General features: G+C 47.8%; 3 protein-coding genes across 4 annotated transcripts in view; all 3 read left to right on the plus strand.

The window, feature by feature from the left end:
- The first annotated feature begins 9864 nt into the window (after positions 1 to 9864).
- Positions 9865 to 14171, plus strand: SERPINA4 (serpin family A member 4). The gene is made up of 4 exons (XM_049898466.1): positions 9865 to 10483; positions 11864 to 12137; positions 13036 to 13198; positions 13971 to 14171. The coding sequence occupies exons 1-4, from the start codon at positions 9874 to 9876 to the stop codon at positions 14169 to 14171; spliced, it is 1248 nt and encodes a 415-aa protein (XP_049754423.1). The 5' UTR covers positions 9865 to 9873.
- Positions 14172 to 23927: 9756 nt separating this feature from the next.
- On the plus strand, positions 23928 to 34538 carry SERPINA5 (serpin family A member 5). Its single transcript, XM_049898463.1, has 5 exons — positions 23928 to 23996; positions 31031 to 31663; positions 32136 to 32406; positions 32803 to 32950; positions 33471 to 34538. Exons 2-5 carry the CDS (start codon positions 31048 to 31050, stop codon positions 33660 to 33662), a joined length of 1227 nt encoding a protein of 408 aa, XP_049754420.1. The 5' UTR covers positions 23928 to 23996; positions 31031 to 31047; the 3' UTR covers positions 33663 to 34538.
- A 28411-nt stretch (positions 34539 to 62949) lies between these two features.
- The window catches only part of LOC126084163 (alpha-1-antichymotrypsin-like), a 17045-nt gene continuing 9404 nt past the window's right edge, over positions 62950 to 70590 (plus strand). The window contains exons 1-2 of one of the 2 annotated variants that reach the window (XM_049898461.1): positions 62950 to 63056; positions 65299 to 65943. In XM_049898461.1, the coding sequence (XP_049754418.1) occupies positions 65307 to 65943 (637 nt within the window). In that variant the 5' untranslated portion in view covers positions 62950 to 63056; positions 65299 to 65306. The remainder of the gene's footprint in view (positions 63057 to 65298; positions 65944 to 70590) is intronic. The other variant, XM_049898462.1, reaches the window with a different exon arrangement.

A 70590-nucleotide genomic window follows, 5' to 3' on the forward strand; every position in this document is an offset into this window, starting at 1 on the left:
TCAAGCCAGCTGTTTCAGGTTGTTAGTGAACATTGTTGTTGTTAGGTGTAGTCCAGTTGGTTCCGGCTCATAGTGACCCCATGCACAACAGAACGAAACATTGCTCAGTCCTGAGCCACCCTCACAATCATTGCTGTGCTTGAGCTCATTGTTACAGCCACTGTGTCAATCCACCTTGTTGAGGGTCTTCTTCTTTTTCACTGACCCTGTACTTTGCCAAGCATGTCCTTCTCCAAGGACTGATCCCCCGTGACAACATGTCCAAAGTATGTAAGACGCAGTTTCACCATCCTTGCCTCTAAGGAGCATTCTGGTCGCACTTCCTCCAAGACAGATTTGTTCGTTCTTTTGGCAGTCCATGGTATATTCAATATTCTTTGCCAACACCACAATTCAAAGGCTTCGACTCTTCTTCGGTCTTCCTTATTCATTGTCCAGCTTTCACGTGCATATGATGTGATTGAAAATACCATGGCTTGGGTCAGGCACACCTTAGTCTTCAGGGTGACATCTTTGCTCTTCATCACTTTAAAGAGGTCCTTTGGAGCAGATTTACCCAATGCAATGAGTCTTTTGATTTCTTGACTGCTGCTTCCATGGCTGTTGATTGTGGATCCAAGTAAAATGAAATCCTTGACAATTTCAATCTTTTCTCCGTTTATCGTGATGTTGCTCATTGGTCCAGTTGTGAGGATTTTTGTTTTCTTTATGTTGAGGTGTAATCCATACTGAAGGCTGTGGTCTTTGATCTTCATTAGTAAGTGCTTCAAGTCCTCTTCACTTTCAGCAAGCAAGGTTGTGTCGTCTGCATAACGCAGGTTGTTAATGAGTCTTCCTCCAATCCTGATGCCCCATGTTTCTTCACATAGTCCAGCTTCTCGGATTATTTGTTCAGCATACAGATTAAATAGGTATGGTGAAAGAATACAACCCTGATGCATACCTTTCCTGACTTTAAACCAATCAGTATCCCCTTGTTCTGTCCAAACAACTGCCTCTTGATCTATGTAAAGGTTCCTCATGAGCACAATTCCCATTCTTTGCAATGTTATCCATAATTTGTTATGATCCACACAATCGAATGCCTTTGCATAGTCAATAAAACACATGTAAACTTCCTTCTGGTATTCTCTGCTTTCAGCCAGAATCCATCTGACATGAGCAATGGTATCCCTGGTTCCACGTCTTCTTCTGAAACCGGCCTGAATTTCTGGCAATTCTCTGTCGGTATACTGCTGCAGCCATTTTTGAGTGATCTTCAGCAGAATTTTGCTTGCATGTGATATTAACGATATTGTTCTATAATTTCCACATTCAGTTGGATCACCTTCCTTGGGAATAGGCATAAATATGGATCTCTTCCAGTCAGTTGGCCAGGAAGCTGTCTTCTATATTTCTTGGCATAGACGAGTGAGCACCTCCAGTGCTACATCTGTTTATTTAAACATCTCAGTTGGTATTCCATCAATTCCTGGAGCCTTGTTTCTCACCAATGCCTTCAGAACAGCTTGGATTTCTTCCTTCAGTATCATTGGTTCCTGATCATATGCCACCTCTTGAGTTTATCCCACCTGAATTTAGAGACCATCTCAAGAATAGATTTGATGCATGCAATGGCATCATACGCATGTGAGAGCTGGGCAATGAATAAAGAAGACTGAAGAAGAATTGATGCCTTTGAATTGTGTTGGTGAAAAATATTGACTACACCATGGTCTGCCAAAAGAATGAACAAATCTGCCTTGGAACAAGTACAACCAGAATGCTCCTTAGAAGGAAGGATGGCAAGACTATGTCTCACATATTTTGTACATATTGTCAGGAGGGATCAGTCCCCGGAGAATGACATCATGCTTGGTAAAGAACAGGTTCAGCAGAAAAGAGGAAGACCCTCAATGAGATGGACGGACACAGTGACTGCAACAATGGGCTCAAGCATAGCAATGATTGTGAGCATGGCTCAGGATCAGACAGTGTTTTGTTCTGTGGTACATAGGATTGCTATAAGAGTCGGAACTGACTTGACGGCACCTAACAACAACAGCAGCAGGTAGGGACAATTCTAATGGCTTCCACTTAGTTTTTCCTACCATAATAGCCCTTACACCACCTGTCAGAGATCCCCTGTGGAGGTTCTGACAGTTGCTGAGTATGTCTATTCCAATTATGCATTATGGAACTTGAGAAATCACTACATGATGAGTTTGTGGATCCACTGGTCCCATTGTGAGATGAACCTGAGCTAAGACTCCATTAATAACCTGGCCTCCATACGTTCCTACTCTGACTGGTAGACTACAGTGACATTTTGGGTCTCCTGAAATTAGTTTCAGCTCATTTTTTTTTTTTTTTTCAGAGCCAGTGTCCAGTGACCCTCAAAAAGTCTGGTTCTTTTCTTTTCCCCAATGAACAGTCACTCTCATAAAAGGCTGTAGATCCCTTTGGGGAAGGTTGAGAGAAACATACTATACATATTTGGCAGTGTGGTGGGGTCCCTCCTCAAGGTGACCTGGCCTTCTCTTCATTTAAGGGGTCATGGACCTTGAAACTCATTCAAGTCTGCGAATTGACTGAAAGACCATGACTCTCTATTCTAGTGATTCAAATTAGATTGCTGTTCACTTGACCTAGAATTCCTCTGCTTCTACAGATCAAGTAAATATTTAGTATATTTCCCATCTATTTCACTCTTAAGGTCACTATGACAAATTAGGCAATGCCATAAGTCCATATGAGCCAGACTATTCTAATTAATGCTTTGACTCTGCTGTCTGCAACGGTAACTAAGCCCACCTTGTCTTTATTGATTGAGTGCCACCGCTTGGCCCCTACCACCATGGGATCCAATCAGCCCCATCGTAGTTAGGTATCTTAATTCAGTTACGGCAGTTACCACTGTCAAATCTGGCTTACATAAAACAGCAATCACAGCAGTCTTCAAGGGTACTAGGGCTCACTTCACAGATTTGTTCCTGGCCATTGTAGTAAAAGGTGTGTCCTCTTGGGATTCCATGTGTGGATCTTTGGGTTCAATCTGATAAATCCACTCTCACACACCAATTTCTCTAAGCCTTTGGATACCTACTTCTACAGTATACCAAGGCAGGTTTGGCAGTTCAACTTGATTTAATGTAGGCCTCCGTGTAATCCATGTAATCTGAACAAACCAAATAAACTCTTACATCCTTTTCTAGCTTCTTGAGCTGAAAGGTTGAATGAATCTGTGCTTAGTGGACTCATATCGATAAACTCAGACTGATTCAACATTATGTTCCTTGTAACATTACCATTAGTGGAAAAGAGGAAGACCCTCAACGAGATGGATTGACACGGTGGCTGCAACAATGAGCTCAAGCATAACAATGATTGTGAGCATGGGGCAGGAACGGGCAGTGTTTTGTTCTGTGGTACAGAGGGTCACTACGAGTCGAAACTGTCGACCGTACCTTACAACAACAACATCATTATCTCACACCCTTAATAGCCACTGCCACACATATTCCCCAGGTTTCTGTTTGTATATATTACAAAAATCAAGCAGTTCTTTTGGAGTGTATCATAGCTTCCCTTGGGTCACACTTTGTAGTTCACCTCTTGGGGCTCACCGGGACGTAAGTCTAGCTATAGGTCTAGAAGCAGAAATGGGTGATGGGGTGGGTCCTGGAGACATTCAGCAATATGCCTCAGGCAATGCCCTAGGTAACACCCCAGGCTCTGCCCCAGGTGATATCTCAGACAAAGACTCTTCAGGTACAGAGGGTTAATCTCATCACGTGGGAGTGGAAGAGATAACAGTTTTACTGGGGAGGGTGACATAGCAGACAAAGATGGAGTAATTTCCTTAGATGGGAGTAACAGGGCTGGTTCTGTTGGCAGGAGTGATTCAATGGAATTTAGGGGCTTCATGTCCCAGATTCCTGATTATCTGCCCATATGACCCCATCCCAAGTTTCAGGATCCCGTTTCTTCCAATCAATGACCTCACTTTAACTTCAGACACCATTTGAGATTGGAAATTCAATTGGGTAGTAATTCACCCACTTTTACGATAAGACTCTGGGTTTGGCTTTTGGCAATATCGCTCTGTTACTACAAGAAATAAGTCTTTCTTTCAGAACACAAGTGGCAACTTTTAGGTCTTTTATGCAGCATTTGAGCTGTGACTCTGACTTTTCTAGTAGGACCAACCAAATAGCTTCCTTATACTTCTCATTATCACAAAATTGTAGAAAAATACCAAATATACAATCACACAGAGCCTTGTTTCTCAAAAATATTTGACCCATTGGTGGTGATATTTTGTGTATTTCTATTGCCACCTCATGCCATGGATTAGCAGTGCCCTCTTTACTATTGGAGACAGAGTCAACAGCACCTTTAAGGCCAGCCAGACTTGAGAATCGATTCAGAAAACTCATCTTTATGATTTTGATCCTGTAGAACCACTCTTGGTACCAAATGTCTTTTTCTGTAGTGGAGCAAAACCAGTGAAGTGTATGTCTATGTATGTCTGTAAATATATATACAGAGAGATTTATTTCAAGGAGTGGGTCATGCAGTTGTGGTGCCTGTCAAGTTTCAAATCCATGGGTCAGGTGTCAGGCTGGAGGCTTCTCCTGACTCACATGGATGTAGGGGCTGATGAACCTAAAATCTAGAGGTCAGACAGCAGGCTGCTGGCTCACATTCCAAGAACTGGAGGTCAGAGGGTGACAAGTCAAATGTAGGATAAAGAGAGAGCAAGCTTTGCCCAGACATTCATACATATTGGACATAGGCCCACTCCCAAGGAAACTCCACTTTAAACTGATTGGCTGCTTACAACAGATCACATCATGGATGGTAATTACATCATATCTGCCAAACCACTGAGAATCATGGCCTAGACAGGTTGACACATAACCATAACCATCACATGATACAAACCTAATTGATAAAACCATAAGGAAAATCAAAGAAATGACGATCACAAAACTCAGTACAATGGTTATCTCTGGGGATGGGGAGGTTTTGTAACTGAGGAGGGGCCCTTAGTGCATCGATGTTAATGAGGTTATTGATGTTCAGCCAGAATGCTCCTTAGAAGCAAGGATGCTGAGACTTCACCTTGCTTACTTTAGACCATTATCGGGAGGGACTGATCCCTGTGGAAGGATATCATGCTGGTAAAGTAGAGGGTCTATAAAAGAGAGGAAGATCCTCAGTGAGATGGCTGACATAGTGGTTGCAATGATGGTCTCAAGCACAGCAATGATTGTGAGGATGGCACAGGTCTGGACAGCATTTCATTCTGTTGTACCTGGGGTCACTATGAGTCAGAATTGCCTCAATGGCACCTAACAACAGCAACAACAGTCATGTTCTGTGTTTTGATCTAGGTAGTAGTTACTCAGAGGAAGAGAGAAATAAAAAGAAGTGGAAGAAGAGGAAGAAAGAACAGAAAGAAGGAAAGAGAAAAATAGGGAGGGTGAGAGGAAGAGGAAGAAGACAGGTAGAAAGTAAGAAGGAAAAAAGAAAAGAATGGAGCTGAAGGTAGAGAGAGTCTGGAATGTCTTTAGGATGGTTCAAAACACCAGAAATCATTACCTGGCGGGGGAATTAGCTTCATGGTCCTCAGAGGCCATATACCTTCTTTCATTCTCCTCACAGCTTAATGGGAGAACCCATTCAGTCCCTCAAGGACCAGCCCTCAAGACTTCTCTGTGGATGAGAATATAACCATCCAAATACCCATGACGTGGCAGAATAACCATCGTCTCTGTAATCGTGAAGATGAATTCTCTCCCTGCTCAGTGCTGTGGATGAATTATGAAGGGGACACAGTGGTGTTTTTCATTCTTCCAAACCAAGGGAAAATGAAGCAGGTAGAAGGTCCTTGACTCCAAAGTTGCTAATAAAGTCGAACAACATGTTCCAGCAAGTAATCATTGTGCCGGGGGTGCTGACCTATGGTCAGTCCTTCCCTTCAAAGGTACCATCCTAATGAAAGTCAGGAGCCCTGGTGGCACAGTGGTTAAGAGCTCAGCTGATAACAAAAGTTTGGCAGTTCAAATCCACCATCCGCTCCTTGGAAACCCTATGGTAAGTTCTACCGTGTCCTATAGGGTGGCTAGGAGTCGGAATCAACTCCATGGCAGCGGGTAATGAAAGTGAAAACAAAACAAAACCCATTGCCTTTGAGTCGAATTCCAAATCACAGCAACCCTACAGGATAGAGTAGAACAGCCCCATAGTGTTTCCAAGGCTGTAAACCTGTACAGAAGTCTACTGCCACATCTTTCTCCTGTGGAGAAGCTGGTGAGTTTGAACAGTTGACCTTTCAGTTAGCAGCAGCACTTTTAACCACTGCAACATCAGGGCTCCTTTAAAGAAAGCCAATGCCTCCAAAATAAGGAGTGATCACAAAATCATGAAAGCATTTTCACTTCCTCTAAAATTTTCCTTAAAGCACTCCCTTACTGCATTTAAAATAAGATTCTAGTGCTCTACCCACTTCAGGGAGCCCAGCCAGTCTTGCATTCAGACCCCAGGGACCTGGAAACATGCTCAGAGAATTCTACTAGAAGAACCCTGTAAGTCCAAGAGTTAAGGTCATCTCACTCAGGTCACCGAAGGGTCCCATCACTCTCAATGGCCCTTCACTAGACGTCTGAAGAAAAAGCTGCATGTCACTTACACTTCTACTTGTTCCAAATGGTGCAAGGGTACAGAGACCCTCTGAGTCCTAGAGAGAGAGCAGGCTGAAGCTCCACATAAAAGAGGAGATGTGTATGTTGGATTCCTGCCCCAAGGAAGGGTCAGGCCTACCGATGCCACCGTTGCCCCACTATCCCTGCAGTCCTACTGTGAGACCTCAGTGGTTCCATCATGGACCCTCCCACCTCACACGGGATGGCTCCTCAGAAGTCACACAGCCCGGGACTGTCAGCTGAGGCCCTGGGCAGGGTCCATCCACAGATTTTCCTATCTGGCTGCAAAGGGTTGACTCCTTCTAGTCCACAGCCACCCTTCCCTGGCATGTCACCTGGAAGCCTCTGACCTGGTTGGTGAAGGCTCTGGTTTTCCACCCTGTTCTGTTCTAACCCTTTATCTTGCAGGTGGTGGTGGAAGAGTTGACCACATCCCAATACGCTGGATAGATGTGCTGAAGTTCACACAGCAAATGAGGGACAGAGTGTAGACCAGACCTACCTAGGGGTTTGCCTGGTCCTCTGGGGGAGCAAACCTCAATGCACTGCACAGACATGGAAATGTGAACCTCTCTTGGGACCTCTGAGCAGGAGACTTCTCTCAGGAAGAGGCTAGCCAACTTCCAGTGATGTTTCTTTCTGGGTCAGGACTCCACACTGTACCCTGGGTCTGTTTAGTAACAATTACCTGGTGGTGGAAGCATTAGGTGAAGCTGAGAGGGCCTTGTCTTTCCCAATCCTCCTGGGCTTGAGAAACCCCAAGCTCATCGTGGGCCCCCCCACCCCCAGAGCTCAGGCAGAGCCGGGAGCTGCCCAGGACTGACTGTGCTGTGAGTAACACTTTTTCTGGGGCCTTTCCTGCCCCCCTGGGGCCACAATGGAAGACCCGAGAGGAGGGTGGCCAACTGTCCTGCTTTGCTCAGGACTGAGAGGGCTCCTGGGACAAAGGGCTTTCAGTGCTAAAGCCAGGAGCATCTAGGGTAAACGGGAGTGAGTTGGTCACCATACCTACAAACACTAAGCGTAGAAAGCCCCCTACACATGATCCCATCCCAATGTGTAGGAAGCAAGGTTGGAGGGAGGGTTGAACAGCTGAGAGACATGGTCCAATTTGTGATTTTAAATAATCACTCCAATTGCTGTGTGGACAGGGAGAGTAGAAAGAACAGTTAGGAAATGACTGGAGCCTTGTCTTCACTCAGTGGTCAGCAACCTTATGGCCATGGTTCATCTCTGTCTCACCTCCTGGTTTTGCAGCCCATGAGCTAAAAGTGTTTTTTAGATTTTATATTTTCGGTGGTTGGAAAACAAAAAATCCAAGAAAGACCAATATCTTCAAACACATGAATGTTACGTGGAATTCAAATTTTTGTGGAATCTATAAATTTTGGGGGGACACAGCTATGCCAGTTCATACTTGTCTCCACTGTGGCTGTGTGCTCACTACAATAACCTGGCTGAGGAGTTGAGGTAGAAGCTCTATAGCTGACAAAACCAAAAACATTCGCTGTCTGACCCTTTACAAGAAAAGCTTGTTGCCTTTTGGTCTAGGTGAGAGGCGGTGGGGCACGGATTAAGATTTTAGCAGGGAGGGGCTGAGAGGTTGAAGAAGGAATCTTCAGGACTCGCCGATGGATGGAATGGAAGGTGGTGGATGGAGGGAGGAGAGGTGTTAGGGCCACTGGATAAAAAAAAAAAAAAAAAAAAAAAAACTTTTAGGCAGAAGCAAATTCGTAGAGAAAATCAATCATTCTGTTTTGAGCGGGTTAAGCTGATCACGAAGGAGGCACCAATTCCATCCCTGCGACGCTGGGCGAATCACTTATTGAATGACGGTTTCCTCCTCTTTACAGAGTGGTAATGAGAATACCAGGTCTACTGACTTCTCTCTGGGTATGAGGGTCAAACAAAAAGGAATGAAAGTCCAGTGATTCCATTACAGGGATTTGTTCCAAGGAAAGAATCTGAGAAATAAAATTTTATGTATCGCATTGGGCAAACTGACTGCAAAAGACCTCTTTAAAGTGTTGGAAAGCACGTATGTCATTTTGAGGATTAAGGGGCACCTGACCCAAGCCACGGTATTTTTAACAGCCTCATATTATGACTGCAACAATGAACTCAAACATAGCAACGATTGTGAGCATGGCACAGGACCCTGCAGTGTTTTGTTCTGTTGTGCATAGGGTCGCTATGAGCAGAAACTGACTTGATGGCACCTAAAAACAGCAACAACATGCATATGTTAATTATAATGTTTCTGGTAATAATGAATAATTGGAAAAAAATCTAAATAAAAGGAGATTGCCTAAATACTTTATCATATATACTTTAAAATTAACTAATTTGAAACCATTAAGAAATTGTGTTTTCAAATATTTAATGACAAGGGAAATATCCATAAAAATAGTATACGGTTATTAAAATTTTGGATTACAAAAAAATCAATACACACTTTGTAAGGAAAATATACAGACAGAAAAAAGGAAAAGATTAGAATATACACTGAAATGTTAATGACACTTTTCTTTGGAAGTTGGGATGACGGATGGTTTTCATTTTCTCTTGTAGTTTTCTAAAACATTCTACAGTCAACATGTATTTATAATTGTAAAATAAATCTTGTTTTTTAAAGCTGAATGTGCATAGCAATAAAGGCTAGAAATATTTCTTAAAAAGGGGGGCAGAATGAAAGGTATTCGTAAACTGTAAAGGACACCATGAACTTTTGTAGCATAGAAGCGAAAACACCCTCAGCGATAAGCACACCGAGCGTGACGTCACTGGATGAATTGAATTAGCTCCAAAGGGCAGTCTGCAGACCTGAGTTCTAGCTCCAACTCTGGCGAGTTGGGTGGCCTTCGCTCCATCACTTCCGGAGCCTCCGTGTCCTCATCTCCGAGATAAGGACAGAATCTAGAGTGTGTGGAGCTCACAGAGAGGGGGACACGAGACTGCTTTGCCGACACTAAGGCAGTGCCATAAAACGTGCTGTCGTCATCATACACAGGGGCGGTGCTGGCTGCTGGTTTGTCCTCTGCATGTCCATCTGCAGGAGTGCATGGTGCCATTTACTGTCTGGGCACCTGCCCCTTCCCTTCCTCTCTGTAGGGTGAGATTAATCTGCTCTGCGGGAAATCTCCTGGGCACTCTCTGTCCTCCCATAGACCTGAGAGTGGAGAAGATGCATCTCGTCGTCCGCCTGCTCCTCCTTCTGGCCATACCACTGGCTCTTTCTCGGGGTCAGCCACACCCTGAGCACAATGAGGGATATTTCACTGATAGCTCTCATCAAGAGACTTGGGGCACAGGTGAGAGCTCCCCCTGCCTCAGGGTCATCCCCAGCAATACAGCCTTTGCCCTCCACCTCTACCACCTGATGGCCTCCGAGTCCCCCAGCAGGAACATCTCCCTGCTGAGCATCTCGGCCGCCCTGACCATGCTCTCCCTGGGGGCCCGTGGGCACGCCCAGACCCAGATCCTCCAGGGCCTGGGCTTCAACCTCACAGAGATGACTGAGTCCGACATCCACCAGGGCTTCCAATACCTCCTGCACACTCTCAACCTTGCCAACGACATGCTGGAGACACACGTGGGCAATGCCCTGTTCCTTAATGACACCATGGCCTTCTATGAGTCCCCGCTCTTTCACACTAACTTCCGCGACTCAGTGGGTGCAGCTCAGCTTATCAACGGCCACGTTAAGAAGGAAACACAAGGAAAGATTGCGAATTTGGTCAGCAAGCTCAGCAAGGACACCATGATGGTGCTGGTAAATTACATCTACTTTAAAAGTAAGAGGCAACTCATTAGTGAATTCTAAATTCTTCCCCTTTCCCCATAATTTGTTATCTGATAAAACATTAAAAACAGGACATAGATGGATTGAATCTAATAGGGTCCAGAAACCCTCAGGAAATTTAACATTAAAAAAAAAAAAAAAAAAAACATTAGGGAGGGAAAAAGAGAGAGTGAAAAGGAATGAAAGAATGAATGCATGGAAGAAGGAAGTGGGGAGGGAGGGCAGCAGGGAGGCTGACAGGAAAGAGAAAGGGAGGGAGGGAGGAAGAAAAGAGGGAGGGAGGAAGGAAGGAGACTTTAGTATGGCCTTTGTAGTCAGGACAGCGGTTGGAATCCCAGGTTCCACACTTCTAGCTGGACTAATACTCCTGGCAGTGGCCAACCTCTCGGAGACCCCAGTCCGATCTTCGTAGATTACTCACTCACTCCCTATCCTCACTCCCTTCCTATCGCAGCGTAAATTTAATAGGCCACCTTTATAATCACTTCTTCACACACACACTAAACTTACTTGGTATCTCTCCTTCTGTCGTATTCCTCAGGCAAAGCTGCAAATCTACATCTGCACCAAAAATTGAATGTGGTTGGAGAAAAAAATCCAAATACGCTGACAGTCTAACCCAAAATGAACTAATGGTCCAGTTTGTCTATATCTGTGCCTAGCGGCTAGATGTGGTTGAAGAAAAAGACTCCAGTGTGAAGATGACCTCCCTTCAGATTCATGAACGTGAATCTTCAAAGGTCATTCCACAGGGTCCACCAATCCTACTTACCCATCTCCAGGGTCTTCATTCTACATTCTCCAAAACAACTATTAACTACGTCTTCCATCTCAATCCCCTTTTCCCACACCTCACTTTGACTTGATGATCTTGCTTCACACGTCATCGAGCAAACAATCAGCTAACCAGCAAGTCTATCATCTTCTTAACCCGAATTAACTCACCTCTCTGCACTGGGACCCACACTCTCAGCCACTCCAGTTCCTTTTATGAAGGAACAAGTGACTCATGTCTCATCCAAGGCTGTCCCCCTACTCACATTCTGCTGTCTCCTCTCTCCTCTCAAGGTTGCTGACCCAACAATTATCTGCTCTTTCCAACTTTATCCTTCTCTCTCTATTGCAGTGATCCTATCTACGTATCAGCAAACATTCTCTGGTATCTCTATTTTAAAATCTAAATGAGCCCTAGGGGCTCCGATCCCCAGGTATGTCAGGTTTTAAATTATCTGAGTGGTGCACAGGGAACAGATAGCAACACTGAGATTGGGCATGGCCTTTGGATGACACAGAACACCAGGAGCCATTCCTTGGCTGGGAATTGGCTTTGTGGTCCTCAGAGGCCCTATATCTTCTGTCACTCTCCCCTCAGCTCTGTGGGAGAAACCCTTCAGTCCATCCAAGACCTCACCTCAAGACTTCTATGTGGATGAGAGCACAACTGTCCAGGTACCCATGAAGTGGCAGGGTGACCATCACCACTGGTATCTTTGCGATAGATACTTGCCCTTCTCGGTGCTGTGGATGAACTATGACGGGGACGCAGTGGTGTTTTTCATTCTTCTGAACCAGGGGAAAATGATGCAGGTGGAAGAGGCTTTGACTCCAGAGATACTAATAAGGTGGAACAACTTGCTCCAGAAGAAGTAAGCATTGAAGGAAGGGGTACTGAATCTATGCTCACCACTCCCCTTTAAATGCACTCTTCGAAAGCAAGTCCACGCCCCAAAATAGGGAGTGATTGCCCAATTATGAAAGAATTCCCACTTGCCCTAACATTTTCCATGGGTATTTTTAAGCAAAGAACTCTTATTGGACTCAAATAGGATTCTCTTTTCCCCAATATTAGTTCTCCCTCATCAGTGAAAAGAGCAGACTAAGGGTAAAGAATCCTGGGTCCTTGACCTTGGTCCTCCACTACACACACTTGAGTCAAATGATGCTGCTGCCTCGCTGAGGGTCTCCCTCTACACCACGCCTGGGGAAACTCTGGTCACATGGCTGACTGAGCTGGCATAGAGGGGTTAAGGAAACTCCATCTTCATACCCAAGGAGATGACAAAGAAGCTTGACATCACGCTGGAGCTGTGAGTGGAAAAAAGCATCTCCAACCACTATAAGAAAACGTTCCCAGCCCTAGGTCACACGTGAATAGTAAATTCACGCTACTCATCTGGTAGAGGAAATTCAAGGCAAAGAAATCAACTGACTCAAGTGAAACCCACAGGGCACCAACAGAGGTAAATGGAAAATGGCCATAGAGGGAGACTCAGATCTCTCTGGGCACATGGCATTGCCCCAGAAACAATCTCTGCTGAAGATGAGCTCCCAAGGGAAAGGGATCCCACAGGCAGGCCTGGGGATGAAGCAGGCTGGGCTTAAGCCATAGTGAGCACTCATGTGAGAGGGTGGCGTCAGCAATCGTGTTTGTGGGACAGAACTCAGAAGGCGCAGAGCCAGCAGAGAGGCAGCCAGGGGGAGCAGACCCCGCAGGGATCCGAGCTTGTTTGTGAATTCAACGATTTAATTCAATGCCCCTTTCAGGGCCTATTTCTACAGGAAGCTGGAGTTGCGTTTCCCCAGGTTCTCCATTTCTGGCTCCTATGAATTGGATCAGATTTTGCCCAAGCTAGGTTTCACTGAGCTGTTCTCAGAGCAAGCCAACTTCTCCGGCATCACCAAAACGCTGAACCTGAAGATGTCCAAAGTAAGTCACTGATGGTCAGTGGCTCATCTCCAATCCCTAGAGACCTCAGTGGGGATCTTGACCACTCGGGAGCTGCTGGGTGGTCCCCCCACCATGTGGAGACTCAGTTCCTGAGTGTGTTCAATCATCCATTGGTATGTACTGGGTGTGATGCTTGGTGCTGGGGACCCAGTGTTCAACCAGTCCCTTCCCTCCAGGGCTCTCCTAGTCAAACTGGGGAACAAAGCCTTCATAGAATGTGGCAACAGAGAGTGATAAATGGAGTAGGAGAATCAGAGGAAGCTTACAGTCAAGCCTGGGTTTGGGTGTGTATCAGGGAAGACTTTTTAGGCAAGAGGAAGCTTCCTATGACTTCAGTAAGAAACGTGTGAGTGCAGTAAAGGATAGAGCTTTGGGTTTGAGAGTTTGGATCCTGGCTCTGCCTCTTATGTCATTGGGACGTTCCTTAATCTCTGAATTTATTTTCTTTGTGAGATGGACATAATACCACCGATCACACAGGGTGGTTATGAAGATTAAACAAGGTGACAATGCAGAGCACTAGGCATACAGTTGGTGCTCAAATGGTGGTAGCTGTCATGATTGTCTATAATAAGAGGTCATTCCACTCAACAACCCACCCAGTACAGAAAGTCCTGCTGAGATTTCTCTAGTATGAGGCTTTGGGAGCTCCAAAGTGCAGTATTGAGCTCCAGAATTTTCAGTTCCTTCCAGTCTTCCCCAGGCACCACTCATGTCCTTTTGGTGCTAATGCCTGTGATTTCCCTCCCAGAGTTTCCACAAGGCTGTTCTGGATGTGAATGAGGTCAGCACCAAAGCTGGGGCAGCCACAGGCTTCTCTATTGCATTTAAAAGTGCCCCAAAGCAACCCCGTGTCCTGAGGGTCAACTGGCCTTTCCTCATGGTCATATTTTCCACCATCGCCCAGAGCATCCTCTTACTGGGCAAGGTCATCGACCCCACGAAACCATAGCCCCTGTGACCCGGGGCTGGCTCATCCGTTACAAGGATGAGGATGTGGTCAGGGGGCTGGGTGTGACAAGGATACATGGAATGGTCCTGAGCAGAAGCCCTTGGCAAAAAACTGGACAAGCCTGGATGGAAACCAACTCCACAGGGCCGTGTACCTTGCTTGGGCAGGTTGTCTCACCTCTCTGAGCATGTTTCTTTCCCTGGAAAGTGGGAGACACCCTCGCTGGTAGTTGTATGGAATAAACAGAAGGATAGATAAAAGGAGTCTGGTTTGAGTTCTGCACATAGTAGGCACTCAATAAATATGAGTCCCCTTTCCTGACCCTCTGGGGTTGGCCCCACAGGCACCCTCACCTACCTGGCCCGAGATAAATGCACATGGAGAGCCACTGGGTGCCTGCCGCAGGGACAGTGCTTGTCTGAGGCGTGTGTGGAAGGGGAGGCCCTGCTGTGCACTGTGACTCAGGTCAACGCTGCCTGCACAGGGGAGCCTCGGTGTCTGCACAGGTGCAGGGGGTGTGGGCGGCCAGTTTCTCTGGGACAGGGGTGCCTTGTTCCAGGGCAGGGACTGAGGAGGCCTTGGCAGGGGAGAGCACCAACCAAGGCACCATGACAGGGCCCATGAGGTAGGCACCAGGCTGGGGTAGCACAGGTACATCCCACCTGAGGCCATGGAGATGTGGCCATGTCTCTCCCAGTGTGGTGACTGTGGTCATGGATGTGCTGTGGAAAAGAAAGCCTCATGTTGCAGCTGGAGGCCTGTGCTCCCATCTGCCTCTGCAGCTGCTTTGCTCCGGGACTTTGGGCAAATCCCCTTCCCTCCTGGGCCTTTGTTTCCCCAACTAGGTAATATAAGGCTGGTCCAGAGAGATTCTTGAACCATTCCAGCTCAGGCTGTCTTGGGTATGGGAGGTGAATTCTCTCGGCAGGGTCTGCTTTGACCACAGGGAACCCACTCCACCCATAGTCCGTGAGAATAAATCCCTACTCCCTCCCACCTGTGAGAATAAACCCCTGCCCTCTCCCACAGCAGGCAGTGAGCTGGCAGACCATGGTTTAGTTTGCCCTAACCTCAGGAACTTCCTTGTAGGTTCTGTGGGTGTTCCTAATGGTCAGAGAGCCATCATGGCCTCCGGCTGCTGATCAGAGACATGGAGTTCCCCAGGACAGTCTGAGCCGAGGACAGCCCAGCCAGAAGAGACTCACTTCCTTTTCCTGGAGCCCAGCTCACCCTCTGTTTTACTCAGGCCCAGGGCAAGAGTTCCCATGTTGCTTCACCTTCTACCACTCCCTTCTGCCACCCTCCAGCTGCCCTTTTTGCTCCCACTAAGTGAGATAGTGTGGTTGCCAGCACGATCAATGTCAGAATCCTGGGTTCAAATCCCAACTCTACTACTTAGAAGCTGTGTGATCTTGGGAAAGTCACTTAACCTCTCTAAATCTCAGTACCCCCATCTAACACGGGGATGATGATAATAATACTACATACCTCGTAGATTGTGAGGATCTAACAATTGATACATATGTGAATTGTTTTAGATAGTGATATGCTGACATTGGAGCCCTGGTGGCTCAGTAGTTAAGAGCTACAGGTGCCAACCAGAAGGTTGGCAGTTTGAATCCACCAGCCACTCCTTGGAAACCCTATGGGGCAGTTCTAATCTGTTCTATAGGGTTGATATGAGTCAAAATTGACTCAATGGCAACATTTTATTTTTAATGGTAACATTAAAAAAAAAAAAAAAAAACACTTGCCATTGAGTCAACGGCAACTAATGGTGGCCCCATGTGTGTCAGAGTAGAGCTATGCTCCACAGGGTTTTCAGTGGCTGATTTTTTGGAAGTAGATTGCCAGGCCTTTCTTCCAAGGTGCCTCTGGGTGGACTCGAATTACCAACTTTTGGTTAGTAGCCAAGTTATTAACCTCTTGCACCATTCAAACATTAACTATCATTATTATTATTATTAGTCCTTTGGCTCCAGACAGTCAATGCTGCCACTACTCACTCGGAGTTGGGGGCCCCACCCCCCATGTCTGACTACCCTATGGAAACCCCCAAGTACTTCTCAGTTTAGGACTTTTACTGCTCAGGAAAACCGACACAGAATCCCAGAAGGGGGAAGTTCCAAACGCTGGAGAAGTGTTGCGGTGTCTTACCACAACAATCATGGTGCCTGAAGTTTCCAATTGAGCTTCCAGAAGGTTCTAGATAAGGGTCCAGGTCTCTAGCTCTCTCCCTTCATTAGCAAGGGCAGAGTCTCTCCTCCCAGCCTATTCTGGACTGAAAAATGGAGCTATTACAGAAACTTCTAGGCTCAGGAAAAGTGGCTGCTCACCACACCCTCTCCAATGGGCCTTTTCAGTGCTCAGGAGGCTCATGGCTGATTCTGGAAACTCAGGCCCTGGATTGGAGGACAAGACCCAGTGGGCCTGGGTCATTGTCGTGGGAAAGTGGGACACCTCACTGTCAAAAACCACAGTCTTTTTGCTGGTGACCGAGGAAAGCAGGTTTGAGAGACATCTCCAACACTGACAATTGTTCAAGAGTCCAAATATCTCAGGGATTGTGTGACATGGTCCCTAGTAACTGCAATCACAGGAAAAGGCTGGTTGTAGGAAACCAGGAAACCATATCCAGAGCACTGGACAGACCACATTAAATTAGCAAAAGCCATTGTGGCAGGGAGGAAGGGAACCAAAAGGGGGTTGTCTCCCTCCCCCCACAACCCCGCCTCTAAAAAGCAGCCCGGAGCTGGGCAGGAGAACAGTTGTCAGGAGAGCATTGACAAAGCAAAGTTTTCCAATGAGGAAATTGCTGAGCGCGGTCATCCTGTGTTGATCACAGCAGCTCCATACTAAGTTACAAGGCCTGGCAAATGCTCAGGACTCCTGGGGCCTTCCAGGGCTCAAAGGAACGCACGCCCACCTTTCCACCTCTCGGTTTTATTGGCCGAAAAGCAAGCACTTTACGCTCAAATATTGACCCATTTCTCTTGGCACCTGCTGGGAAGCTGGACTCTGTTTTCCAACAGCCATGCAAGAAACAAAGTCAGGCTGATTTGCTGTCACCTCTGCCCCTACAGAGGAGGTAGGTGGGCTTGAGAGACTAAGACAAGCCTGAAAGAAGGCCAAGGGCTAAGGTTACTCAGCAGCACTGCTGGGGTGAAATGACTGGATGAAACCGCCATGTAGTGGAGGGCAGGCAAGAGGAACAGGTCCCCAAGCCTTTCTTCCATCCTCAGTTCAGCTTGCCGAGTGATGCCTCCTAATTCTGATTCAGCTCATTCCTCCCTTACTCAAAAATCATCAATGGCTCCCTATTGCCTACGAAATAAAGTACACAGACCTCCCTGGCAGGCAAGGCCCTCTGTGGTTTGGTGCCTGCCTGTCTCTCCTGCCTTAGTTCCTCCCTTTACCTGCATGCACCCAAGGACTTCAAAAAAAAAAAATTTTTTTTTTTTTTCCAGCCAAGAAAAAACCTCCCATCTTCCCAGGTTGCCCCATGGTGTCCCACCTCCAAGCTTTTGCTGCTGTAGGTTTCTGTCACCCAGAATGCCCCGTTACCCCCGAGAATCTGCCTTCTGCCCGGATCACGCACAAGCACCTGCTGTCTTCCCCATGGCAGACTGGGGTCCTGCTATCTAGCGTGGTTGGTCTGACACTAATTTCTGCCCACATGGCGCCTATCAGGTTCCTGGGTGAGGCAAATGGTTTGCAGTCGACTACTAACCTAAAGCTTGGCACTTGGAACCCACCCAGCGGTGCTGTGGAAGGCAGGCTCTGTTTACTTGCGGTCCCATAGCTCACCACATCTGACTGGGCGGCTGGGCATACGGAGGAGGCCCAGACAATATTTGTTGAGGGAATGAATGGAGAAGGTTGTGCCGTGAGTGAGGTCACCAACCACGATATTTGATTTGCAAAACCACCTCCTGACATATCCCTGGAATTGATTGGGCAAATATTAAGCCCAGCTCCTCAGATTTCAAAATGCCCTTTTGGAGTATTTAAAAAAAAAAAAAAAAAGACTCTGCACAGGAGACCTTGTCTTCCAAGGGTGGCACCCGAGCCTCATCCTCCTCCTTTGCCTGCCCACTGTGGGGTCCCTGATCAGCGTGACCCTTGCTGTGCCCCTGGGGAGGCCAGCTTTGTGGAGACCAACCGCCGTCTTTCAGCAGCCGGGGGAGCCATGTGTGTTTGTGATTTCAACAGCAATCTTCCAGTGGGAAAAACAAAGTATTTCTGGGTTTTGCAAGGAGAGGGCAGAGGGGGTAACCTGAGTGACGCAAGGGCAATGACGTGGCCTGGAGCCTGTCCCCTGCCAGGAGGCCCCAGATTCCAGAGGAGGGAGTTGAGTTCGTAAGGCTTTAGTAAGTGGGGGTGCAGAGAAATGCAGTGTGAACTAATTCATTTATACCTTTTTTCTTTCTTTCATTCAATAAATAGGCCATTAGTGGTGAAGCTAGAATTGTTGTTAGTTGGCATCAAGTTGGCTCCAACTATGGTGGCCTCACTCGTAACAGAACGAGATGTTGTCCATCTTCATGTTGGTCTGCATGTTTGAGTCCGTTCTTGTGACTGTTGTGTCAATCCAGCTCATCGAGGGGCCCCTCACCTTTGCTGGCCCTCCATTTCACTAAACATGGTGTCCTTCTCCAGTGATTGGCCACTCCTGATGACACAGCCAAAGTAAGTGGGTCGAAGTTTTGGACAATATTCTGTGGTCCATAGGGTTGTCATTGGATAATTCTTGGCAGTAGATTGTTAGGCCTTTCTTCCTACTCTGTCTTAGTCTGGCAGCTCCACTGAAATCTGTTTTCCATGGGTGATCCTGCCGGAATTTGAAATACCAGTGGCATAGCTTCCAGCATCACAGTAACATGCAAGCCACCACAGTACAGCAAACTGACGTAAAGCTGAAGCTAGAGGGAGCTCCCTCATGTAGGGGGAGGCACTTGATATTTGGAGTGGAATCCCAGCCTCTCCACTAACAGTGTGGCACAGGACAACTGGCTTTACTTTCCTGGGCCTCAATTTCCTCACCTGTGAATAGTGTTGTCACCTGGGGCATAAAGCTCAGGGCATCAGTTGTAACAGAGGAGACAGGAGGATGGGCATGGGGCTCACTAAATATACAGACCTCAGAGCACTTCAGACCTAACGTAGAGGGTGAAGGGCAGCAGGGATTGGGTGCTGTCCCTGGCTTCCTGGGAAAACAAGAGGCCCTTCTCTGAGAGAGGAACCCAGAGAAGGGGCAGATCCAAAACAAATAGTCCTGCACTCTGAGTGCTCACAACAAGCAGCTGCTAAGTGCTTTCTAGGCATTACTAAGAGAATGCAGAGCATCTGAGTAGAACCTGGGCTTTGGAGCAAGACCCCCTGGATTCAAAACTTGTTGCTGTTGTTAGCTGCTGTCTAGTAGGCCCCGACTCATGGCGACCCATGTACAATGGAGCCATGATTGGGTGTGGATTGGACCATTGTCATCCATAGAATTTTCATTCGCTGATTTTTTCAGAAGTCCATCTCCAGGCCTTTCTTCCTAGTCCATTTTAGCCTGGAAGCACTGCCGAAACCTGCTAAGCATCATAGCAACATGCAAGCCTTCTCTGGGCGACAGTGATGGCTGCATGTGAGGCGCATCGGCCAGGCATCAAACCCACATCTCGAACATGGAAGGTGAGAATCCTACCATGGAATCACCATTGCCCCCTCTGGCTCAAATACAGACTCCACCAATTTCTAGGTGTGGGACTTGGGTCCCCTCTCTGTGCCTGAGTTTCCTCCCCTGAGAAAGGAAGATCGTAATACTTAACTCATAAGCCGATTGAGGGAGTAAATGAGTTACTCTGTGCAAAGTCCCTAAGCTACGGTCCCTGTTGATGCTCTAAAATGGTAACTTGTGTTTTCACGTTTCATCTTTTCTCACAACTCTGTCCTCTAGAGCAGAGGTCACAGCTTCATGCCTGCCGGCGTGGGGCAGGTTACCTAGACAGGTGAGTGGGCTGACAGTAGTGAGGACCGAGGCAGCTGGGACAGTAAGAACCTCCATTTAAAGGCATTTCTGTTCAACACTGTTACAAACACCAGGTGGGCGGAGTAGCAAAACCCACCTCTAGTCAGGGTGAAACTTGCCTACTGGGGATGTTTCTTTCTCTCTCTCTCTCTCTTTTTTTTAGAATATACACAGCAGAACACACACCAATTCAACAATTTTTACATGTACAATTCAGTGACATTGTTCACATTCTTCAAGTTGTGCAACCATTCTCATCCTCGTTTTCCAAATTGTTCCTCCCCCATTAACATAAACTGTTACTCTCCTCCAAACCTATTGCCTGGAGATAATCTTTAAACCTTACATCAAAAAAATTCCCTGAATTCTTCTTTAAGTGAAAAACCAGTTTAACTTAACTAGTAAAGAATGTCTGCCTTAAGCATTGTTCTCTTTTAAGATCTATATGGGATCAAATCGACAACAGCAAAGTTTAAATGAGAAATTTAGGGGACAGTGAGTCTTTGCTTCTCTTGATGTCAGTGGAAAACTAAATCTATCATGACCTCCCCGATCCTTACGGTGAGCTGACGGCCATGCTGACGGAAGGATGCTATTCTGCCAGAACCATGCCATGAAGCCAATCATTTGGTCTAGGAAAGGCCATCAAGGCCGAGGCTGCCCTTCCAGGCCGGGGGTCAGCCTTTGCCAGCCCCCTGGCAGTTGTACTGCTGAGCAGGGTGGAGGAGAAATCACATGGTTCTAGCCAAAGAAGGAAGGAAGAAAGAAGGAGGGAATGAAGGAAGAAGGAGAAAAGATAGGAAGGAAGCAAGAAAGAAAGGAAGAAAAGATGTGTCTGTTGTCTGGATGTCCGGATGGATGGATGCATGGACAATGGATGGGTAGATGTCTGGATGTCTGGATGGGTGGATGATGCATGGATGGTTGGAAAGAAGGAAGAAAGTAGCAGTATGTATCACTCAGGCAGGTAGCCAGGCAGCTGGTGGGCACAAGGAGGTATGATGGTCAATATCAGGTTATGAGCAGGTGTTTAGGGCAGAACCGCCAGCCTCACAAAGACTGAGAGGAACAGGCAGAGGAAACGGGAAAGTTATCAAAATCAAGGTCTAGATCAGGAAACTGAGCTAGAGGTTAGATCCCAGGAACAAGACAAGACCCTAGTAAACTGGGTGACCAACTCATCCCAGTTTGCCTGGGACTTTGCCAGTTTTAGCACTGAAAGTCCCACACCTTGGGAAATCCCTCAGTCCTGGGTTGGTCACCCTCCTAGTAAGGAAGGCAGTACCCCAGTCCAGGGCAGAGGCAGCAGCCAGACCTGAAGAGGCATCCCCTAGGCTACTGAAGTAGTGTCTCTCAACCCCTACAAGGCCAGGGTCAGCCCCAGGCCCAGTGCCAAGCAGGGCAATACCCATTCTAATCAGAGCAAGACACTGAAGAGATCAGCATTTGTGTTTCAGCCCTTCTCCCAAAGACCGCATCCACATATTGAGTCCCTCCTATCCTCCACCAGGCTCTAGGAGATCTAATCCCCCTATTCTGGCCTCTGACCCACCCTAACCCCCATCACTCCAGGGTACTATGCTCTGAGACTTTCTCCAAACCTCTCCTTTCAAAACTTACCCATCCCCAAGCCCCATCCTTTCAGATGAGAGGTGATGGGAAGCCATAGGTTTCCCCAGACATCCCCAAATTCTCAAGATGTTCCTTAAGCTTGGGAAATAGTACGTGTGATGTCTCTCCCTCTCAGACATTCACAGCACAAATAGCACACACAGGCTTGAGAAGTCCCGCAGTATCTTGGTTAATCTCATCTTTCCCGAAGTTGTTTCATACAGAACCCATTTGGTGATGTCGTGTCAGTTTCTGGTTGCTGCTGTAATGAATCATCACAAATTTAGGGGCTTAAAACAGCACACATTTATCCTCTTTCCATTCTGGAGGTCAGAAGTCTAAAACGGGTCTCGCTGACTGAAACCAAGATGTCGGCTGGGCTGCATCCTTTGGCGGCTGCAGGATAGAATTCCCTTCTTTGCCTTCTTCGGCTTCCGAAGGCTGCCTGCATTCCTTGGCTCAGCGCTGCATCAATCCCCTTTCTCCTTGTTTCCATCATCACATCACCTTCTTCCTCCTTTGACCTTCTTGACCCCCTCTTATAAAGACCTTTGTGGTTATATTTAGGACCCACTTGGATAATTCAGGACAATCTTCCCATCTCAAGAGCCTTAACTTAATTAAGCACAACTGCAATGTCCCTTTGCCATGTAAGGAGACATTCATAAACCAGTAAAAAAAAGGTTCTAGATAATAGATATCTGGATAACTTTAGGGTGAAGAATACTGAATACACCATCAACTGCCCGAAGGACGAACAAGTCTGTCTTGGAAGAAATACAGCCAGAATACTCTTTGGAAGCGAAGATGGTGAGACTTTGTCTCATGTCCTTTGGACACACCATCAGGAGGGACCAGTCCCTGAAGAAGGACATCATATAGGTAAAGTAGAGGGTCAGCAAAAAAGAGGAAGACCCTCAACGAGATGGATTGACACAGTGGCTGCATCAATGGGCTCAAACATAGCGATGATTGTGAGGATGGTGCAGGACCGGGAAGTGTTTCATCCCATTGTACATTGGGTCACTCTGAGTCGGAACCTACTCTCTGGCACCTAACAACAACATGTAGCCTATAATAGGTGTGTAACACCGATTTCCATCCGATAGAGCACAGTTTAGGAATCTCTAGGTTGGTGATCCTCCTTCCGCCTGCAGTTTATCCTACTGTGGTGGCTTGTGTGTTACTGCGATGCTGGAAGCTATGTCGCCAGTATTTCAAATGCCAGCAGGGTCACCCGTGGTGGACAGGTTTCAGAGGAGCTTCCAGACTGAGACAGACTAGGAAGAAAAGCCTGGCAATTTAGCTCTGATAATTAGTCAATAAAAACCCTATGGGTCATTACAGAACATTGTTCAACTCACTTGCTTTGGACACCTCACTGGAGGAGGACATCATGTGTGGTGAAGTGGAGTCAGAAATGGCAAGGACGACCTTGGATGAGATGGATTGCCTCAGTGCCACAATAAAACATGCCCGTGATCGTGCTAATGATGAAGGACTGGGAAACATTTCATTCCGTTGTTCACAAGGTAGCTATGACTCTTAGTCCACTTGATGGCAGGTAACAATAGATGTCAGAGAACTGGGCACTAAGGCCCCGCTCTGCCCCTAAATTGATGTACGGCTTTGGGAAGTCCCTTCACCTTTCTGAGCCACAATTCAGTGATTCGTGCAACGTGGGGACCAGACACAGTGGCCCCTCAACTCAACCATCCTGAGGCTCTCCTAATCCCTTTAAGGTCCACCAGCATCTGGCTGTTGAGGACCACGAGACAAGTCAGCACAGAAGGCCTGTGGAGTCTGGGGCTCAAGTCTCCCCTTTCTTGGATCTGTAGCAGATGGGCTGCAGAAACAAACGTGTTGAGTCTAATGAAAAGCGGGGTGTGCTGACAGTGGCCTTTCCTGACTCTGCCTCGTCTCTCCAGGGTGCCCATGCATATACAGGCAAACTGAGGCCGGTGTGGGGCTTGAAGGACAGTGAGTGGGTGGCCCTCATGCAGCTTTGTCCACAGCCCGCCTGCTGGCTAGAAGCCTTGCAGGACAGAGCAGGGCGCCTGGGGCGGGGCCCGGGAGGGGTGGAGTCCTGGCCGCTAAGGTCGTAGGCAAGTTCTGGCTCCAGTCCAGCCAGCTCTCTGCCCTTTGCTAAGCCCGACGGACGCCACCTCCACTGTCTCCACGCTCGGCCACTGGACAGAGTAAGTACAGACTCTGGAGTGCAGACAGGGGCCTCCTGGGGCTTCCAGGACGTGGGAGCAGAGACAAGGAATGGGCTCTGATTAAGGGACCTGGAGGGTGCTAGAGCTGCAGAGGCATCCCTGACAGATAGAGGGAGAGCGGGAAGGGCCCTCATGGCAACGTGAACTGAGCCAGGGAGGAGAGTCTCCCCTAGCTGTGTGACCTTGGGCATGGCACTAATGTGGCCAAGCCTCAGTTTCCTCATCAGTAAGGTGGAAATAGTTAACCCTCTGCATACGCCTGGCCTGATATGAAGATTAAGTAAGGCAGTGGTTCTCAGCTAGGAGTGATTTTACCCACCCCCTCACCCCAGGCACATTTAACAATGTCTGCAACATTTTTGGTTGTCATAACTAGATGGGGGCGGAGGGGGGGCTACTGGCATCCAGTGGACAGAGGCCAAGAACGTCGCTAACATCCTACAATGCACATGGCAGCCTCCTCCATGACAGAGGGATCCAGCCCCAGGTGTGGACAGTGTGAGGTTGAGAAACCCTGAAATGAGGACGAGGAGGAGGGGACAAAATGCCGGGCTAGCAGGAGGTGCTCAGTAACCTTGGCTTGCATTGTTTTCTATGCCAAGGGTCTTGACCCATAAAATCAGGAAACATTCTAAAATGCAATCCACTTCCCTGAGATAAGGCCTCCCCTCAGGGTCACAGCAGCTGCCCGCCAACTCCAGACACCATTTGGCAGTTTGTTAAATAAACACAAGGTAGACAGAAATCAGCAGTTTTCAGTTTTTAACGGATGGGACCTTTGGCAAGAAATGCAACAATAAAAGGAGAAACTGCTCCCCTGAGTCAGGAAACAGGCTGAGCTAGGGGAGGGAGTAACTCAAGGTCAAGTTAACCCCGGGGCTGGTGGTGTGAGCAAGGGTCTGGATGCCCAGCCTGGCTCTAGGTCCACTAGTCAGCACCCAGCCTGCGGCCCGACACCGAATTACAAAGGATGGGCCAGGGGTGGTTCATTCCTTCACTCATTCATCCCACAAAGGTGCATGGAGCATCTCCCCGTGACTGGGGGCAGAGCAGATGGGGGGCTCCCTGCTGTGAGCACTTATTCTAGTGGAGAGAGAAGCAGAACAAAAGAAATTGAGCCCAGACGCATGCATAATTGATGGGAAAGGAGCCCTGGTGGCCCAACAGTTAAGTGCTCAGCTGCTAAATGAAAGATTTTGAACCCACCCAGCAGCTCCACAGGAGAAAAGACCTGGCAATCTGCTTCCATAAAGATTACAGCCTAGGAAACCCTATGGGGCAGTTCTACTCTGTCCTACAGGACCACTATGAGTCGGAATCGACTTGATGGCGCACAACAATTGATGGGGCTCTTGAGAGAAACAACCAAGGGGCCTGGGCCCAGCTTCCAGAGGGACCACGAAGAAGGGGCCTTGAAGCTGAGGCCTGATGCTCTGACGAGAAAGGTGGGGGAGGTGGGGGCAGGTTTCCAGGGGAGACAGTAGGACATGAAGGGCCCGGAGCGCTGGAGAGGGCATTGGGTTTGGGGAAATGAGAGAAGAAGTGGGCCTAGAGGAAGTGAAAGTGGGAGAATCCATCAGGGGGAGGCCAGAGAGCAGGGCAAAGGGGACCCTGAAGGGCCTTTGGGTTGGCACACAAACCAAACTCAGATTTCCCCCAAAGATCCAAGGGAGTGCTCTGACAACAAGGTTTCTGACTGAGGAAGCTGGTTTGTGGGGGCAGGAAGGAAGGCTTTGCAGGGTCCAGGCGAAGGACGAAGGGGCTTTCACTGAGATGGAGTGCCCCCAGTAGGTTTAAAACATATCTTGGAGATTGAAATCGACAAGACGTGCAGATGGATAGGAGGTAGAGGGGGAAGTTAAGAAAGCTTCTACGGTCACTTCTCCCGTGAAGCTCTGTCCCCCCCGTCTTTGAAATCCAGGGAAAGGTGCAATTTGGCCTCTCCCTGTTTGGATTTGACAGGTACGGAACAGACCCTCCTCAGCTGCATGCCTCCCACAGAGTCCTAAGTCAGCCTGTCTGGGGTTTGGTTGCCTAACATTAGGAGTATCAGCCAACGGGTTTGGGGTGCGTGGCTGTGTGGACTCAGCAGGAGGACTGACTCCCCACACCAGCCCCCACTTCCCCTGTCCCCGGCTCCTTCTTCCTCAGGCCCCTTGGCTTCAGACTGACTGATGGCTGGTTTGCTTTGACCAGCTCTCATCCCTCTGACACCTTGGGGCATTTCTGCAGAAACTGTATCTAACTTTGGGGACCTAAGATCGGGAGGTTCTGCAGGGACCCCGTGGGGGACAATGTCCTAGTCCCAGGCTCCCACCCCTGGCTCAGGAAGTGATGACTAAGAAACTAACAAGCTTGAAACAGGAGCCCCGGGGACCCCACTTCCTGGCTGAGCCCCATCTCTGCTCCCCGTTTCATCTTGGCACAGTTGTGATCACGGTACCAGCTTCCAGTTGCTGTGGACGAAAGTACACAAGCTAATGCAGGTGAACAGCTCTGGAGAGGCCTGGGGGGCAGGCACCAGGAGCGGGTGGGAGGAGGAATGAGGTGCCACCCCTCAGAGCCAAGAGGAGTGTGGGCACCAGAGACAGAGGGGTCTGGATTTTAATCTGGGGTGCATCACTCAATGGCTGGGACAAGCTGTTCTATTTCTCTGAGCCTCAGTGTATTCATCTGTAAATTGGGCTTAGTCACGCCTACTTTGCGTGCATATTGAATGGTCATAGATACAGAGTGTCTAGTAAGTACGCAATAATCAAACCAAACCAGCTGCTGCTGAGTTCATGCGCGCTCACGGTGACACCGTGTGTGTCAGAGCAGAACTGCATTCCAGAGGGTGTTGAAGGCTTTCAGAAGCAGATCAGCAGGGCTTTCTTCCAAGGGGCGTCTCTGTGGGTTTCAAAAGGTGACCTTTTGGTTAGTAGTTGAGCACTTAACTGTTTGTACCACCCACAGTCTCCCTCAATAAATAGTAGCTCTAATAAAAAACAGAGAGAGAGAGTTGATTCAGATGGAGCAAGAGGTCTGAGTTTCAAACTTCCAGCCCAGGGGGCCCTGCGTGGTGCTGGGCCCTCTCCAAAGAGGCCATGCTCTCCAGGGAGACCCTGGGCACTCAGAGAAGTGGCTCCCAGCCATCAGACCCCTGGTGCTTCTTTGCCGGGAGGAGGGCCTGCTACCCCCAGCACACAACAGGCCCTGGTGCTCACAAGGAAACTGAGCCTGGGAGAGGGGAAGAGTCTTGTCCAAGGTCACCGGGCTGGCTGCCTGGGAGGGCGGATGGGAGGACAGGAGGACAAAATCCCTCTCCTACACCCTAGCCAGCTGCCTCTGGGCTCAGAAGGAGCAGCAAACTCCCTTGCTTAAACAGCTCCTCTGTGCAAGCCTTCCTGTCTGTCTACTAGCTCAGTGTTTATCTGCAAGGGGTGGGCCCTCCCCTCCCCTCCCCCCCCCCCCCCGCCTTTCCTCTGCCCTGCTCCCCAAGGTCCTGGTCACTTGGGCTGAGTTGTTTCTTCAGAAGCAACCTGGTAAACAGGATTACGTTGATGGTTCTAACACTTCGCAGGAGGGACACGCTGTGCTATAAAATAGGCTAGTTTGAAGGACGCAGATTAAACTACCCACGCACGCTCGTCCTCCAAAGGACCTCTACGAAGGCCGCTCTCCTGGGGGACAGAGGGAGTGGCAGCATGGGAAGCCCAGGCTGTGTTTCTTAATTATCTGCTGATGAGTGGCTATCAGTGGTGGCAGCAAACACAAAATCAGGAGGCTCTGATCCCAGGAGGCCACGTGGTGTGCTGCTTAGGGGTGTGGGCTTCGGAGGCAGAACTGGCTTAGCCAGTGACCCAGCCTCTCTGAACCTCTGATTGTGGTGAGTTTCCCTTGAGTCGGCTCCGACTCACGGTGAGCCCATGGTCCTGTACTATCGGACAATATTCTGTTGTGATCTACAGGGTTTTCATTGGCTAATTTTCAAAAGTAGGTTGCCAGACCTTTCTTCCTAATCTTAGTCTGGATGCGCCACTGAAACCTGTCCACCATGGGTGGCCCTACTGGTGTTTGAAATACTAGTGGCATAGCTTGCAGTATCACAGTAACACACAAGCCAGCACAGTGCAACAGACAGAGGGGTGGTGGGAACCTCAGGTTGCCCATCTGTAAAATGGAGCTGGTAACAGAGCCAGGCATAGGCTGCTGTACTGGGTTCTGTGTCATCGGAGTTTCTGCAAACAGAGCTCCAAATGAACCTCATTCTCTGAGGTCAGAGGGCAATTTGGTGGCCATTGCAGTGAGTTGGACCTGCCTGACCTTCAGCTTCACTCAGGCAAAGGCAGGACAGCAGCCCAGGGTCTCCTGACCCCCAAGTTTGTCCATGCCCCCCGCCACAATGGGGCCCCTCTGCAGGCCATTTCCAGGGCCACAGTCTGGGGCCTCTTCGGTTTGCTTTGGCTTTGGTCACATGCACCTCATACGCACTCTGTGACAGGCTGCCCCACTTGCCCTGGGTCTAGGACACTTGACGACATGGCGGCCGTGTGGGGAGAGTAGCCAGCAGGGGGGTTCTCACCCAGGACCGTACACATGCTCTCATCAGGGATCTCTGGCTGCACAAAACTTGGAGGCTTAGATCACCCAGCTTCGTGGGCTGCTCCGAGGCTCATGTGAGCGTGGGGGTGGGGGAAGAATGCACCCCACAACACTGCTGGGGAAGTGGGGGCCCCAGGCAGGGCTGTGGCAGAGGTCACACAGCCACTTGGTTGTGGATCTGAGCAGCCCAAGTGTGGACATAGGAGAAAAATAGCCACTGCTTTGGTCCTCAGACTCCCTGTGATGTCTGCCACAGCCCTGCTGGGGGAAGAGTAGTCAGGGTCACCCCATGTCACCACCGGGTGCTGCACCCTGAGATGATGTGGCGTGCCGCACCGCACGGGGCCGGGTGTTGAGGGCTCTGCCCGTCTCTTGCTCCTCCTCCGGTGGAAGTCCCAATACCAGCACCTCTTGATCATTTCCTCCCAGAAAGGATAGCTTTCTTTGTGGGGTCCATCTGTCTTTGTCTTCTAGGATTGCCACAAGCTGGGTGGCCTGTAAGAGGAAAAATGTGTTGCCTCGCAGTTCTAGAGACTAGGAGTCTGAGGTCAGGTTGACAGCCATGTTGATTCCTTCTGTTTTGCACATCTCTTCCAGCTTCCGGTAGCCCCAGGTGCTGGTTGGCTTGCAGCCACCACGTCCCATGGTGTCCTCCGTTGTCTCCCTGTCTCTGTGTCTCCTCTCCTCTTTTACAAGGACCTGCTCATACTGGATTAGGACCCATTCTACCCAGTATGACCTCGGGTTAACCCTATTAATAACATCTGCAAAGACCCTATTTCCAAGCATGACGGCATTCACAGGTACAGGGATGTCTTAGTTACCTAGGACTGCCATAACAAAATACCACAAAGTGGTGGCTTTAAAGAACAGAAATTTATTTTCTCACAGTTCTGGAGGCTTAAAGTCCAGATCAGCGTCTTGGCTCTGTTGGTCCCTTCTGCGGGCCTCTCTCCTGGCTTCCGGTGTCTGCTGGCGATCGATCTCAGCGTTCTGTTATAGATGAATTCACTCCTGTTCTCGCAGGCATCTCCCCTGGGTGTCTGTCTCCCTGGTGGTTCTCCCCTTTATAAAACACCACTCAGAAGGGGTTAGGTTGAGGGCCCACCCTATATCGGCATGATCTCATTAACGTCACAAAAGAAACCCCCTGTTTCCGGTGGTTAGGAGCTCAACTGCTAATGCAAAGGTCAGCAATTTGAATCCACCAGCCACTCCTTGGAAATCCTAGGGGCAGTTCTACTCTGTCCTATAGGGTCGCTATGAGTCGGAATTGACTCGACAGCAATGGATTTTGCGGTTTTTTATTTGCAAACAGGGTCATATTCACAGGAATGGGGTTAGAACTTCAGCATATTTTGGGGAACACAATTCAGTCCATTACAGCGTTCCCGGGAGGAGATTTTACGGGAAAGGACGGAGGAACAGGGCTTTCTAAGAAGGGGTGAGGAGTGCCTGGTGGACACTAGATGCTCCATGCAGGTTTGTTGAATGAATGAATGAGGACCAAGCCAGCAGTGCTGAGGGCCCTGGGGTGGGGAGGCTCAGATTGGTTGGAGTTCATAGGAGGCTCAAGAGGCCTCGTCAAATGTTGGACCGGGGGACCAAAGTGAAAATGGTGGTTGTGGTGGTTAGCTGCCACTGAGTTGTCCTCCAACAGAATGAAATGCTGCCTGGTCCTGCACCAGCCCCATGATTGGTTTCTCCGTACGGTTTTCATTGGCTGATTTCCAACAGTAGATTGCCAGACCTTTCTTCCTAGTCTTTCTTAGTCTGGAAGCTCTGCTGAAACCTGTTCCGCATCATAGCAACACGCAAGCCTTCACTTTCACTGCCAGTGGGTGGTGGCCGCACGTGAGTTACCTTGGCCAGGTGTGGTTTCCTTGGCAGAGTGGTCAGGAGGGATTAATTTAAAAATCACACCCCCTCTACGGAAGGTGAGACTTCTACTATGGAACTATCAATGTCCCCAAAGTGAGGTTAAAGGGCAGATATGGACAGAGGCTTCTGGTTCCCGGGTAAACTCAGGGATGCTGGCAAAGCAGAACACAGGAAAACCCTTCACCCCTACACGGTCACCCAGCCCCCGCATGCACACTTACCTGGATGGGGATAACAAGGAGGCTTCTTGCCCTAGTGGCCAGTTCCCTGCAACAGGCCAGCACCTCCTGCTTCTTCTCCCCACCAGTAGACATCTGCGTCCCCGAGCCTGTGTCCTCTGTCTGCTCCAGCCCTCCTTAAGCCTCCCTCTCACCTCACAGGCATCACCATCTCTGATGATGTGTGGCCCAAACCCACCTGCTGGGCTATGGTACCCCCAGAAATGGCAGTCTTGTGCACCCTGTGATCTTCTCTCTTTCTCCTAGCCCCCAGCTCAGGGAAGTGGCGCTGGGCCCACGCCTTCTCTGAGAATGTTTTCTTCCTTCCAGAACGAGGGGCAGCCACAATGCGGCTCTTCTTCACCTTGTGCCTGATACTCCTCAGTCCTCGGGTTGCCAGCCTTGGCCGCGACCACTCCCGTGAGTGGAGAAACAGGGCCAAGGAGCTCCCTGGAGCTGCCATGGGGTCTGCCAGGAGCAGGGACTTTGCCTTCAACCTCTACAGGGCTTTGGTTTCAGCTGACCCTGGCCAGAACATCTTCTTCTCCCCGCTAAGCATCTCCACATCCCTGGCCATGCTCTCCCTGGGGGCCCGCTCCCACACGAAGACACAGATCCTGGAGGGCTTGGGCCTCAACCCCCAGAAAACCCCAGAGGAAAAGCTCCACAAGTCCTTCCAGCAGCTTCTGCAGGAGCTCAGCCGGCCCAGGGACGGCCTCCAGCTGAGCCTCGGCAACGCCCTGTTCACGGACCCGCAGGTGAGCATTCAGGACACCTTCCTGAGTGCCATGAAGGCGCTGTACCTGGCGGACAGTTTCCCCAGCAACTTTGGGGACCCCGTGGGGGCCAAGAAGCAGATCAATGATTACGTGGCAAAGGAAACGAAGGGCAAGATCGTGGACTTGGTTAAGGACCTTGATAGTAACTCGATCATGGTCATGGTGAATTACATTTTCTTTAAAGGTAAGACCCTGGTCCTGAACATGCACTTTATCTCTCAAAAGAATACCCAATCCCCTTGCACATAAAGGAGTGAGAGTGTAGCTACTTCTTCCTGGTGCCTTTGATGGAGTAAAGCCGATGGGAGCCACGGATAAGATGATACTTCCTCACAGTGTAAAAAACTAGGTGCCGTCAGCTTCACTCATGGTGGCCCCTGTGCGTCAGAGCAGGAATGTTTCTTCACAGGGTTTTCCCAGAAGTAGATTGCCAGGCCTTTCTTCTGCAGCACCTCTGGGTGGACTCTAACCTCCAACCTTTTGGTTAGAAAGGGACTTGCCTTTACATTCAAGGGGGGTTCAGCCATCACGGCTACTAACAAAAATGCTCTAAAGACGGTGACCTCTGTTGACTGTGTTTACTGTCTCCACTCTTTTTTTGCCACTAATTCTTGCACAAAGTCCCCTTTGCTTTTTCTTTCCATCTAAATCTTTAGCTAAATGGGAGACAAGCTTCAACAGCAAAGACACCCAGGAGAAGGACTTCCACGTGAGTGCAGAGACGGTGGTGCAGGTGCCCATGATGAGCCAAGAGGATGTCTACTACTGCCTCCAGGACCGCGCCCTCTCCTGCGTGGTGGTGGGCGTCCCCTACCAAGGCAACACCACTGCTCTGTTCATTCTCCCCAACGTGGGCTCCATGGAGCAAGTGGAGAATGGACTGAACGAGAAAGTGCTGCGGAAGTGGTTCAAGATATTCAGAAGGAGGTATTTTCAGACTACACCTGGACCAACCTGACCCTGGACACCCCCATGGGGACATATGCTCTCCCAAAGCCACACAGCAGTGGTAGCAGGACTCCCTCATCCCAGGAGCAGCCTCTAAGTCTAGTGCTATCATGGGAATCCCAGCCCGGGGGACAGGCTGGGATGGAGGGGCCAGGGATGAAAGTCAAGCTTTTTGGGGTGACACTCGAGCGGACAGTGACCCCCTCTGAGGCAACTCTCAAGTCCAAGTCCAGAGTGGAGTGAGCATTACACTAGACGATGCAGTGAGGGAGGAGCCAAAGGGAGCTTTAGGAAGCATAGGGGAGATGGCAGGAATCCTAGCCCAGGGAACTGATGCTCTAGAAGAATCTAAGAAAGGTCCTTTTCTCTTTCCAGTCAGCTCCGGCTTTACCTTCCCAAGTTCTCCATTGCGGGCTCCTATCAGCTGGAGAAAGTCCTCCCCAAGCTAGGGATCCATGAGGTCTTCACCTCCCAAGCTGACCTGAGTGGCATCACCAACCATACAAACATCCAGGTTTCTGAGGTGAGTCCTGCAGCTCCTGACGATTTGCTGTCAGAGACCTTCCTCTCGCTCTCGCTCTCCCTCTCTCTCTACCCCCCCCCCCCGCCCCAGCTTTTCTTAAGAAGCACTGATCGCTTTGTGTCTTATCTATGTGCCATGGGAAGCCTTATCCACCCTGTGCCTTAGGGGAAAGAGTCCTGTATTAAGCAATCAAAACTAAGGATCCAGAGCTGGCTCCTTCACTTACTAGCTGTGTGACCTCCAGCAAGTTATTTGACCTTTCTGAACCTCCTTTCTCTCATCTATAAAACTGGAGAGTTACCCTCACTCCCAGAAATGTAGTGTGAGAATTCAACTTAACACACTGTGCAGTCACCCCCGAGCACAGTGCCTGGTGTCCAGCACCTGCTCAGGTGCTTAGCTTCCTACTTGCTTTGTGGCCCAGTGGCATGGGGTGCTTGGATGGTGGTGCCCAAAGGATCCTCTGTGAGGACATCACCCAGCCCCTGGTGGCTTGGTGATGCCTGTGTCTCCCCTGCAGATGGTGCACAAAGCCATGGTGGAGGTGGATGAGTCGGGAACCAAATCAGCCGCAGCCACAGGGACGGTCATCATGTTAAGGTCAGCCCATATGACCTTTCCCAGGATTGTGTTCGACAGGCCCTTCCTGGTGATGATTGTGGAAGACAGCACCAAGAACATCCTCTTCCTTGGCAAAGTGACTCACCCCTGAGGTCTTCTGAAAGACCACAGGCTTCCATGATGGGAGATGGGGGAGCCCATGCCCTGTCTGTCTGCTGGTAGCTAGTGATGTCCATGGGTTTAGTTGACTAATGACAAGTCACGACAAACAATAACACTGATGTGCTGATGAGTGCTTCTTTTCAATCTCAAGACACAAGTGCCCTTGGAGAACATCCAATCTTGCCCTCACCTTTTCATCAATGGGGAGTAGCATTGAGGCTCAGAGAGGGTGCGTGATTTGCCCAAGGTCACAGAGCATATTAGTGGCAGAGAGAGGCCCAGAGCTCAGGCCCCTGATGCCCAAGCCACTGCCACATAGGAGGAGGGTTGTCCCATAAATGAAAAGGCCACCAGGAAGCCTATCTCCAAGCCTGATACCCTGTCCATCAGCAATAGTCAATTCATCATGGATCTGAAAGAACACTTGAATGAGTTCGAGGAAACAGGCCTCTGTCCCAGCCCTAGCCAGCTGTGTGACATTGGTAACATTGTCCTTCTCTGGACCTCATCTCCCAGGTTCACAAGGAAGGGTCAGGGCAAGGGGCCATCCAAGGGTTCTTATGGCATCAAAACTAAATGGATCCTTGAAATCACATAGAAAGGCTGAGGTGTGCCCTGCCAATCACAGCTGATTTCAATACACTCAAGTACCATTTGTTCTCTAAGAAATACAAGTGGGCAGCAGGCAGAGATGGTTCATGGCAGGACCACGCGGACGCCATCCTGAGCGTTAAGTACAATCTCACAGGCCTGGTGGGGTGAGGGAGGATGAACAGAGACCTGCCGCAAATCATAGTGTCGATTGACAGCACTAATGACTAACTTTTTGGATTTTAGTGTTGGCAGTAAAAATAAAGCATTTTGCAAACCCAAGCGTCATTGTCCTTGTGGAGACACCTCTGTGAATGGTGACATTATTAGCTTACAGTGCTCTAGACTTGGTGCTGGGGGCTTCACCTAGATGGGCCCACTTAGGACCAGTTGCCGTTGAATCAGGGCTCTGGGTGGTGCAAACTGTTTGCACTCAACTACTAATCTAAATGTTGGTGGTTCAGACCCACTCCGTGGTACCACAGAAGAAAGACCTGGCCATCTGCTTCCATAAAGATTACAGCCAAGAAAACACTATGGAGCAGTTCTACTCTGTAACACATGGGGTCACCACGAGCTGGAATCCACTCGATGGCAATAGGCTTGGTTTTGGTTTGGCCACTGAATGAACTCTGACTCAGGGTGATCCCATGTGTGTCGCAGGAGAACTATGCTCTATAGGGTTTTCTTTTTTATTGAACTTTAGATGAGGGTTTACAGAACTAGTTTCTCATCAAACAATTAGTACACACATTGCTGTATGACATTGGTTAACAACCCCACAACATGTCAACACTTTCCCTTCTCAACCCTGGGTTCCCTATTACCAGCTTTCCTGTTCCCTCCTGCCTTCCAGTCCCTGCCCCAGGGCTGGTGTGCCCCTTTAGTCTTGTTTTGTTCCACAGGCTTGTTCAATCATTGGCTGAAGGGTGAACCTCAGGAGTGGCCTCATTACTGAGCTGAAAAGTGTCCGGGGGGGCCATACTCTCAGGGTTTCTCCAGTCTCTGTCAGGCCAGCAAGTCTGGTCTTTCTTTTGGAGTTAGAATTTTGTTCTACATTTTTCTCCAGCTCTGTCTGGGACCCTCTATTGTGATCCCTGTCAGAGCAGTCAGTGGTGATAGCCGGGCACCATCTCGTTGTATTGGACTCGGTCTGGTGCAGGCCATGGTAGACGTAGTCCATTAGTCTTTTGGACCAATTTTTCCCCTATGTCTTTAGTTTTCTTCCTTCTTCCTTGCTCCTGAAGGGGTGAGACCAGTGGAATATCCTGGATGGCTGCTCATAGGCTTTTAAGACCCCAGATGCTACTCACCAAGGAAGAATGTAGAACATTTTCTTTATAAACGTTTATGCCAGTTGAGCTAGCTGTTCCGTGAGACCATGGTCTCCACAGCCCTCAGCCCAGCAAATGGGTCCCTCAGGGAGTTTGGATGTGTCTATGGAGCTACCATGGCCTTGCCTCGTACGGGTTGTGCTGGCTTCATTTTTTTTTTGTTTTTGTAGATTTTGTTTTTATTGAGACTTTATGTTTTTCTTCTTTATTTTGATGAGTAGGTTTGTTAACTTTCTTTGTGGTACCTTGAAATTTACTCCTATCTTCCTAGGTTTGAACAAATCTGTTATTACTTGGTATCACCTTGCCTTCCTCTCCATTAGAGAGTTCTATACCTATACCGTTTATTTCCTCTTTTATTATTCTGACATTCTTGTCATTTACAGATTAACCTCTCTGGTTCCCCGTTGCAATTGTGGTTTTGGATAGTCCTTGAGAGTTCATTTCTTAGGTTGGTATCTTGCTGGCACAATCTTGCATCCTAGATTCAGGCTGTGGTCTGATGTTTGTTCTCAGACCAAAGGATTCCCTTTAATAATTCTTGTAAGTTTGGTTTGGTTTTTACATATTCCCTTAATTTCTGTTTATCTGGAAATGTCCCAATTTCACCATCATATTTGAATGAAAGTTTTGCAGGATTTATTATTCTTGGTTGGCAATTTTTTTCTTTCAAGGTTTTATATATGCCGTCCCATTGCCTTCTTGCCTGCATGGTTTCTGCCGAATAGTCAGAGCTTAGTCTTATTGTTTCTCCTCTGTATGTGACTTTTTGTTTTTCTCGAGCTGCTCGTGGGATTTTTTCTTTGTCTTTGGTTTTAGTGAGTGTGATTATGATATGCCTTGGTGTTTTTCTTTTGGGGTCTATCTTATACGGGACTCATTGACCTTCTTGGATGGTCAACTTTTCATCATTCATGATATTAGGGAAGTTTTCTGTCAGCAGTTCTTCAGTGATCCTCTCTGTGTTTTCCATTTTCTCTCCCTGTTCTAGAACCCCAATCACTGGAAAACTTTTGCTTTTGATTGTATTCCACATAATTCTCAGGGTTTCTTCATTTTTCTTCATTCTTTTTTTTCTGACTTTTCCTCAGACAGAGTTATATCCAAGTGTTTGTCTTCAATTTCACTGATTCTGTCTTCCATCATTTCAGACCTGCTTCTCAGTCCCTCCATGACACTATTTCTGAAATCATGTTATCTTTTGGATTTCTAATTGTTGTTTTTGTATGATTTCTAGTTGTGAATTTATTCTGGCATTTTGTTCCTGTATTACTTTCCTGAATTGTTCCATTTTTTTTTTTTTTGGTCTGTATTTTCCATGGATTTGTCTACCTTTTCCAAAAATTTGTCTATTTTTTCCTCATTTTTGTCTGCTTTTTGCTTCAGCTCTTGGATTGCTCTGAATATTAGAGATCTGAGTTCCCTGTCAGGTAAGTCTAGTGCCTTTTCTTCTACTGGAAAGTCATCTGGTGTTTTATTTTGGACGCCTACTGGACCCATCCTGTCCTTTTTTTAATATATATATGTTTTGATATTGTCTGCTGTCTTCAGGACATTCAGTAGTTATTTGCATTGTTTCTTAATTGTAGATTTGTCTGTTTCGTCCTACTTTTTTGTTTTATTTGGTTATGTCTGAGCAGGCGGGCTGTGCATTCTTTGTTGTTTGCTTGTCTGTAGTCACAATACTTTTCATCTCCTTGTCCAATAGGCAGGGTCAGTGAATCAGCTGTGGTGCAGCAGGGCAGGTCCAGCTGAAGCAGAGGGGTTGGGATGGGTTGTTTGAGGTACATACTAGGGCTGACAGTGCAGACCAGGAATCAGTGCTGGGTGGGTTCCAGTAGGCTGTGACTGTGCTGCTTGGGGGTGCGATGTTCAGTGCATGGTGCAGGTAGGCAGGAAAGAGGGAAGAGGTTGTGATGTGTGGAGCTAATAGGGGTGTGGGAAAGAGGGGAGAGAGGAGAGAAAAACAGGAGCCAGAAACAAACAAGGAAACAGAGGGGAAAAAAAAAAAAGAGTGCTAAGGGAGCTTGCCATTGGAGTGGAGAGATGAGAAACCAAGAAATGGAGAAAAGAAAAAGGGAAAAAGAAAGAAAAAAATAACTAGATAAAAATTTGGGAAAGAAAAGAAAGGCCCCCAGGAGTCCTGGAGTCCCACTAGTGGGGCTGCTAAGACTGGGTAAGTGGCTCCCAGGCTGCGCAGTATAGCCTGGCTAGAGTGGGTATAGATGTCACACAGCACCAGGTATTCAGGAGACAGGAAAAGAAGGTAAGTGTAGAGAGACAAGAACTGAGAAATGAAGACAGAAAGGGAAAAAGAGAGAGAGAGAGAGAAAAGAAAGAAGAAAAAAATAAATTCACCCAGGGATCCCACCTACGCGGCTAGACAGATTGGGTGAGTGGCTCCTGAGCCTAGCAGTGCAGCCCCAGCTGCACTTTGAAAAGGTAGACAAATCCATGGAAAATACAGACCAAAAAAAAAAAGGAACAATTCAGGACAGTAATACAGGAACAAAATGCCAAAATAAATTCACAACTACAAATCATACAAAAACAACAATTAGAAATCCAAGCTGCGAAAAGAAAAAGAAAACACAACAAAGCAAAGCAAAAACAAGGGAAAAAAAGCCCCAGGGATTCCACCAGGGTGGTGTCACAGGCCGGGGAGGGGTTCCCCAATCAAGCGTGGCTTCACAGCCTTTCAAGAAGAAGCAAAGATGGCACATGGAACCAGGTGTTCCAGAGAAAAGAGGGGGAGCTGGTAGGAGGCACAGAAGAAACCAAAAGAGACAGAAAGAACCAGCACCAGCTCAGGGGCCCGGCCAGTGTGGGCAGGGCGAATCCAAGCAGCCTGAGGCCAGAGCATTTGCCTCCCAACCAGGAGGCTGTGGCTGGTGGGAAGCAGAGGAGGCCAAGGTGGGAGAAGGGGAAAGCTTAGGCAAAGGTATGTCACTCATTACTGCATGTTCTGTCTCCTGCTGGGAAGTGGGTGAAGCTGCTTTCCCCTACTCCCTGTCCACAGATCTCTGAAGTGGGTGGGGTGAATCCAAGCAGCAGGGACGCTGCACTTCCCAGCTGGCCAAGCCACTGCAGCCAGCCAGGAAGCTCGAAGGTAGAGCAGCGGGGAGAGAATGGGGGGTGGGAAAGCATGTATGGCTGGTTACCAGGTGCTCTGTCTCCTGCTGGAAATTCCGCGAAGCTGCTTACCTGTGCTCCCTGTCTGCCAATCCCTAACTGGAATCCAAGACGGCGGATCCGTGCTGAGTTAGCTGATGGGGCCCTCCGCACATATCTCTCCTTACTCTCTGTCCTCTGTCAGTTTCTTATTCCATTCTGTGCTTGGCTGAGTTCTCTATCTCTTCATTTGGCACTTCATGTTCCAGGAATGACATTTGTCTCTGTTTTACTTAGTTTTTCGGGTCTTTGCTGTGGAGGGAAGGTGTGATGCTTCTGTCTATGGCGCCATATTGACTGGGTGTTGCTCCATAGAGTTTTCAATGGATAATTTTTGGGAAGTGGATTGTCAGGCCTTTCTTCCAAGGCACTTCTGGGTAGACTCAATTTACTCCCACACTATCCCTTGAAGAAAGGGACAATTACTATTCCCATTTGATAGATGGAGACGTCAAGGCTTGGGGAAGAAGTTAGTCACCTTGACCAGGTGACACAGCTCATGAGTGGTGGAGCAAGGATTTTGTCCTAGGGACAGTCTCCAGAGCCACTATCAGCCCTGTGCGCTGCTGAGAGAAGGGATGCTTATGGACCAGAGACCTGGGGCAAGAGACATCTCTGCCACCAACTCCCCCGTGGTCCAAGCTCCCCTCAACTCCTTTACGAAGCCCATCCCATTTCCTTGCCTATGTGACACAGTGGTTTAAGAGCTCGGTTGCTAACCAAAAGGTTGGCAGTTCAAATCCAACAGCTGCTCCTTGGAAACCCTATGGAGCAGTTCTACTCTGTCTTATGGGGTCGCTATGAATTAGAATTGACTCGATGGCAGCAGGTTTGGTTTTTTTGGTTTATGGACACTAAAAAATCAATGAATGAATAAATGAAGGAATCCCTCACTCAGTCTTAAATTGTCTCCTAATTAGTGTCCCCAAGCCTGAGCCCCTGAGCACCTGCCCCCTCCGCCTTCCGTGTTCCTAGCATGCTTTCCCTAAGGCTGACCCCAGGGCCTGGACTGCATCACAGACGGGGGCCCTTAGAACCAGCAAGGTCAAAGGCCCAAGCTCTGACCACCCCCCAAAGTAATGATCACCTACAATATGCCCACCCCTGTTGGACATGTGGCCTTTTTGATCTCATCAACAGCACTGCATGCATAGGGGAGAGCACGCTTGCCAAGAGTCCCGTGCTGAGAGAGTCAGGGTTCCGGGCAGACTCCAGGTGGTCCACATGCTGGCTGATGCCAGGGCAGACGTCTACAGGGAAATGAGATGGCTTCTTTGCAAATGGCTTGTTTGGGTTTGTGCTCTGAGTTCAGGACAGCTCTTCAAGATCAGGCCTCCTCTTGCAAAATGAGGGATCAGACCACTCCTGTGTGCCTTTCCCTTGCGTAATTCCCTGTTGCTCCTGGCAAATAATCCTGCAACTGTTTTCCCAGCCAGTCCGAGGTCAGGGGGAGGCTCTGCCTAGGGGGCGTGTATGAGGGCAAGGTCCCAACCTGTTGCCTTCAAGGCAATTCTGACTCATGGTAACCCCGTGTGTGTCAGAATGAAACTGCACTGCTAGGGTTTTCAATGGCTGTAATCTTATGAAAGTAGATTGCCAGGCCTTTCTTCTGTGGTGCTGCTGGGTGGATTCAAACTGCCATCGTTTCATCTAGTAGCCATGCACAAACCATTTGTAATACCCAGGGACCTTGGCCAAGATTCAGTGCTGTCTAAATCACTGAGCCAGTTGTCATAAAACAGCTGCTGCATGCTGTGATCTGAGATGGCTCCCAGTGGGGCTGACTTTATAGAAATTCTACTGCGTGCTGTTGACTGCTAACTGAAAGGTTAGAGGTTTGAGTCTACCCAGAGGCACCTCAGAAGAAAAGCCTGGTGATCTACTTCCGAAAAATCAACCATTGCAAAAACAGACCCTGTGGAGCACATGACACAGATGGGGTTGCCACGATTTGGAGTCAACTAGATGGCAACTGGTTATTGTGTGCCCAGCATGGGAGCACTGTGCTGGGTGTCATTGAACTGAGTTGTCCCTGGGGTGAACAAAACGCAACAGCAGCTCACAGAGAGAAAGAGAATTACCTTTGAGGAGTCAGGAAAGTTTTCAAGGAAAAGGTGACACGGGCTGGTCTTGAAGAATGAGGAGGTGGCTTGGTGTCCTAGGACTGATATAATAAAATGTCATGAACTGGGTGGCTTCTAAAAATGGAATTTTATTGTCTCACAGTTCTGGAGGTTAGAAGTCTGGAATCAGGGTGTCAGCTGTGTTGAGTCCTTCTGCAAACTTTGGGAGAGGAACTGATCCATGCCTTTTTCTTAGCTTCCGGTGGCTCCCAGCAATCCTTGGTGCTCCTTGACTTATAAATGCGCTGCCACCATAGTTACATGGCCATCCTTCATCTGACTCTGTGTCTCTTCTCTTTACAAGAACTCTAGTCATATAGGATTAGGACCCAGCCTACTCCAGTGTGACCTCATGTTAACCTAACTTATAATATCTTCAAAGATCCTACTTCCAGTCAAGGTCATGTTCACAGGTACTAGAGATTAAGACTTCAACATATCTTTCTGGGAACAGAATTCAACCCATAATAGTAGGATTTCAACAAAGAGCAAAGAAGATTTGGGAACAGATGAGGAACTTAAAGAACTTCAATAAATATGATGTTGAGCGAGCCGTGGTATGTACAGGAAATCAAGGAGACTTTGGTCTGGACCAGGTATAAGGTATGAGAAGGAGGGCAAGGAGAAATGAGCCAATGGTGGCTGGTGGTTCAATGATAGGGGGCCTGAACGTGAGACTAATGTTTTGTCCGTTCTCTCTCACCCTGATTTCAGGGTAGTTTGGTCATCCAAGCCACACCCTGAGTGTCCCCCTAGACATCTTCCTGTGGCTCATTCGCCCATCTGAATATCAGTAGGCAGCTCCATTCACCCTCTAGAGGTTCCTCACATCTATCCATTCTTTCTTCTCCAGTGCTACCATCCACCCCTTTCTCAGTTTGACCCTCATCACCCACCCTTCCTTGGATTGACTGTCATCCACATCTTACTCTGAGTGCTGACTGCCTGAAATCAGGTAACAAGTCTGTAGAATGTCTGAACATATAGGTATTCCCTTAGGCCCTGCTTTCTTAGTACCTCCTCCCCCGAGTTCCTTCAGCTCTTGCTAAGTTCCTTCTTATTCTTAGGAAGCCCACTTTCCTTTCTCTCTCTGGCCTCATAGACTCCCAGGACCTCTCCTTGTGAACTCCATTGCAACCAGAAAGCAGAAAAACAATGCTAGGGCCCAGGACCCCTTCTTCATCTCTTCTTCCAGAGATTCAAACTGGGAGGTAAGACCTTCGTCTTCAGGGGAAACTCTTCATGCCCCAGCGAACAGCCACACCCAACCAACACATGACCTCTTAGGCTTATTTAGCTCACTCAGCAGCTCTTCACGGGTTGCCTACTAGGAATCAGGCACACAGCAGTGCTGGGGGTCTAGTGGTGAGCCCAGTAGAAACAACCCCTGGCAAGAGCCAGGCAAACAAAATGTGATGAGGGCAACTCATTTTGTCTACAGGTATTTATTGAGTGTTTACCTAATGTCTAGAATAGTCTAGATGCTGGAAATAAATGAAGAAAACTAACAAAAATCTCTGCCTTTATGAAGCTTACATTCTGGCGTGGAGCAATAAAAAAGTGAAAAGTAGTAAGGAATAAGATAGAAATGTCTAGCTCAATTGGCATAACAGCTTCTAAAGAAAAATGTTCTATATCCTACTTCAGTGAGTAGGGTATGGGGTCTTAAAAGCTTGTGAGCAGCCATCTAAGATACTCCACTGGTCCCACCCCATCTGGAGTAAGAGAGAATAAAGAAAACCAAAGACGGAAGGGAAAACTTAGTTCAAAGGACTAATGGACCACAGCTACCACAGCCTCCACCAGACTGAGTCTGGCACAACTAGATGGTGCCTGGCTACCACTACTGACTGCTGACAAGGATCACAATAGAGGGTCGTGGACAAAGCTGGTGATAAATGTAGAACAAAATTCTAACTCACAAAAAAAGACCAGACTTACTAGTCTGACAGAGACTGGAGAAGCCCTGAGAATATGGCACCTGGACACCCTTTTATTTAACTCGGTAACGAAGTCACCCCTGAGGTTCACCCTTCAGCCAAAGATTAGGCAGGCCCACAAAACAAAATGAGACTAAATGGGCTAGTCCAGGGGCAAGGACAAGAAAGCAGGAGGGGACAGGAAAGCTGGTAATGGGGAACGCAAGGTCGAGAAGGGGAGAGTGTTGACATGTCATGGGGTTGGCAACCACTGTCACAAAACAATATGTGTATTAATTGTTTAATGAGAAACTAATTCGCTCTGTAAGCCTTCATGTAAAGTACAATAAAAAAAAATTAAAAAGAAATAGAAAAGTAAAATGCATAGCGTGTTACTCACATAAGAATCTCTTGGCTAGTGGAACTGTCCTGTCAAGTTCACTTTGGCTGAGATAGGGAGCAAGAAAGAAAGTTGCAGATTAAAAATGTCAGGCAGCTTTTGTAGCTGCTGTCTTGCAGGCTGAAGGCCATTTCTCAAGAGAACAAAGAAGAGAAGAGAGACCAAGGCCACCGGAGCTGAGAGGGCTCCGCACCACTTTGGAAGAGTCTGGTGCAGCTGGTGCAATAAAAAATGTTTTTAAAGATTCCTTAGAGCATCATTATGGCGTTAGTCATGTCAAGCTCTCAATTACCCCTTGTGAACAGGAGAAAACATGTTGTAAAGTATTAGAGTGTTTGTTATGTTAAGAGCGGAACACGCTGCTCGGCCATATCTTGAACAGGACCTGCGCCATTTTCCAAAGACTAGAGATGAATCACAGCTTATGCAGCTAAACTAAAACAAACAAGAAAATATATTCTCTCTACTTTACCAGTAAAACACTGGAAAAAATGTATTTTCTCTACTTCAGGAGTGACTGGGCAGAAATTATACGTGGATGTCACGTCATGAGCCAAGCCCTAGAGGTGGGGCAGAGTGTGTTCCATTCAAGAAACTGAAAGAGGGTGAATATGAAGGAGAGGGTGGAGAGGTGAGGTGCACTCTGTCACAACTATCACACTATGCAGCGTGCCAGGCATGGGGGTGACGCCGGTAATAGGAGGCTCTTGGCTTCCACGTACTATGATTTATCTGAAATTCACACTGACCTGGGCCTCCACCTGCAGAGTGTGCTCAGTGCTCCTGTGTAGGAAGGATCCCTTCTCAAGGAAGAGGGAGTCATAGGCAGTGGCCCAAGGACTTGCAGAGTGCTGGAGTCTTCCAGAGCTAGCCTACCATTCCCTTACTCAGCCCGCTCATTCCTTCCTTCCTTCCTTCCTTCCTTCCTTCCTTCCTTCCTTCCTTCCTTCCTTCCTTCCTTCCTTCCTTCCTTCCTTCCTTCCTTCCTTCCTTCCTTCCTTCCTTCCTTCCTTCCTTCCTTCCTTCCTTCCTTCCTTCCTTCCTTCCTTCCTTCCTTCCTTCCTTCCTTCCTTCCTTCCTTCCTTCCTTCCTTCCTTCCTTCCTTCCTTCCTTCCTTCCTTCCTTCCTTCCTTCCTTCCTTCCTTCCTTCCTTCCTTCCTTCATCCAACAGCTGTCAGAAGTCCACTCTGTATCAAGGCCTGAGCCAGGCACTGGGGGGAGGCAGGGATGACGAGGCCCCTCACGGACTTTGTGTTCTGTGAGAGACACAAACATGTCAAGAGTTGATGGTCCTGTGGTGTGGTCAGTGACTGAGGGAGGGACAGAGCACTACAGAAGCTCAGATGTGGGCCTGGGGGAGCCAGGAAGGCCCCACAGAGGAGGAAACCCCTGAGCGGGGTCCTGAAGACCTGCTCCCCAAAACATCAGCACTGGCAGAGACATGATGCAGACTTACCTGGGTCTATGATGTCTGTTACCCGGCTGTTTGCCTGCGATAATTAGCCAGGAAAATGCTAAGAAGCAAAGAGCCTCTGGGTCTGTCCAGGGCAGGAGTATGAGAGTGAGCTTCAGGCACTGAGCCTGGGTGGGGAGCGAGGGGCTTAGGAATCCCCAGGGCCTGGGCATGGGGTGGTGGTGGGGCAGAGTCGTAGGCTGAGCTGGGTAGCTCTGCATGTGACTCCAAACCCCGAAGGGGACCTCTTTAAAGAAGGGAGAATAGCCAGAAGCCAAGAATTTCGGCTGCAGAGAAAGGAAAGCGGATAAACCACCAGGGGCAAAGTCTTCGTGCTGTAATGGATGGATACGAACAGGGTTTATGGGTAAGCCAGAGGGGGTCCCACCAGGGCTCGAGGAAGGCTCCCTGCCACATTGTGCACAGACTGCTGACTCACCTGTGATGACATCCAACGGAATGCCCAAGGACAGAATATTCTCTGCGGCCCGTGTGTACTGCAGAGGAACTGACCCAAGTGTGTTTGTGGAGGGAACAAGGGAATGGAAACCAAACATGTACTGGGGTATATTGGCCTGGGAAGCCAGCAGAGAGGCTTTTCAGCTGCAATTCCACTGGGGGGCTGAAGCCCTTCTTCTCTTTTTCTCCCGGCAAGTGTTGGGGGGCCAGGGGCCCCACAGGGAGAGCTCTGCTCTGAGACATGACCCCTGTACACGCTGGTGTCCACCTGGAGAGGGGGCGGACAGGACCACCTGGCCTGGGAAGGACGTGGTTAAAGCCTAGGGCACTGGGAAACCAGAGGAGACCTTCGAGCAAGCTAGTGGCATGACAGGCCTCATGTTCTTTATTTTTTGTTGTGGCATGACCGACCTTACATTCCTTTTTTTTTTTTTAATTGTTGTTGTAAGAATGAGGAGCCCTGGTGGCACAATAGTTAAGTGCCCAGCTGCTTACCAAAATGTAGGTGGTTCAAGCCCACCAGCCACCCTGTGGGAGAAAGATGTGGCAGTCTGCTTCCATAAAGATTTACAACCTTGGAAACCCTATGGGACAGTTCTACTCTGTCCTATATGATCACTATAAGTCAGAATTGAATCAATGGCATTGGGTTTGGTTTTTTGTTTTGTTTTTGGTTTGGTTGTAACACATTTGCCAATTTCAGATTTTTCGCGTGTACAATTTATTGATACCGATTACATGAATCCTACTGTCCAGCCATCAGCCACCTCCCCTGGCAAATTTTCCATCACCATAAACAGAAACTCAGCACCCCCGAAGCCATGGCTCCTAGCTTCCCTGTCCTTCCTGCCCCTGGGGACCACTAATAAACTTGATCCCTATACATGTTGTGTATTCTAGATCTTTCACGTTGGTAGGATTGTACAGCCTTTGTCCTTTTGTGACCGACTTACTTCACTTAGTATATAACGTGTGGAAGTTTCTTCCGTGTTCTGGCATGCATCAGGACTTCGTCTTTGGCTCAGCAGTGTTCCATTGCGTGTGTACCACATTATGCTTATCCGTTCATCTGTTGATGGACTGCCAGGTTTCTTCCACCTTTCAGCTGTTGTGAAAGGTGCTGCGGTGAACATGGGGTACACGTGTCTGTTTGTGTTACTGCTTTCAAGTCTTTTGGGAGTTCTGGTGATTACGCAGAAGGCAGCCTGGGGTGGGGTAGGCATGGAAGCGTGCAGACCACTTAGCGGCCATGGCCACAGGACACCATGGTGGGGGCTGGGACTAGAGGGTGGCAGCAGGGAGGGAGAGTAGGGAGCGGGCTTCAGAGATATGGAAGAGGGAGGCCCCACCTCAAGCTGAGGAGAAGCGTCGGGAGAGGGTGACTTCCAGGTTCCTAAAGTGAGCTGGTGGGGAAAAGGCTCCATCTGCTGAGGCTGGGAAGACTAGGGGAGTGGGTCTGGGGGAAACATCAAGGGGTCTTGATTTAGGGCATCACCATTTGAGGGCCTGTGAGAGAGCCAAGGAGAGATGCCAGGGAGGTGCTTGGGTCAAAATTCCGGATCAAAACTGTGATGACTAGAAGCCTCGGAAACATGGAAAGAGCCACAGCAGCTCAAGTAAAAAGCAGGAGGTGACCAATGGACAGAAAATGCCACACGCAGGGGGTGCCCCACTAGTCCCTGTGGGCTAGGTGGTGAGTGGCTGAGTATCTGAGGCCAGGCCAAGCTACCCTGGGGTGAGGACCAGGAGAAGTAGGGTGTGCGAGGTCCTCACTTCAATAGCCCCATCGTGAACTAAGAGCTCTGTAGCCACACGGTACCTTCACCCCTCATCCCTAGAATCCAGAAGCCCACCGCTGTACTCACAAGGAGTGGGAGCCCGGAGGAGAGAAGCAACATGTCCAAAGGTGCACATTACATCTGTACCGCTTGGTCTCAAACTCCTGTTTTCTGAACCAGATTCTTTGCCCAGGCTGGTATTGTGCCTGGAGTCAGGACACCCACTATCCTGCTGAATCAGCTCTGTAAACGGCCTCTCCTCTCTGAGGTGACTTTGTCCCCACCCTTAGGCTGTGGCCAGGCCAGCTTGTGCGTGGAGCTGCTGTTGTTGGAGAAGATGATAAAAGGGTGGACTCCTGAAGTACTTTTGACCCAAAGTGGGGTCTGTGGGGTGTTGGAGATGGTGTGTTAGGTGGGCACGAGAGAGTGAGACTGACGCGGGAAGGCCAGAAAACAAGTAGAAGTTAGTACTCCCAGCTCCCAGGGAGGAAACTATCCCCGACAAGAAACTACAGCACACCTCCACACAGCGCCACATAGGGGGCTGGGCCCCGGGACAAGGCAACGACAAACTAAAACTGCAGGAGAGGGCCTGCACACGGCAGGCAGACTGGGGTTAGCTAGATTTCACGGGCTGAAGTCTAACTGGTCAGTTTAGAAGTTTCTAGTGCATCGTTGCTGTTGATTGCCGTGAAGTTGATTCCGACTTGTGATAACCCTTCGTGTGCAGAGCAGCAGTGCTCCATAGGGTTTTCAGGGCTGTGACCTTTTGGAAGCAGATCACCAGGCCTGTTTTCTGAGGTACCTCTGGGGGGGTTCAAACCTTCAAACTTTCAGCTAGTAGTTGAGGACTTAACTATTCGTTTGGAGCTCCTTCTAGTACATTACCCTTTGCCATCGAGTTGATTCCCACTCATAGTGACCCTATAGGACAGAGTAGAACTGCCCCAGAGGGTTTTCAAGGAGCGGCTGTTGGATTCGAGCTACTGGACTTTTGGTTGGCAGGTGAGCTCTTAACCACCATGCCACCAGGGTTCCTGTAGTACATTTAGTAGTGGGGAAAAAGGAGATTTAATCACGGGCACCCATATGGGATATGGCAGGGGAGGGGGCAAGAGTAAATACAGCCATCAAGAGACTGGGTTACAAGATAGTAATGGGCTCCTATCACAGAAGACCATATGGAGAGTGTCCAGGAGGGCCAGCTAGACACTGTTGAGAGACTGTGTGAAGAGATAGGAGCGAACATGTCAGAAACTGGGTGAAAGGGCAATGAGGAAGAATTAATGAACGCCGAGGCAGCAAATTATGGAAGGCACCAATTGGCCTTATGACAACCCCAAAGCCAGGTGCCTGGTTTGGAATCCCAGCTCTGCACTTACCAGCTGTGTGACCATGGGAACTTGCTTCACTGCTCTGTGCCTCAGTTTCCCCATATGTAAAACAGAGATAACCCTCTGACAGTGTTCGTGAGGAATCCATGTGCTTTCGAGCATAGAGAACAGAACAACTAGGATTGTCATTATCATCATCACTGGGTCTCTGTGTGGGTAAAGGAAGGACGAGTAAATTTGTTTAAACACGAGGAAGGAGGGAAGAGCTTATATTTACTGAGACATCACCTATGTAGTATGTGGCAGACACTGTATTCCAAGATTTGCCTATACTTCCTTATATAATCCTCAAATTTCCCCATTTACTGTCTTCCCTTTAATTCTAAGAGCCAAGAGGCTAGAAGATGTGTATTTGTGTTGTTATTGCTTGTTGCGTAAGAAATTACCCCAAAACTTAGTGGATTTAAGACAATAAACATTATCTCCCACAGTGTCTGAGGGCCAGGAATCTGGGAATGGGTTAGCTAGGTGGCTCTGGCTAAGAGCCTCTCAGGAGATTTTTAGCTGGAGCTATTGCCATCTGAAGGCTTGACAGGGGCCGAAAGATCCACCTCCAGGCTCACTCACGTGGCTGTTGGCAGGAGACCTCAGTTACTTGTGCCATGTGGGCCTCTCCATGGGGCTGCTAGTGACATGGCTTCTCCTAGCATTAGTGAGGAGAAAAAGAGAGAGAGGAAGAATGCAGGCCAGAAGTAGCAGTTTATTTATAACCCAGTCTCTGAAGTGACCTACCATCACTTCTGCCATATTCTATCCTTAGTAAACAGGTCACAGAGTCTAGTTCGACTTACAGGGAAGGCATGAAGCTCCATCTCTTGAAGGGAAGAGTGGGTGATGGTTAATTTTATGTGTCAACTTGGCCAGGCTATGGTTCCCAGTGGTTTGGCCAAGCACTAGACTAGTTGCTGTTCCATAATGTAATCTAATGCAATGTGACATAATCACTTTCCACAATGTAATCTAATGTAATCAGTCAGTTGAAAGGAGAGTTCCATAGGGTGTGGTCTGCCTTCAAAACCAAAAAAAAAAAAAAAAAACTTACAGCGACCCTATAAGACAGAGTCGAACTGCCCCATAGAGTTTCCAAGGAGTGCCTGGGGGATTTAAACTGCCGACATCTCAATCTATGTGCAGGTCCTGCACGAACACGATTAAGTGTTCTGGAATTCCCATTCTTTGCAATGTTATGCATAATTTGTATCCATAATATGTTATCCATAATCTATCTGTCTATCTTTCTATGTATATTACTGGTTCTGTTTCTCTAGAGAACTCTAAGACAGAGTGTCAAACAATTTGTGGACGTATCTTTGAAACACCTACAGTATTGTTGCCTCCGAGTCTAGCAGAGTGAACAAATGAATAAATGAATGAGGGAGTGAGGAAGGAATTCCTGCACCATTTTACACAGAGAAAAGAAATAGAGGCTCCAAAAAAAAAAAGAAAAAACCAAATTGTTGCCGTTAAGTTGGTTCCAACTCATGGCAACCCCATGTGTTACAGAGTAGAACTGCTTCATAGAGTTTTCTTGGCTGTAATTTTTAAAGAAGCAGATTGCCAGGTCTTTCTTCCACAGCACCATTGGGTGGTTGTGATGTCGTGGATTGCTTTTATATGGCCTTTCTCACCATGGTCTGTAACTCCCACCAAATGAATGGATGAGGCTATGCAAATAACGTGCTTGCGGCCCAATAATGGGAATGGACAACTTGATAATAATGCAAAATAAAGGGCATGACACCCTTTTGGGAATATTGTTGTTAGGTGGCATCAAGTCGATTCCAACTCATAGAGACCCTGTGTTCAATAGAATGAAACACTGCCCCATCCTGTACCGTCCTCACAATTGTTGCTCTGTTTGAGCTCATTGTTGTAGCCACTGTGTCAATCCATCTCATTGAGGGTCTTCCTCTTTTTCGCTGACCTCTGCTTTACCAAGCATGATACCCTTCTCCAGGGACTGGTCTTTCCTGATAACATGTGCAAAGTATATGAGATGAAGTCTTGCCATCCTTGCTTCTAAGGAACATTCTGGCTGTAATTCTTCCAAGACACATTTGTGGGAATGTTGTTGTTAGGTGCTGTTGAGTCGGTTCCAACTCATTGGCACCCTATGTACTACAGAACGAAACGCTGCGCGGTCCTGCGCCGTGCTCACCATCATTGTTATGCTTGAGCCCATTGCAGCCACTGTGTGAATCCATCTTTTTGAGTCTTCCTCTTCTTCACTGACCCTGTACTTTACCAAGCATGATATCCTTCTCCAGGGACTGATCCCTCCTGATAACATGTCCAAGGTATGTGAGACATAGTCTTGCCACCCTTGCTTCTAAGGATCATTACGGTTGAACTTCTTCCAAGACAGATTTTTTTATTCTTTCAGCAGCCCACGGTATATTCAATATTCTTTGCCAAAGCCACAATTCAAAGGGGCCAATTCTTCTTTGGTCTTCCCTATTCATTGTCCAGCTTTCACATGCATGTGTGGCAATTGGAAACACCATGGCTTGGGTCAGGTGCACCTTAGTCTTCAAGGTGACATCTTTGCCTTTCAACATTTTAAAGAGGTCTTTCGAAGCAGATTTGCCCAACGCAGTGTGTCTTTGGATTTCTTGGCACTACTCAAAATGAGAAGAAACAGCTGCAAACATCCATTAATAAGAAGAATGTGGAATGTAGGAAGTATGACTCTAGGAAACTTGGAAATCGTCAAAAATGGAATGGAATGCATAAACATCAATATCTTAGGCATTAGTGAGCTGGAATGGACTGGTATTGGCCATTTTGAACTGAAAAATTGTAGGAATCGGACCGTGCAAATAAGGTGTATGGAACCCTAATGAGGGGACTGGTCAGTTTTGTCATCCCACTAGGCTTAAAATGAGCCATCCCAGAGGCAGAAAAGGGTGACCTCACTACCACTAATAAGAGACAGGAGTGGAGTGCATCCTTTCGACTCAGAGTCCCTGTGCTGAGAACCTCCTAGACCCAGAAGACAGAGAGAGAAAGCTGTAACACTGTAGATGGGTGAGATGGCAAGAAGCGGTGACAGAGAAACGGCGGCAGCAAAACCAGAACACCAGAGCGAGATGCTGCGGTGGGCTTCCGGGCTCACAGAACAAGGTGGCTACTGTGGGTGTGCCAGTGAGAGGACTGAGAGCCTTCGGGTGGAGGCTTACCGGTAGAGTGGGGTGCCTCTGGGTACTTGTTGGCAAATCTAGGCTTACTGACCCACAGAGCAAGATAGCTGAGCACCTTTGGGCAGGATGCTCCTGGTGGAGTGGGGGACCTCCAGGCCCTTGTTGGTAGAACTAAATGAGCTTTGTAACTCCGGCCCAAGCAGAGTAGCAGCTGGGCCGAAAAGCCACTAGGTGGAGGGCCAGAGAGTGGCCCGCCTGCAGGCATGACCGAAAAGCTCTCCTGATGGAAGAACTATATCCTGATCCTTAACTGTAACCTGTGACTTCTCTAATAAAGCCCATCACCGTGAGTTCTCTGTGGCCACAGCAATGAACTATTAAACTCAGCAGAGAAGTAGAGAGTGCTGTGGGAGGGAATTCTGGTGTCAGAATTGATAAAAAGGCTGGAGGAGGAGCTATGTTTGACCTCTGTCTCAGAGCTTTGGACTGTTAAACTGGGTTCTACTTCTCAATGTGAGGTTAGAGGAGGTCAGATGCCCCCACCATACCATTTTTACAGTGGGTTTAAACCTCCAGACTTTAGGTTAGTAGTCAAGCACAAAACATTTGTGCCACCCAGAGACCTTAACGGAACCTTGGAAAGGTACAAATTCCTGTAAGGTCAGCCGGTTTGTAAGAGGCAGATGCCAGGTTCATCCAGCTCCAACTGGCTTCATTTACCCGAAAAACCCAGATTATACCAACATGGAACACACCAGGTCATTTCGAAATAGAAGCTGATGACGGCAACAGTAGCCTTTCCCTCCCCCAAAGAAAACAAGAAAGTAGGGATGACTAAACGAATCAACAGAGCTAGGGTCCTCCCTGCCCTGAAATACTTCCGCAGGCTCTGCTACTCCGAAAGTACCCAGCCTGGGGCCAGCGGGACTGCAAGGAATTTGAGAGTCTTGCCTCAGACCTGCAGCCAGCATCTTCCCCGTGCTCAGGGCAAACACAGCTGGAGACCAGCGTGGGTGTGAACAAACACAAGCTTGTTGTTGCCATCCGTTTCCAACCGCTGGGGGCCTGGAACAAGAGGCAACAACAAGCTTGTTTATGATTGTGAAGATGGCGCAGGATCGGGCACTCGTTCATTCTGTTACACATAAGGTTGTCGCACATGAGTTGGACCCAACTCTATGACACCAACCTACAACAAACAGGACCAAGGGGCCACAGAGCATGGAGAGAGGAAAGAGGAGATTCAAAAAAATGGGGGATCCCTGCAGTTTCTAGCAGGATGAGATGAGATTGAGAGGTGGGAGCGGAGCAAGGAAGTTCACCTAAACTCCAAAACCTCTGTGGACAAGGCATGGCTGGAAGTTGTGACTTGAGCTTGAGCTAAGAGAGTGAAAATATTTTGTTCGCCCTTCCGGACTCTATCAGCCAGAAGCGGTTGTAGCCAGTTTAGACAAGCCTCAGGTATTTCCACCTAAACCTTACTTTACTAACAGTTTCCAAACCCACATTCTCTTGAGACGTCCTCATCGTAAAATCAAGAACCCTTGCACCTATTGCAAAGAAAAAAAGGACCTGTGGCCCATCACAGATGTGCCGCACTTCAAAAGGACCCGTCTTTGCTTAAAGGACACCTTCTAGAACCTATCTGCTTTTCCCAGCTAACTTCTTCAAAGATTCGTATAAAAGGGGATAGCTGTCTTTCTCAAATTGAAGCCCTTGGTATTCCCTCTTGAGTGCCTGGCTCCCTTGCTGCAGCGATGTGGTTTACTCCCCAGTAAGATTCTACATAAAATTTGTAGAACTCGATTTGAGAACCTGTCACTTGATAGCTCGTATGTATCCAGCTACTTTGTAGCAGGACTATTTAAGAGGATTGTCGAGGGGTTGGCAAACTAAAGCCCACAGGCCAAATCTGGCCCACAGCCTGTTTTTGTGCAACTGGCAAGCTAAGAATGTTTTTCACATTTTTCAAAGATTGTGGGGAGGGGGAGGAACAGAAAGAAAAATATGTGACAGAAACAATACGTATGTGGCCCTCAAAGTCTGAAATATTTACTATCTGATCCTTTATAGAAAAAGTTTGTGGACTCCCAGATTGTGCCTCTCCTCTTTCCACTGAGTGCGTTTCATTGTTCCAAAGCCACACAGTCAGGGCTACCAGGAGGTGCGGCGTCATTACTGTCCTGCGCACTGCAGGATACCCTGGGCCCAGGACAATGCCTGGCTCATGGGATCACTTTGTAAATACTTGCGGAATGGATGCCAGAAGGAATAAATGAACGACAGAGGTATGGAAAAGCATTTGTCAGTCTGTGAAGTCCATGAAGAACAGGGACAAAAATCCATAGTATTTTTAAATTCGCTGGTTCTTCTGGAACAGTGCTGTCTAATATTACCTCTGTTCTCCTTTCCTGCGTCAGAGTTCCTTTATGTGATTCTCCAGTGAAAACTGGATTCTGCCTGTGGCCAAAGCACTCCCCATGAGTTCCAAGACTCTGATAAACCATGTCATGCAGAGGCAGGGCAAATCTCAACGGAGGGAGCGGGAACTAGAAGGGAAAGTCAAATGAAGGCACAAAGATAGAGACCTGGCCTGCTGAGCCTATAAAGCAGGACTTCTCAGCCTTTAACACGCACACAGATCACCAGGGGATCTTATTAAAATGCAAATTCTGAATTATTAGGATTAGAGCTCTGGTGGCACGGCAGCCAAGCATTCAGCTGCTAACCAAATGTTGGTAGTTCGAATCCACCAGCCGCTCCTTGGAAACCCTATGAGGGCACTTCAACTCTGTCCTATACAGTTGCTATAAGTCGGAATTGACTCTATGGCAATGGGTTTATGGGTTTGGGGGGCTGCTCCTAAGAATTTATATTTCTACCAAGCTCCCAGGTGACGCTGATGCTCCCGGTCCCTGGACCACACTCTGTGTATAGTAACGATGTCAAAGACCTCTTCCTCATGGGCATCTCAGCAGGCATCGTTATGCTCTTAACTGATTTCCTTTTTTTGCTTTCTTTGGTGATATTCACAGGTGGGGGCGGGGTTTCGTGGACTCAGATGAGAGATTATGCTCAAGGAACTGCTGACTCGGAGGCAAACAGGCTCTAGAATCTTGCAGCCCCCAGTGTCTAGTAGAGAGACGGTCTAGAGGGCACCATTCCAAAGAGGAGTGGCTGATGGATTCTAGAACAGTACTATCTGATATCAACTCTGCTCTCTTTTCCTGCATCGGAATTCCCTTATGTTGTTGTTAGGCCCTGGGGGACATTGTGACAAGCGCCACCCTTGCATGAACGGTGCCTGCAGAATAGAAGTAAGGACCTTCACCAATGCTTGAGGCACAGCAGACCAATGACAGCTGTAAAAGCCCAGAGAAGAGGCTGAGACAGCCAGAGGTGAGGTGTTCAGTTTGGAGTTTCAGGTGACAGGTGGGTACCAAGACAAGTCAGCCTTTCCCAAGTACCCTCGGCAGTACCTGGGAGGGGAGGGGATTGTCTGCCTCACACTAGATGGAGGTTCAGTTTAAGTCAGTTGAGTTTTAAAGGAAATGATGGCTTTCTTGAAGGCTGGAGAACTTGGGTACACTCAGCTAACACGTTAGGACAAGATTATTAGTCATCCCCCAGGCCTTTTCGCATCTTTCTCACAGTAATAGGACCCCATTTATTAGCCAGAATATTACCCTAAGCAGGTCCTGCTCAGTGCAGCTTCCTGTCAATAAAGACACACCGAGGTGAGGAGGGAGGAAGAACATTTACTGCAAGCACGCAGGCAAGGAGCAAGGAGCTGTATACCTCAAATCAAGCTCTCCGAACAAATGGAGGCAGAACTTTTTATACCGCCTCTCACAAGGAAGTATTTACGAACATTATGGACTACACAGGTTATCATGGTGCCCAGGCGCAGTAAGACAAATTGCATTCTTTGGCATGTTGTCTAATAAACTGGGTTTGACTGGCTTCAGCCACACACAGTGCTTTGAGAAAAATGGACAGGAGGGTGCAGGTTCTGCTTGGTCAGAGCACCTGTTAATTGAACCACACACAGTGCTATCACTTAAGGTTTTGCTAGATAATGGCTAAGCAGCTCCTGGGTGCACTGACTATGTATCCCTCCTCCTCTTAGGAGATGGGCTGTGGAGAGAATCTTCTAAATTGGGCAATGGCTCCTTGATGTAGCGGATTGTATTGAACATAAGCTTCTCTGTATGTTTGTTTGTTTGTTTTTTTAGCTTGCACCAAGATATACAAAAAGGAAAGTACTGTATAGAATAGCAGACAAAAATTTCTGTTAAAACTAAAGAAAACAAAAACAGTAAACAAATGCTTCAGCCGGTTATAGTTAGGTAACCAGGAGGTGAGCCAGTCAAAGATATTTGACCTTTCTTGGTGAGGAACATGAAGCCAAGCAGCTTTCTGACATACTGACAACGCACAAAAACAACCCCAACATTTAGTCACGTTGGTCTCACTTGCTATTGATTGTGCTAATTTGACAAAAGCTTTACAATGCCAAGACCATGTGAGGGACAGAGTTAGGAGAAGAATGGAGGTGAGGTACCATAGCTTCATATTTGCATGAAACGCGGTCTAGCTTAAGAGACCTTCTATCTTAAACAGGTGAAATATGAACAGGGAGGAAAAAAACCACAGTTAACAAACTCTGTAGGTTAAAAACTCAGAGTCTCTTAAACAGGTATTTCAGATCTCCTGATGGCTCGCAGTTTCAGTTGTTCTTTAGAGTTGTCATTGTAGGGTTGGCGTCTGGAGTAGGTGCCGCTTTCAGCCAGGTTTGGTGAATCCAAGGTTTGACTCCTTTCGGTTTGACCATTGTATGGGTGATGAGAAGCACCTCGAAGGGTCCTTTCCACTTGGGCTGGAGAGGCTCATCTTTCCAGGCACAGAGCAGAACTCAATCTCCAGGCTGAAATGGATGGACCATCACCTCAGGAGGGTGTTCTTGTCTGGCAAAGGTGTATTTGTAAAGACAGTAAAGGACAACAAACAAAGAAAGCAAATACTCTTGTACATTTTTTTCACCTAATACAATTAAATGGTGTCTTAGTCATCTAGTGCTGCTATAATAGAAATACCACAAATAGATGGTTTTAACAAACACCAATTTATTCTCTCACAGTCTAGTAGGTTACAAGTCCAAATTCAGAGTGTCAGCTCCAGGGGACTTCTTTCTCTCTCTGTCGCCTCTGGAGGGAGGTCTTTGTCATCAATTTTCCCCTGGTTGAGGAGCTTCTCAGGCTCAAGGACTCTAGGTCCAAAGGATGCACTCTGCTCCCAGTGATGCTTTCTTGGTGGTATGAAGTCCCAAACTCTCTGCTCGCTTTCCTTTCCTTTTATCTCTTATAAGATAAAAGGTGGTTCAGGCCACACCCTAGGGAAACTTCCTTTACGTTGAATCAGGGATGTGACCGAAGCAAGAGTGTCACAGCTCACCCTAATTCTCTTCAACATCATCCAATCTTGCCTCATTAACCACAGGCATAGATTAGGATTTGCAACATATAGGAAAATTATATCAATCACAAAATGGAGGACAACCACACAGTACTGGAAGTCAAGGCCTAACCAAGTTGACACATATTTTGGAGGGACACAATTCAATCCATGGCACTCCACCCTTTGGTCCCCTAAAGTTCATGTCCTTGCCACGTGTAAAACACATTCACCCCATCGTATCATAGCAAAAGTCTTAAATCAACTCCAAATCCAAAATCCAAAAATTCCTCTTCATTCGTGAAATCTACAAGTTATCTGCTTCCAAAGGTACAATGGTGCAACAGGCAGGTACAAGCTAGACATTTTCATTACAAATGGGAGAAACTGGAGGGGAAGAAGGCATAACAGGCACCAAGCAAGTCGTCAGAACACATTACATTAACCCTCAAGGCTTGAAAATAATCCTCTGTTCTCTGAGACAATTTACACAACGGCCCTGCCCTCCAGACTCTAGGTATTGGCCACACTCCCTGAGTGGAGGCCCCCCAGCCCTGGGCTTCAGCTCAGCCTTCCATGCCCGCTAGGACTGCAACTCTGCTCCCTCAGATTTAGGCACACCATTCTCCTAGGCCATCTGAGTGGTGACATCAGAGGCCGTGGCTTATAAACACCAGAAGCCATGGCTCTACCCTTTGAAACCCCAGAAGTTGTGGCCATACCTTTTGAGACCGAGGCAGCTCAGTTTCCTGTGTTCCTTGTCTCTTCAGCTTCTGTTTCTTGGTTTCTTGGCCCCTCGCCCTCATCTGTCCTGCAGGGGCAAGTGTTCCAAAGCTCTGTAGCTCCACTAATAAGTGCCCAGAGGCACCCCACTCCGCCAGGAAGCCTTCCGGGCAAAGGCACTCAGCTGTCTTGCTCCATGGGTTGTCTCCACACAACCAAATAATACTGGGAATCGTACCCTAACAAAGTCAACACATATTTTTGGGGGATGCAACTCAATCCATGACAAATGGTCACCATTCGTCAGCCCACGATTTTTCAGGAGGGGCTTCCTGTAGACTAGCTCAAAAGGGCTTAATCTGAGCTTGCTTCTGGGAGCCGGCTTAACCCTAAACAAGGCTACAGGGAAAGCCTATATCCATGTTAATTTTGCTTCTTGACATGTCTTTGCTATGTGTCTTTTAAGTGTTGTGTTCATTCTTTCAACTTTTCCACTGGATTGTTGTCCCAGGCTGCATGTAGCCGCTATTTGATGTCCAGGAAATATGCGACTTTTTGGGTTATGTCAGCTACAAAGTGAGGTCCATTGTCACTTCCCACGGAAGCAGGTAATACAAATCATGGAGCCATGTCTTGTATAAGATGGTTAGCTATTTCTTTAGCTTTTTCAGTCCTGCATGGGAAGGCTCCAACCCAACTGGAAAAGGTATCTACAAAAACTGAAAGGTATTTGTAGTTTCCAATAGTGCGAGGTGTTTCAGTAAAATCTAATTGCCAATCTTCTCCGGGGGCTGGGCCTTGGTACTGTATTCCAGGGAAGGAAGGAAGATGATGAGGTTTTGGATTATTTTTCATACAGATGGGACACATTTTGATAACTTTGTTTATGGTGGAATGAACTTTAGTGCTTAATATATGCTGTCTTGCCCGTTCATACATACTTTCATGTCTGTAGTGGGAGGATGCATGGGCTTTTTTCAAAATGGGGCACAGTATCTTTTTGGGAACTAGAACTTTTCCTTGTGGAGTACACTTCCCAGTATCCTACATCTTGAATGTCTCCCCACTCTTCAGACCATTTGAGGTCCTCTTCTTAATACCCTGGGTCTTCTTTTTTGGGGGATCTCTATCTGGAGCATCAAGGGGGCCACAGGGGCAGATTGTGAGTCAGTTTCGGCCACTGCTTTTGCAGCTTCCTTGGCTCTCTGGTTTCCTTTAATAATGTCTGTATTTCCTTTCTGGTGTCCTCCACAATGGGCGATTGCTACTTTCCTTGGTAACCAGGCTGCTTCCAGTACCTGGAGGATTTCTGTTGCATAGTTAATTTTCTGTTCTGCAGTATTGAGGAAACCCTTTTCTTTCCAAAGGGCTCCATGAGCGTGCAAAATTCCAAATCGTACTTTAAGTCCATATGAACGTTCTCTGTTTTGCCTTTTGATAGTTGGAGAGCCCTTACCATGGCGATGAGCTCAGCCTTTTGAGCTGAAGTTCCTGGTTGAAGCAGTTCAGCTTCAAGAGTTTCTCCGAGTGTCATTATGGAATATCCAGGGTATCATTTTCCATTCTCCATGAAGCTACTTCTTCGGTAAAATCTCAAGGTCAGGGATTTTGAGAAGCTCATCTCTCAAATCAGGTCTGCTGTAATAAACTTGATCCGTTTTTGGTATGGGAAACCCTGGTGGCATAGTGGTTAAGAGTTTGGCTGCTAACCAAAAGTTCAAATCCATCAGGCACTCCTTAGAAGCCCCGTGGGGCAGTTCTACTCTCTCCTGTAGGGTTGCTATGAGTCGGAACTGACTCAACAGCAACAGGTTTGGTTTTGGTTTATTATTTGTAAGCAATTGTGTCCAAAAACCAGGGGTGGCTTGTGAAGGCAACAATGTAGCTAGGTTTAAGGTGGTTGTTTCTTTTATTATTACCACTGGGTTGTCTAATAAGGCAGGTTGGTTCTGACAGTGGTACTGTCAGGAGGGCGCAGGTTCTGCTTGGTCTCAACAGTGGCTAATTGAGCCACACACAGTGCTATCACTTAAGGTTTTGCTTGATAATGGACAGGAGGAACAGGTTTTGCTTAATAATGGCTAAGCAGCTACTGGCGGTGTTGGCTATCAGGAAATATTGACTACATTGCACAGCCTCCCTTGCAGCTAGGTGTAACCATGTGACCAAGCTCTGGCCAATGGAATGCTAGTGGAAATGACAGAAAACTTTTAGGTCATTCCTTCCACAGGAAAAGGTGTGCTCTCTCCTTCTTTCTTTAGCCCTTCCTATTGGTGGGAAGGTGAATATGGCAATGAACCATCTGGATTAGGCAAATGAACACTTAGAGGTGGCAGAGCCATAAAATAGAAGAAACCCTGCCTGGGTCCCTGACAAAGCATAGCCAACATATCAACCTACTCCTACACCTGGACTTATATAAGAGAGAAATAACTTCAATCTTGTTTTAACCACTGTTTCCTTGGGATTTTGTGTGTAAGTTAAAAACGTGCTTCAATTTTGAAAATATTTGGAGACTAAAAGGACATAAGTCATTATTTAAGAAGCTTATTGATCACTTTAGCTCCTTACCCTCAACAAATATTGTATTAAGTACTCTAAGGATGTGTTGTTGTTGTTGTTAGGTGCCATCCAGTAGGTTTCAACTCACAGTGACCTTATGTACAACAGAATAAAACACTGCCTGGCCCTGCGCCATGCTCACAATTGTTGTTATGCTTGAGCCCATTGTTGCAGACACTGTGTCAATCCATCTCATTGAGGGTCTTCCTCTTTTTCAGTGACCCTCTGATTTACTAAGCATGATGCCCTTCTCCAGGGACTGATTCCTCCTGATAACATGTCCAAAGTATGTGAGATGTAGTCTTGTCATCCTTGCTTCTAAAGAGTATTATGGTTATACTTTTTCCAAGACAGATTTGTTTATTCTTTGGCAGTCCATGGTATATTCAATACTCTTTGCCAACACCACAATTCAAAGGTATCAATTCTTCTTTTGTCTTCCTTATTCATCATCTAGCTTTCGCGTGTATATGAGGCAATTGAAAACATCACGGCTTGGATGAGACCCACCTTAGTCTTCAAGGTGACATCTTTGCCTTTCAACATTTTGAAGAGGTCTTTTGCAGCAGATTTGCCCAGTGCAATGCATCCTTTGATTTCTTGACTGCTGCTTCCATGGGTGTTGATTGTGGATCCAAGTAAAATGAAATCCTTGACGACCTCAATCTTTTCTCTGTTTATCGTGATGTTCAGGTTGTGTGGATTTTTGTTTTCTTTATGTTGGAGTGTGATCCATACTGAAGGCTGTGGTCTTTGATCTTCATCAGTAAGTGCTTCAAGTCCTCTTCGCTTTCAGCAAAAAAGGTTGTGTCATCTGCATAATGCAGCTTGTTAATGCATCATCTTCCTCCAATCCTGATGCCCCGTTCTTCTTCATATAGTCCAGCTTCTTGGATTATTTGCTCAGCATACAGATTGAATAGGTATAGTGAGAGGATACAACCCTGACGCACACCTAAGGATGTAGCACTGTAGAAAGTAGACAAAAAATCTGCTGTAATAGAGCTTACGTTTAGTATTAGTTCACTTGTTCATTGTAACCACCCTGCCAGAGAGATTTTGTTATCTGTGTTTGAGAGGGGAGGAGATTAAGGCTGAGGTGTTTTTGATAATTCACTTGAGGTCACACAGCTGGTGGCTGGTAAGTTTAGGATTCAAGTCAGGGTCTGCGCCCTGCCAAAGTGGTAGCCACACCACTAATCCAGTGGTTTTCAAATCGTGCCGTGTGGAACCCCAGGGGTTCCATGGAGGTTTGGCAGGGGCTGTCATGGATGGGGGGTTGCAACTATGAGGAATCAAGGGGAATATTTTTTCCCCTAAACCCTAGAAAGACCCCAGGATTAGCTAAGAGAGACATGAAGGGACCATGGGTGGCACCCAGGGACCAGAGGCCCCAACAATGCTCCTGTCCCTAAAAAGCCTCTCCCAGACCCTTCCTAGATGCCACCCTGGGAAGGAGGCAGGGACCCTGAGGTTGACTTTTCACCGCCCCTCCAGGGAGGTGATGCCTTAAAATGCAGATTGAGCTACAGAAAAATGAAGAGTGGTACTGCATTTTTAAATGTACTTAAATCTGTGGATGGAGGTTCCCATCACACACCCACAACCACCTACACACACACACACACACACACACACCAGTGACTTAAAAAGACAAACACCTGGAACCACTGAAGCTGAAAGAACCCCTAAAACTATTGCCCTGAGATAATCTTTAAACTCCGAGCTTTAAACCAAAAATATCCCTTGAAGTTTTCTTTAAACCACACAATAAACCAAAAACCAAACCCATTGCTGTTGAGTTGCTTCCAACCGATAGCAACCCTATAGGACAGAGTAGAACTGCCCATATGGTTTCCAAAGAGCAGCTGGTGGATTTGAACTGCCAACCTTTTGGTTAGCAGCCAAGCTCTTAACCACTGCACCACCAGGGCTCCAAATCAAACAATAGGTTAATTAGTAAATAATGTCTGCCTGGAGCATTGTGCTCTCTTAAGCACTATCTAAAACCAAAAAAAACCCCAAAAAACCCATGGCAGACAGGTCAATTCTGACTCCTAGCAACCCTATAGGACAGAGTAGAACTGCACCATAGGGCTTCCAAGGCTGTAATCTTTACAGAAGCGGATTGCCATGTCTTTCTCTCTCAGTTGGTGGGTTTGAATCGCTGACTTTTTGGTTAGCAGCCAAGCGCTTAAACACTGCACCACTAGGGCTCCTTTCAAGAACTATCTATAAGGGATTAAACTGACAACAGCAACTCGGAAAGGTTAGATAGGAAGCTTGGGGGGCAGTGAGTTTATGCTACTGGAGGAGGGGCAACTCAAGAAAGGAGGGTGAGAATGGTTGTACAACTCAAAGAATGTAATCAATGTCACTGAATTGTACCTGCAGAAATTCAAACTGTTTGATGTTTTACTGTGTATATTTTCAACAACAATAAGAAAAAGAAAAAAAAAGACATATACCAGAATGTTAACCGGAAGCTTCCTTGGGTGATATAAATCAGGGGAATTTTTTTTCAATGTTCTTTTTTGTGTCTTCTGGACTTTGACATGTTCTTCAATGCATGTTTCATAAACAAACGAAAAAAAACTAACAAAGTAAAGCTCTTTCCCTTTTTTTTTTTTTAAAAAAAAGGAAAGAACAAAATGAGGGGCTATTTCCAGAAAATTGAGAGTCCGCGTACATCTGAGAAATCCATGTTACCAGAAATGATCACCAGGCTGCTTCCTGTCTGAGAACAGAACACTTGGCTGCTCCTGCTGGCAGTTCCTAAGAGAGGGAGGAGTTTTTTGGCAGATAGCGTGGAGGTCATAAAAACCCAGCACTCTCAGCAGGCTGCTTTGCAATTCACCAGCTTCTTCCAGCTCTCCAGGCAGGTAATCACGATGCTTTACATGGTGCGGCAAACGAATCCTTTGTTTCCAGGGCGGTTCTAGACTGTGGAGCTTGGAGGGTGTGGGGGCAGCCGGGGGGAGCCAGGCAGAGGTGCGCAAAGAGCTGGACCCGGAGTCAAGATGACTGCGTCATGTTGCTGTCTGATGACAAGTCCTCTCTCTGGGCCGGGTGTTCACACCTGCAAAGCAGTGCGGGTGCCACCAGGGCCGCTATGGTCATTTCTGCTCCTGACACTTCGGGAATCTGAAGTTGGTGGAGAAGGTATCCCCGTCCACCTCTGCCCCTGTGTTTGCAGCCCAGCTCTCCGAGTGGGAGGAGGGGGCAATCACTGCAAGCCCCAGCTGCTCTGAGAACTCCTTGCAGATATCATGAGTGCAGCGGGCCCTCTGGGGAGGGGCCGTGGCCCACTGACTTCAAGGTCTTCCTGTGGCGCTGGGGGGCTCCCTGCCCTCCACGTCACTGCTGGTCGCTTGGCAGGTTAGGCAGGTAGGCTGCAGCTCTGTCCAGCAACCCAGAAGCCAGACTGCTGGGAAACAGCCAGCCCTCCAACTTTACCAAAAAGACAAGCCTTTCTGCCCCAGAAATAATTTCCCCAGAAAAAACATTGAACTCTTTTCCAGAGACATGGTTGTGTCAGAAGCCCAGCCCATAGAGTAGACAAATATTTGAGGCAACCGAGCTGCCTGGATCCCTGGCCTTGTCCCCAGGAATCCCGTTGGTCTCGTGATGAGGATCTTTGCCTTAACTCCTCACCTCCTCTTCTCCTCCATCCCCTCCCCTCCCCTCATTTCCTTTCTATTCCTCTCCCCTCTTCTTCCTTCTTCTTTCTTTCCTCTCCCTTTGCCTCCCCTCCCCTCCCTTCCCTTCTCTCCCCTTCTCTCCAGTCCTCTCTCCTTTCGCTTTTTCTCCCCTTCTCTCTATTCCTCTCCTCTTTTTTCTTCTTCCCCCATTCCCCCTCCCCTCCTCTCTTTTTCTCTCCTCTCCCCTCCCCTCCTCTCTCCATCACCCAGGCTGCCCTTTGGCTCCTCTGAATTCTGGGCTGAGTGGGCAGAGGCTGGAGGTGCAGGTAAGGAATCTAGCTTGCTGCGGTGGCTGGGCTCTGAAGTCAGTCAGTCCACTCCTGGTGCTCTTGTGCGATAGCTCTACAAGAGGGGGAGTGTGGGAGGAGGTGACCTCTCTGAAACACCTATTGTGAGCCGGGCACTGTCATCCTTTATCTCCTCTGAGCCACTCAGCTTGTTTGACAGAGACGGAAACTGAGGCTTGGAGAGCTTCGGTCACTTGCCGCAACCACTGATCACAAGGGGCTAAATGGAGACCCCAGGCCACGCCTCTTAGACTCCGAAGCCCCCCTTGCTTTCCCTGCACCAGGAGGCCTTTCTGCACCTGTGGTAAAAACAAACCAAAAGAACCAAACCAGTTGCTGCTGAGTCAAGGCTGGCTCATGGCAACCCCATGTGTGTCAGAGGAGAACTGCACTCAGTAGGGTTTTCACAGCTGTGACCCTCGGAGGGTAGATCTCCAGGGACTCCCAGGATGGAAATACCTGATAGAGGCCGGAAAGAAAGTCCTGCCTTCCTTTGATCTTTATGCCAACCCTTATTAACAGCTGTCTGTTTGTGTTCCAGGCACCATCCGCTTTCTGTGTGCTCTATTGACCCTCAGCACTGACAGGCACAGAGCAATAGCGTCCCTGCCCCAGGCCCCACAGCCTGTGACTGAGGGCCAGAAGGGGCTCTGAGGTCTGCCTGACCCAGTGTAGCCTCCTTCACTGGTCCTACTTTGGGGGCAGGCAGGGGACATTGAGGGGGGGAGGGACTCCTGCCTTCTAATCCCCTCTGACTAGGGGGTAGAGGAGAGGAGGCATTTTGGTTGGGCAGTCCCTGATACCAGCCCTTAACTCCGAGACCTAGGAGTCAGGCAAACCTGGTTTTCCAGCCTGGCCCTTCCTCTTGTTTGCCATGTGAACTTGGGCAAGCCCCTCACCTCTCTGTGCTCCATTTCTTCCCTGGAAAAAAGGCAACAATTACAGTACCTATCTCCAAGGGTGGGAGGAAGCACAGTCCATAATCATGGGCAGTGGGTGCACAAAGCCGGCGTGTGGCAGCAGAGCAGGGACTGACCTCAGACCATGGGGAGGCAGTGTGGGGAGTGCCACAGGTGGTGGGTGGATGGTCAGGGCTCCATCTGAACCTCCATGACTTACAGGATCCTTGCTTTCAGAGTTGAGAATGAAGAGGATGTCACCCCTCCTGGCTCTGGGGCTGTTGGTGGCTGGGCTGTGCCCTGTTTCCCTGTGTGACTCAGGCTGCGTACTCAGGGGGGAGAATGGGACCCAGGACAAGACCCATGAGGATAATCTCAAAGTAGCCTCCAGCAACATCAACTTTGCCTTCAGCCTGTACAAGAAGTTGGCTTTGAACACCCCCAACGAGAATGTCATCTTCTCACCTATCAGTATCTCTGTGGCCTTGGCCTTCGTGTCCCTGGGGGCCAATAGCACCACCCTGACAGAGATTCTCGAAGGCCTGAGGTTCAACCTCACGGAGACCCCTGAGGCCGAAATCCACCGGGGCTTCCAGCACCTTCTGAGCACCTTTAACCAGTCCAGCAACGAGTTGCAGCTGAGCATGGGCAATGCCATGTTTGTCGACGAGAACCTGAAGCTGCTGGAGAAGTTCAGGGAGAAGGCCCAGGAGCTGTATGGGGCTGAGACCTTCAATGTCAAATTTCTGGACGCCATCTCTGCCGCCGAGAAGTTCATCAATGACTATGTGAAAAACAAAACACGGGGGAAAATCGTGGACTTGGTCCACGACCTGAACCCACAAACCGTGATGATTGTGGTGAATTACATCTTCTTTAAAGGTGTGTGCGGATTGGGGTTCCAAGGGAAACAGACCTTTAGTTTTGAGAGGGTGGGGCTATTTCTGTGGCTGCGAAAGCCACACCATGCCCACAGCCATTGTTTGCTCTGGGGTAGGAGCGGGGGTGCAGGGGGTTCAAACACCAGGCCAACAGTTGTTCTAGGAAACAGTTGTTTTAGAAACAGTAGTTGCTGTTTGCCATTGAGTCAATTCCGACTCACGGGGACCCCATGTGTGCAGAGCAGAACTGCTCCACAGGGTCTTCAAGGCCGTGGCATTTCAGAAGTAGATCGCCAGGCCTTTCTTCCGAAGTACCTCTGAGTGGATTCAAACCACCAATCTTTCAGCTAGTAGTCAAGCCCTTAACCATTAACACCACCCAGGGACTCCATCCAAGCACTTCTACTCAGGGATTCCCAACCAGCCCAGCGGTCCCCTCCTCTTCTGCCTCTTAAGTAGGAGCTCATAGGCCCTTTTGAGGTTTTGTCAGGGTCTTTAGTGCTTCTAACAATGGAGAAACAGGCAGGGGAGGGGGCTACACATTTCCCAGGAACCTGAAGGCCTTTAGCCCGGGAAGGCAGCCATTGCTCAAGCTCTCCCTGCTGGGGATCTGTGCTTCAATCCACCCTCTCCTCACCTGGCCTCCACCCTGCCTTCTGGGTTCTCATTTTGCTCATTGCTTTGGCTGAGCTCACAAACACCAGCTAATGCATGTGTGATGGGACCTGGTCCTTCCTGAGGCTGCAGTCTTCAGACTCAGGAAGTCCTGGGTCTGAGTGCCCCAGCTCTGCTGTGGTTTATACCACCTTAGGTAGAGAGTCAGCGCTCCATGGTGTTAATTCTTCTCTTCTGTTCTTCTTCTACCAGTGGTATCCAATTGGCCCATGGGTGCACAGGATCGATTCACCAAATCATACTAGAGCTGCAAAAGTGATTTATGAGAGTAATGGTGGTGAGAGATCACAGAGTTAAGATAGGAAGAGAGGGAAAGATCCCCCTGGGAATTTTTTTTCTTTTAGATCCAGATAGACTAAGGAGGGAAGGGCACTGCAGCAGAGGGATTAGCTCATGCAAAGGCATGGAGTTGAGAGAGAGCATGGCATGTGGAGCAGGTAGTTCTTTGTGGCTGCAGAGCAGAGTCCCAGAAGGAGACGGCAGCAGCTGGGGGTGCAAGTCAAGCAGAGTCCAGATCATAAAGGACAACATTAGCCTTGTGAGACATTTGGACTCTACCCAGAGGACCGTAGGAGAATGATCCCTTAGGCTTCCATGAGGGTGTTGGTAAAGGAGGCAACACCAGAGTCAGGAGGCCTATGAGGTGGCTTCCTGGGTTGAGATGATAAGGCCTGAGCTTCATAGTGGAAGTGCTCGGAGATGTTAAGGAGGCAGAATCAGAAAACTCGATGACCTGAAGACAGAAATAGGGAAGGTAGGGTACAGATGTAAGTAGAAGATTAAAAATCCAGTAGATTCTGCGACAATTATAACCTGGATGGTGATTTCACTCCCTCATACCTCACCCTGCTTCCCACTGTGGCATACAAGGGACCTCCTAGAACCCCTGAAGGCCAGCCATTTTTCTGGTGGGGACGGATGCTAGAGGGTGAGCCAGCTAGAAGATCCCAAAGGAGCTTTGGTGTCCTGGGTGATGTTGGAGGTACCACATGGCACTGCCCACACGTGGTGGTCACAGAAGCCACCTGAGTCGCTGCTGCAGTGGATGAGCAGGGACACCTGTTAACCAAAACATCTCACCCTGGATTGGGCCTTGACTGTGATACTCTTTACAACAAGATTTGCCTTAGTCCCTTGGTGTTGGAAGGCTGCAGGGATCAGAGAGGCTGAAAGGTGCTGTGTAGAAGAAGGGAGGGCTCTCTATTGGTCCTAGAAAGCCGGCAGGTGGGGAGGGGCCAAGTGAGAAAATGAAGCCCTAGAAAAAGCATGGCTACCCAGAAGCAGACTTTTGTTGAACCAGCTTCTATTACAGAGAAAAAGAAAAAAGAAATAGGAAGCTCACATTTATTGGGTACCTACTACCACTTTGTTTAATCCTCACAGCAGCTCTGAAAGGTAGGTGATGGTGTCCCCATTTTTTAGCTAGGGGGCATGAAGCTCTGAAAGCAAAGGGACTTGGTCCAGGGCACAGCTAGTGAATGGTAGAGATTAAAACTTGACCTGGGCCCATTCTAAAATTCCTTTTCTTTTTCCCCTCTTTTTTTAACTCAGAAATTTTACTAAGCACCTCCCAAAGTCAAGAATGGAAGCCCATAATCCAGAGCAGAGGTCAACACACTGTTGCTTCAAATGGCCAGATAGTGATTATTATAGGCTTTGTGGTCCACATAGGTCTCTGTGGCAAATTCTTCCCGCCCCGCCCCCCCCCAACCTTTTTAAAAAATGTAAACATCATTGCTAGCTTTAGGGCCACAGGAAAACAGACTATGGCAGTATTTGGCTTGGGACTTGTAGCTTACTGACCCGTTATCTAGAGGGGAAAAAATTATAGCCAACTAATCACATGTAGCTCACGGGCCCACATCAGGATTCCCAAAGAACAAGTTTTATGGAATTTTTAACATTTTAAATATTTTATTCCATTGTCTTCTTGTTTGTATGGTTTTTGGTAAGAAGTCAGCTCTAATTTTTATCCTTATCCCTCTATAGGTAATGTGCTTTCTCCCCCGCCCTCCCTTCTCTGGCTTCTTTCAAGATTTTCTCTTTGTCTTTGGTTTCCTGCAGTTTGAATATAACATGCTTAGGTGTGGATTTTTCAGTGTGTATCCTGCTTGATATTCTCTGGTCTTCCTAGATCTATGGTTTGGCATCTTCATTATTTTTAGAAAATTGTCGGTCATTATTACTTTAAATATTTCTTCTGCTCTGCTTTCTATTTCTTCTCCTTTGGTATTCCAATTAAGTGTACGTTATATCTCTTAAAATTGTCCCACAGTTCTTAGATGCTCTATTCTGTTTTTGTCAATACTTTTGCATTTTAGTTTGGGAAGTTTCTATTGGCCTAGGCATTGGGTTTGGTTTTAGCTTCATGGTTACTGATCCTTTCCTTGGCCATGTTGACTCTAATCACTAAGCCCATTGAAGGCGTTCTTCATTTGAATTACTGTGCTTTTTATTTCTAGCATTTCCTTTTGAGTTTTAGAATTTCCATCTCTCTTTCTTCAGTACCCACCTGTTCTTGCTTGTTGTCTGTTTTTTTCCATTTGAGCCCTTAAGATATTAAGCAAAGTTATTTTAAATCCCCTGTCTGATAATTCCAACATCTATATTGTATCTGCCCCCACATGCCTGTCAGTTCGTTGTATGTACTGTGGAGGCTTGCGTGTTGCTGTGATGCTGGAAGCTATGCCACCAGTATTCGGATACCAGCAGAGTCACCCACTGCAGACAGGTTTCAGCTGAGCTTCTAGACTAAGACAGACTAGGAAGCAGGACCTGGAAGTCTACTTCTGAAAAGAATTACCCAGTGAAAACCTTATGAACAGCAGCAGAACATTGATACAGTGCCAGAAGAGGAGTCCCTCAGGTTGGGAGGCACTCAAAAGATGCCTGGGGAAGAGTTGCCTCCTCAAAGTAGTAATCTTCATATGCATGACTCAAAATGAGAAGAAACAGCTGCAAACATCCATTAATAATTGGAACCTGGAATGTACGAAGTATGAATCTAAGAAAACTGGAAATCGTCAAAAATGAAATGGAATGCATAGACATTGATATCCTAGGCATTAGTAAGCTGCAATAGACTGGTACTGGCCATTTTGAATTGGAAAATCATATGGACTCCTATGCTGGGAATGACAACTTGAAGAGGAATGGCGTTGCATTCATTGTCAAAAAGAACATTTCCAGATCTATCCTGAAGTACAGCTCTGTCAGTGATAGGATAATATTTACACACCTACAAGGAAGACCAGTTAATACGACTATTATTCAAACTTAGGCACCAACTCCTGAGGCCAAAGATGAAGAAATAGAAGATTTTTACCAGCTTCTGCAGTCTGAAATTGATGGAACGTGCAATCAGGATGAGTTGATAATTACTAGTGATTGGAATGCGAAAGTTGGAAACAAAGAAGAAGAATTGGTAGTTGGAAAATATGGCTTCGGTGATAGAAATGATTTCGGAGATCACATGATAGTATTTTGCAAGACCAACGACTTCTTCATTGCAAATACCTTTTTTTAACCAGCATAAACGGTGACTATACATATGGACCTCACCAGATGGAACACACAGGAATCAAATCAACTATATCTGTGGAAAGAGACAATGGAAAAGCTCAGTGTCATCAGTCAGAACAAGGCCAGGGGCTGACTGCGGAGCAGACCATCAATTACTCATACGCAAGTTCAAGTTGAAACTGAAGAAAATTAGAACAAGTCCACGAGAGCCAAAGTACAACTTTGAGTAAATCCCACCTGAATTTAGAGACCATCTCAAGAATAGATTTGACACGTTGAACGCTAATGACCAAAGACCAGACAAGTTGTGGAATGACATCAAGGACATCATACACGAAGAAAGCAAGAGGTCATTGAAAAGACAGAAAAGAAAGAAAAGACCAAAATGGATGTCAGAAGAGACTCTGAAACTTGCTCTTGAACTTCAAGCAGCTAAAGCAAAAGGGAGAAA

Source organism: Elephas maximus, chromosome 10, assembly GCF_024166365.1.
Source record: "Elephas maximus indicus isolate mEleMax1 chromosome 10, mEleMax1 primary haplotype, whole genome shotgun sequence".
In the NCBI taxonomy this organism is placed as follows: domain Eukaryota; kingdom Metazoa; phylum Chordata; class Mammalia; order Proboscidea; family Elephantidae; genus Elephas; species Elephas maximus.

Coding starts and splice junctions, on each gene's coding strand:
- SERPINA5 (XM_049898463.1), top strand. CDS start 31,048: ATGCGGCTCTTCTTCACCTTGTGCCTGATACTCCTCAGTCCTCGGGTT. Junction 31,664..32,135: donor GAATTACATTTTCTTTAAAG/GTAAGACCCTGG, acceptor CTAAATCTTTAG/CTAAATGGGAGACAAGCTTC. Junction 32,951..33,470: donor CAAACATCCAGGTTTCTGAG/GTGAGTCCTGCA, acceptor TCTCCCCTGCAG/ATGGTGCACAAAGCCATGGT.
- SERPINA4 (XM_049898466.1), top strand. CDS start 9,874: ATGCATCTCGTCGTCCGCCTGCTCCTCCTTCTGGCCATACCACTGGCT. Junction 10,484..11,863: donor AAATTACATCTACTTTAAAA/GTAAGAGGCAAC, acceptor CTCTCCCCTCAG/CTCTGTGGGAGAAACCCTTC. Junction 12,138..13,035: donor AACAACTTGCTCCAGAAGAA/GTAAGCATTGAA, acceptor TGCCCCTTTCAG/GGCCTATTTCTACAGGAAGC.